Here is a 72,089-nt window from a genome sequence, read left to right on the forward strand (position 1 = left end):
GTCTGTATAGGGAGATGTTTTCCTGTGTTTAAATGCACACAACAGTCATGCATGTTGTGCACGTTTACCGTAACATATACTGTATCTTTAAAGGAGACGTGATTACACCCTCAATGTCGGTGTCAGATCACAAGCAACCACCATATATATAGTTATGCCCACTCAATTCATAATTAACAAAAACTAGAACTGCACTCTGTCGAGTGCATACTTGCTTGTTGGACACACTAGGAGGCCATACATGGCCAACTAGTGCGCAAGCAGAGCGCGCAAGTATAAACTGTCAAATATCAGTATCTCTGTGAAGAGCTAGTCATACATATACACACCACGTACTCTGGTCCCAGCAGACCAGGCACAGATTTGCTGTTTTTTTTTTGCATACCCATCAAATGGCGGGTTGGCTGTCACGGTGAACGAAGACCGGGCGAAATTATTATAACATAGCTGGCATTGGGATGGGGGCGCCACCAGGGGGCACCAGGGGACCGATTGGAAAGACAATGGAAAAAAATAACCAAAGCGACACAAAACAAAAAACAAAGAACAAAAATGGCTAAAACAGCAGATCTATAAACTCACAACAAAGTTAGATAAAAGAGGAAAACAAAAAACTAATACAAATAAAAATTGGAGGCGTTTTTATTCCTGTACATATCGCTCAAAACTGAGGGTATCCGTTATACCTTACTATCGCATATAAACATTTATAAATTATGTTTATTTTGTATATGTATATATATATATATATAGCCTACTGTAGTATTGAAGGTATCTGTATACATGGTTATGCCTAACGTAGCGCATATATGAGTATAGTGTATGTTAAACCTTCTTGATTTCTTGCTATCTGGGGGTCCTCGCTCAGCATTTGGAAACGAATGGGGACCCCTGGTTATCAACTCAACAGTACAGACTAAAGCGTTATTCATATAGTCTGGAGTTTCGGTGGTGAGGTGACCACCGAACTACAACATGAGGTCACTGAGGTGACCACCGAACTACAACATGAGGTCACTGAGGTGACCACCGAACTACAACATGAGGTCACTGAGGTGACCACCGAACTACAACATGACCTCACTGAGCCGCGGTGAAGAGCAAACCAACCGCCACCGCCCCTCAGCCCTTCTCTCTGTTTTTACTCACCACCGCTCCACGTTATTTCAGCTCCGGTGGTCAGCTCACCACCAGAGTGGTGGTCACGTCACCACCGGAGCGGTGGTGGTCACCTCACCACCGGAGCAGTGGTGGTCACCTCACCACCGGAAATCCACACTATGAAAAGGCCTTAAGCGTGACTATACATACATTATATATAGTTCAAGGATATCTCTGTCATTTTAAGTGATGATCTCATCAGAGGTTTGTCTACCGCAGGTCACCCTACTGACAGGCCTGGAGGTGCCAAAGAATACCAAACAGTAGGAGCTGCGGTCCGGGCCGGCCTTCCACCTCCAGATGGCGCTGTGGCTACACACACATGTACAGGGGCTGCTTCGCCCTCCCTCCCTCCCACCCCCCCAGGGTGGAACCATTCATTCCAAAAATATCAGACGGGATTCAACTTTCTGCCCTTCTGACAGACAACCCTCCTCAAGGTGCCCTGCCCTGCACCATGGGTGGGTCTTGGACATTTCAACATGGAAGTGGATTAGTGGAAAGTCATAAGATTTTGTTTGGCAAGTGTTGTGGAATATATACCGTACGTACTACAGGGACTGAACTTAATGAGGCTGTGAAAGTCACACTTCAAAAGGAAAGTATACTGGGTTCCTTTGTTACTCGTTCACACCCATGCACCATCAATCATCACTCTGCAGTCTGGGCACCCAGAAAAACAGCGCCCACTTTTCCTTCGGAATTTGACGGAGTCAACATGTCTTGTCTGTCTGTCTGTCGAGAGAGAGACTATACTCTGGCTGTGACACTATAGCCTGGCCTATAGCCTGGCCTATAGCCTGGCCTATAGCCAGCGTGCTTTCTGGTGTGGATGGGGCTTGGAGCAACCGCTGGAGAATATTGGTCAGTTGATAACCCTCCCCCCCCCCGGTAGGAATCAGGAGGAAAGCGACTCCCCCTCTGCACTCAGACTCTCCTAGACCAGGAAATGTGTCGCGTATACGTTCCCCCAGGGGGAACTATAACAATTAACGCCTATAACGCAAAGGAAAATAATAAAAGCCCTTTTACCCGTCTGTAAAACAACGTCCCCGCGGCTCACGGAGACTCGCTGAGACTCTGGACCAGCGCTAGCTACACACTACACCCTCCTCCTCCTGCCATTGTTCACTGCTCTATGTATGGGCCGCTGCTCATCAAAGCCATCTGTCCTAAAAAAAGATACAAAAAACAAAAAAAAAAACATCTGCCCTCAAACCCAGAGCCCTGAGAAGACTGCTACAACTTAACTGTATGCTGTGACATTTAGTCATTTAAAAAATATATATTTTACTAGTATTATAGGAGGATTTACTTCAGATCTGTCTGCACCGTTCAACTTTGGGTCATACAGAAGAATGAGAAAAAGAAAGGACCACGTACTTCACGACAATGTTTACAGTCTCTAAAGTCATTGGGTGAAAAGAAAGGGACCACCTTCACTACAATGTTTACAGTCTCTAAAGTCATTGGGTGAAAAGAAAAGGCCACCTTCACGACAATGTTTACAGTCTCTAAAGTCATTGGGTGAAAAGAAAAGGCCACCTTCACTACAATGTTTACAGTCTCTAAAGTCATTGGGTGAAAAGAAAAGACCACCTTCACGACAATGTTTACAGTCTCTAAAGTCATTGGGTGAAAAGAAAAGACCACCTTCACGACAATGTTTACAGTCTCTAAAGTCATTGGGTGAAAAGAAAAGGCCACCTTCACGACAATGTTTACAGTCTCTAAAGTCATTGGGTGAAAAGAAAAGGCCACCTTCACTACAATGTTTACAGTCTCTAAAGTCATTGGGTGAAAAGAAAAGACCACCTTCACGACAATGTTTACAGTCTCTAAAGTCATTGGGTGAAAAGAAAAGGCCACCTTCACTACAATGTTTACAGTCTCTAAAGTCATTGGGTGCTTTCCGGAAAGGGGAAGAAAGATCCATCAACGGAACGATCAATTTGGGAATTTTAAATGTCCTCCGCTTCTCTCTCTCTCTCAGGTGTGTTTACATCAGGTACGAGGTATAGGTAAAACAAGATGGTGTTGTTGTTGTTGTTGTTACTATTGTTAATGTTTTATACTTTTTGAAATATTTAATTTTTAATTTAATAATGGATGAGGCTCAGGCTGAAACCTAATGTGTTATGGAAGAGTTTATAGCCATGAAGGTATACCAGGTTTGAGATCAAAACAGACCCGACCAGTGAAATGGTTCCCTCGAAACCGTCTTCTCGTGTTCTACTTTGGGGTTCACATTTTGACAACGATAAAGACTTCTTATATATCAGAGGACCTACTCATATTTTGAGCCCGGACTGTTGTTATAGTACCCCCCCCCCCCCCCCCCCGACATGAAAACCACGCCCTCTGGGTCATTGCGAAATCCCGTTCAAAAATCCCATTGACTTTCTATGCCATTATGCAGGCAGATCTGTAAAAGGCAAGGCGTCTGCAAATCCTTCCGTCTGTCTGTCATGTCTTGTCTTGTCTTGTCTGTCGTTTTGTCCAGGGTTAATTAGCGGCCACATCTCTCGTGCGTATAGGGCCAAGGAGGTATAACTTCAAATGTTTTATATTTTTGGAAATATTTAACTGTCATTTTTTTTTATACAATGGCAGACATTGGAGGTATTGCATTGGGCTGAAACCTTGCCCGAACATCTTACAGTATAGGTGACTGGCACAGAACGGCATCATGAAGTCCGACATCTGCGTGGGAGCCATGCCATTATTATTACTCTGTCTCGTTTTAAATCAGAACAATGGCGCAGTGCCCGTTGTTGTACTATGTATGTACTATGTACATACAATGTACTATGTCATGAGTACTTTACTACCATGACCAGGAGACTTCTTAGTACGTGCTTAACGGAGCATGCTTCTGGCACACATCTGAAACGTGTCTGTTGGAATCACATGCGTCGTCTAGAGACTCTAGACAGAGTGATGGCGATCAGGTGCGGCTGCCACATTGGGGCCAGGATGTGATGGTATCGTAGATGTAATCTCCTCCGGGCCCTGAGCCCACACAGGAACACCTGGGCCTGAAGGCCTCTGGCCAGTGAGGAAAGTCCATGACATCAGTACCTAGTTGCTAGTGTATAGCCCCCATGCAGCCAAGACCCAGCCCGCAACAGCCCTGCCAATCGGGCTCAGCCCTATGTTGGCACGGTAGGTCTGCGAGTTGGTCTGGCGAGCGGGAGACCCCGGGTTCAATCCCCGCTTTCGCGCAATGCTACGTACAATCACACGGCACTTAGTGTAGTATACTACTAGTTATAAGAGTACTTGGAGACATCATTCATCAGAGCGTCAGAGTACTTGGAGGCCAGTCTTTGACTGTCGGGTCCTTTTTCCACACACACACACACACACAATGTTGGCAGTCAGTTCTCAGGTGTTGTGCGCCAGTTGGATTGCTTCTTGTGGCGTTCTGGCGTTGTTGGCCTGGTGGTGGACGTCACCGTACGCGTTGCCAGCGTACCGACTGCCGCCGTAGCCGCGGTTGTTGTTGTTTTTGTTGTTATCCGAGTAGTTGAAGGCGTGACTGGGAGGAGGCTGACTGTTGTCCTTCTTGGCGCGGATGTTGGCGATGAGCCTCTCGTGATTCCTGCGCCAGTTGGACGGCGTCTTGGGGCCCTCCGGCGGCGGCGGCGCGCTGGGCGTGAAGTCGGCGATGGGCGTGCCCACGGCTCTCATGGCCCGGGAGTCGAACACCGTCCGGGTCCTGGACGTTATCTTCCGACAGATCCTGACGTGGTTGGACAGCACGTCGGGATAGAAGCTCCTGCTACAGATGTGACACGGACGCCTGTCCGAGTCGCCGGTGGGAGGAGCCTCGGCCTCCGGGCCCGTCTCCGTGGCCTCCGGGCCCGTCTCCGCGGCGCACACCGACAGGCCGTAGCCGGGCGTCTCGTCCCGAGGGGCGTCGACCTCCATGTAGGACTGATGGTCGAAAGACCCGTTTGTCATTTTATTTGCTTGGTGATCTCCGAGATCTAATAATCTGGACATTCTTCTACACTCTCAACGATCCGGAGCTCTTTAAAAGCCTTGAATCTCACGTCATTAAATTATGGCTTTAGGCATGCCCAAATATGGAGTTCCACAACAAAACCCCCAGGAGATTGGGCGTGATCTCAAGTGACCTGTAGTTTTGTCTCCGACAGGCCCAACACAAGAGGGGAAGATTAGGTGTAGTTGTTACTTTGTGCAAGCAGAGAGCGCAAGTATTGTGGTCGGCTGAACCAAAAGTGGTATGTAATTGTATGTATGGTATGCATGTCTCTAATTGGCTGTTGATGGTGACGTAATTAAGATATGTTTCAATGTTGGGTGGGTCAAAGCAACCTTATTGGTTGTTGATGGTGACTAATATGTTGATGGTAATTAGGTATGTTTCAGGTTACATACATGTATTATACATACATACCTTACCTTTTACCCAGCCAACATTGACCTTTTACCCCTAATATATATGTTCGCAGAGGTCGGCAGTACTTGCGCGCTCTGCTTGCGCACTAGTAGGCCATGTATGGCCCACTTGTGTGCAACGCGCAATATGTTTGTACTCGACAGAGTGCAGTTCTAGTTGCAGATTAAATGTTTTACTTTTTGTTGGGTTTATTTGTTCGCGCCCTTGTGTTTGTGTTTGTGTGTGTTTGTTTGTCCGTGGCTAATTTTGTTAACTACTTTCTTCAATAAGCGTCAAATGTCTTGTGCATGTTGGAAGTAACCCCCCGTGCATTTCACAAATTGTTTTGTTTCTTTTACAACTAAAAAAAGGAAAAAAGCAGACAGTCTGTCAGGGAGGGTATATCATTAGTTATACAGTCTGATTTGGTAGACATGCTTGTATTTTCAGTAAAATGCCTGGAATCAGTTTTGGAACCAGTGTTGTTTTCGTCGACTAAATCACCTGTAGATTTAGTCGACTAAAGTCTTGTGACATTTATTCGACTAAAACTAGACTAACACTGAGACATTCCAGGTGACTAAAATGTGACTAAAACTAAATGAAGTTTCAGTCCAAAGACTATATGACTAGACTGAAATCGAAATATGCTGCCAAAAACAACACTGTTTTGGAACACAACTTCTCACTAAACAGTAAGTGATTATAAACAAGTTCATGAGATTTTTTAATGTCTCTGTGACCCCAGGGCCGCGTGGTGGCATTAAGGACAGGACTGTGGTACTCAATTCATCACGAGGAGGGAAACCTTGAAGGGCTTTTGGGCTGAATTTCATTTCACTGGTCAAAATAGTAAATATAATAATTATAAGAGAAATACTGTATATTCACCTTGACAGCTGAATGTCAAAAACCAAGTGTTCAACAAGAATAGAAAAAGATGTCTCAACTTTATTTTTAAGAGAATACACTTTTTTGCACCATACCATAACGTACTGTAACTGAAATATTTTAATTAGAGAGGGGGTTATGTTAATTAATTTGATTGTTTTTTCCACAATACAAGCATAATTATACTCTCAATTAACCTGACACTGCCAGATCCAAGAAGCTTGCTACACACATTTGTTTCACAGCTTATTGTGAACATGGTTACTCAATACCGCCCCCATCTGGCAGAGTCAGGTTAACTCTCACTGGGAGGCACCTTGAATCTCAACATGTATCAGTAACGTTTAGAAGTGGTGTCGGTATACCACGTGAAGCAGCCTTAACCTTTACACCCTCTGCTGTCGTTTAAAACCCATTCTTTTGGTGTTTTTAAGCATGACGTTATGCTTTAGCTATCGAAAAACAGCAGATCTACAAGCTCGTATAAGCGCGGCACCGAGTGCTGCGCTACGACCTTGCATAGGTCTGCTGTTTTTGAAGAATCGTGAAAATGTGGCCCGAATCTTAGAATATATTACTATTCAAATCTTTGCTTCTGGAAGGTTCCTGGAACAACATATTTTCAGATGGGGGTCGGCGGCCAATTACATATATATTTGGGGGTCCTTGACATGACGATGTTTGAGAACCACTGACATTAGAAACATGGGGTTTCTCAGAAAACTGTCATGATTTAGAAGACATTTGTAGAATCGTTCTTAATAAAGAAAACAGGTATTACAGATGCTTGTGCAGGACCTTAAAGGGACACTTCACCCTTTTTGCAAAAAAATATATATGTTAATGACGTTTAGAAGCTTTAGAACACTTTCCTGGGGGTCTTTATGTGTGTAATATGTGGTTTTAGATATTTTAGATTGTAGCAGTGAGCCCGGTGTCTCTGATGTCATGGACACTGGGCTCACTTCCTTCCTGGACTACATGTTGTCTCAGTAAGACAGCTCTCCCCCCTATCCACAAGGAGGAGCAGTGCACCAAAGAAGTATGGGAATTGTAGTCCAGGAAGGTATACTGAGACCAGTGTCCATGACATCAGAGACACTGCTACGATCTAAAATAGCTAAAACCACATATTACACACATAAATACCCCCAGGAAAGTGCTCTAATGCTTCTAAACGTCATTAACATATATTCTTTTTGCTTTGGAGTATAAATTAAACTTTAGATTTTCAGATTACTACCAAACCACTGTGAAGGTGTCGTATCTGGAATCAATAATTCATATAATATCTCATGTTTGTAATGTTCCACTATACATTTCGTCACTGTGCTAAGGACATGCTAAATAAGTCAACTGTCACTATATGCAAGGCAGCTCTCTCAGAGGCCTGCCTTTGTTATTTAGAGTCAAGGTGTGGGTGGCCTGTTTACATGTTTGAAGCCAGATCCTGGGTCACACCTAAAGAATTTAACATGCGAAAAGAACAATTGATCAAGGCCTACAGTGATTTACCTTCCTGGGAGGGCCAATGCCAGTCTGGAAGAATGTGTATTTGTGACTCTGATTTAAGGCCGTTGGTTTTCATTGTAAAGAGGGTCATTCTCTCCGGCGGCCTTGGCTGTCGGAGGTGAGCGTATGCTATGCTTCACTGCTGTGCTGTACTCTGAATAAACTACTCATGGAACATCGCATCCTGTCTGCCGTTGCACATTTACTCTCCTGGATGGTATAAAATATACAACATAAGTGGCGCCCGATGTGGTTTTGATGGCGTGGATAATTCTACGGCACAATAAAAACGGACCTGCGAAGAGGGAGGGGAGTTTTTGGGAGCGACGGTGGAGAAGCGTGATCCGACGTTCAGTGCGTCTACGTGGAGGTGGAGGCCTTAACCAACTACGGACTGAGTCACGGCTCTGCCCTGCGAGGAGATGGACGGAAGCGGTTGCATCGACAGCGGGGTGACGGTGAGCGGCTGCGGGTGGCGGAGACCTGCATCTTTGCATCAGCGCACTGGCGGAGGAGGACGACGGGGAGCAGTGAGACGCAGCACGGCGCAGCAGTGGATGATTGACCGACCTAAGCTGAGTGCCTTCGTGGACCTGATCAAGGGGTCTGTGATGAAGACGTTCCAGCCTTTTCTTTTCTCTTCGCGAGTGTTCCCAGCTCTGATGGTTCAGAGTTGGGAGGGGGGAGAGAAGAGATGATGACGAGGACAGCGAAAAAACAGCAGTGCAGACTCTTGAACTTTGGTCCGTGCAGCTAAGCGAACATTTCGAGGTAAACTAGAATGAGCAGCATACAGAGAAGAAGTTTCCTTTGTTCGTACAGAGAAAAGATGGACTAAGGGGGATATGATGAGAAGAAGTAGAAAAAAAAGAAAGTTGTCTAACATTCCCGTGTATAGAGTGTATCAAACGGAATTATTTAAATACGTAGAGAATGGAGTCTTTTTTTTTTTTTTTTAAACAACCTCAGCCTATATTTAATCTAATTATTTATCGCATTGAAGTTTACATTATTGAACTATTTATATTCCCTATAAAAGGTGTGTGTGTGTGTGTGTGACTGTGTGTGTGATGTGCGTTAAAGGAACATAGTTTACTGCAAAGCAGTGACTATTACTAGCCTGGTAAACAGAGTAGTCTAGTAAAGGCCTATTCATAGTCTGGATTTTCGGTGGTGAGGTGGTGACCACCGGAGCTGAAATAACGTGGAGCGGTGGCGAGTAAAAACAGAGAGAAGGGCTGAGGAGCGGTGGTTGGTTTGCTCTTCACCGCGGCTCAGTGACGTCATGTTGTAGTTCGGTGGTCACCTCACCACCACCGAAACTCCAGACTATGTATGAGCCTTTAGACTGAGAGTGGCGACACTATAGCGTTGACTCCCATTGTAACAATGGAATAGTTCCAATGTTTGGAACTATATAGCCCATAAAAGGCACCCCGCTTCGCGGCGAGATCAAAGCGTGTCGCCACTCTCTCACTATTCCACTCGGCTGGTAAACGGGGAGTCCTCTCCGCTTGACATTCCATTTTCATTTGGAATCTTTTAGTCAAGCAAGGGGGGGGGGGGGGGATTTACCATGCAGGCTATAGTCACTAAAACCTACAACAATAGAGCGTCGCAGCGGTGGCCGAACGGTCTGCGGAGCGGTCTTGATATCGGAAGGTCGCTATAGTTCGTATCCCCCCCGGACCGGCACGTTACAATGACCACCGTTGAAGTGCCCTTTGAGCAAGGCATTGAACCTCTACCATGAAATGTTCTATGAGCAGGGCCTGGCTGTAAACAAGTTATTGAGCTTAGTCCAGTTACCCTGGGTAAACATAGTACCTTTCCTTTCCCACCCCATTTCAGAACGACGAGTGGCCCAGGAAATTAATCCCAATGCATTTTTCTCCCATAGGCTTTTCCTAAAGTATTTATTTAAAGACGGTTACGCCGCGGACAAAGCCAACTCGGATCGTGACCAAATCATGACAATGAACACAATGTTTTGGGGCCGGTCAGAAAATAATTTATACGAAGAAAAACCAAACAAATAGTGTTTTGTCTCCTGCCTTTATTTTCTTCTTCCTAATGATTTGATCGGCCCCAAAACATTGTGTTCATTGTCATGATTTGGTCACGATCCGAGTTGGCTTTGTCCGCGGCGTAACCGTCTTTAAATAAATACTTTAAGAAAAGCCTATGAGGAAAAAATGAATTGGGACGCTCTATACACTGCAAACTCCTGTATTCAATCTCCTGAGAAGAATGTGAAATGATGGGGAGTTAAAATTAACAGGATTTATTTTTTGTGTGCATGAAGTTGACTGTCCCTGCACAAACTGAGATAATACTATGACACGTGTTATGATGTGAGGTAAGCATGGATTGAAGCGTTGAGAACAAGTTGAATCTGTTTTTGTAAATAGTGTGTATAGCTGTTCTCTGTCCTTTGTTTAAACGTGACAGCTTGTCACAGGCCCATCCATGTACTGTATATTTATCGACAATACTGTGTAAAAAGACGTTATAAGCAAGCATTTTGTTTCGGAGGAATGTTATCGTTCTCTTATGCTTCTATCAATTCAATTCAATTCAATTCAATGAGCTTTATTGGCATGAGAAGACACACGTTTACATTGCCAAAGCAAGTGTCGAAACATTCACATTCACACATTCTTATTTTAAACTTTAGTTCAAGTTTGATTGAGTGAATACTTGCATTAACAGTTTGCAGAAGAAGCACAGGAAAGTACAGTTCAACACAAGGTCTGCTGTGTAAAGTACAGTTCAACACAAGGTCTGCTGTGTAAAGTACAGTTCAACACAAGGTCTGCTGTGTAAAGTACAGTTCAACACAAGGTCTGCTGTGTAAAGTACAGTTCAACACAAGGTCTGCTGTGTAAAGTACAGTTCAACACAAGGTCTGCTGTGTAAAGTACAGTTCAACACAAGGTCTGCTGTGTAAAGTACAGTTCAACACAAGGTCTGCTGTGTAAAGTACAGTTCAACACAAGGTCTGCTGTGTAAAGTACAGTTCAACACAAGGTCTGCTGTGTAAAGTACAGTTCAACACAAGGTCTGCTGTGTAAAGTACAGTTCAACACAAGGTCTGCTGTGTAAAGTACAGTTCAACACAAGGTCTGCTGTGTAAAGTACAGTTCAACACAAGGTCTGCTGTGTAAAGTAAAAAAGGCAAAAAGAAGTTTAGGGATAAGGGGTTTAGCGGTGGCGAAAACGCAGCCCTATATCTCTTTGCCAAAAATATAGCCAACCTACAAGCTCACGACGCATTGCGATGCGATGCGTCGAGAGCTTGTACATCTACGTTCGCTGAATGTTGGCCTATATTTATGCACGTCGCCATAATAAATCTAATTCATTATGGAGGTGTCCAGAATAAGGTTCAATGTTGTTGAACTGTTTACATCTAGGAAATTCAATAACAAAGAGAGAGCAATGCTTTCCATAACCCATTTTTGGGGCGGGAACCCCTTTTGGTGTTCGCATCATGTTATGCTTTAGCCATTGAAAAATCGCAGATCTACAAGCTCGTAGCGCGCCACCGAGTGGCGCGCTACGAGCTTGTAGGTCTGCTATTTTTGAAAAAAAATCGAAGAACGACTGACATAGAGAAACATGGCTTTTTCAGAAAACTGTCAGGATGTATAGAAGACATTTCTAGAATCTGATCTCAGGTCAGAATGTGGGTTTAAAGGAATCACTCGTGTACAACCACATACTACTAGCCTCCTGTGATTTCTCACAATCACGTCTTTAAAGTTTCTTATCTTCTCGAGAGGCTCCGTTTCAAATCCCTCATACGACACCCGCGACCGTTTTCTGCATGTTACGTTGACAATTTGTCTCGTCCACAATACGATGCCATCCATCTCATCGGTATAGTCCCACCGTTTGTAATGTTACAGTACGACTGCTGTATGTGGTTTTGTAAATACTAAAAAAAAGATAAACAAAAGAAATGCCCACTGCAGAAGTTTATGAACTTTACAGTGTAAAGAAGAAAAACAAAAAAAAAAGGAAAGAAAACACATCCAATGCAATGTCTCTTTTTTTTTTTGGTTCCTTTATAAAATAAAATAAATAAATAAAAAGAACTGATGGAATATGATATTCAGTGTGTTGTCGTTCATATACTTTTACATTTAGAGAATAGTGATTTTGGTGTTAGCACTATGTTATGCTTTAGCTATTGAAAAATAGCAGACCTACAAGCTCATAGCGCGCCACCGAGTGGCGCGCTATGAGCTTGTAGATCTGCTATTTTTGAAAAATCGAAGAGCGACTGACGTAGAAGACATTGTTTTAATCTGATCTCAGGTCAGAATGGAAAACTGTCAGGATGTAGAAGACATTTTTAGAATCTGATCTCAGGTCAGAATGAAAACTGTCAGGATGTAGAAGACATTTTTTAGAATCTGATCTCAGGTCAGAATGCATTAAAGAACCACCATTCTTCTGTGCGTTAGAATCTGATCTCAGGTCAGAATGGGTTAATAATGAAACTGTCAGGATGTAATAGACATTTGTAGAATCTGATCTCAGGTCAGAATGGGTTAAACTTGGCGTCAGTAAAAAGGTGCAGCGTGGTGACTGCAGGGCACATCATGTTAGTTTTGAGTTTTTTTCCCAAAAATGATGTTTTAGAAAATTCAACATATATACGAGGGGCGGAACCAGGGGGCGGAACAAGGCAGAAGAGCCTGCTGGTTGGTCAGCCAGGGACCAATCGGAAAGGCTGACAAGTGAGGTGAAATGTCCATTTCTCAAATTCTACATAACGCGCCGTACGCACACCGCCGCAAACACCGCTGTTTATTTTCTGCCCTTGTTCCCTTTAATCTTTTGGATGTCCTGGTGGCTGAGGATCAACACTCCGTTCTTGAAGCGTCCCACCTGCCCCGAGGGACCGGAGGACTTCTTCTTGTCCCTAGAGGAGGAGGAGGAGGTGGAGAGGGAAGAGGAGGAGGTGGAGGAGGAGGAGGAAGAGGAGGATGAGGATGAGGAGAGGGAGGAGGAGGATGAGGAGAGGGGGGAGGAGGATGTGGAGGAGAGGGAGGAGGAGGAGGTGGAGAGGGAGGAGGAGGAGGTGGAGAGGGAGGAGGAGGAGGAGGATGTGGAGGAGACTGTAGACTGTAACGGTAGCTCAGAACATACGCGACCATTTTTTTAATAAATGGGACCATAGTTTTCCAAAAAGAATATTATGACATGAGAAATGAGACTTTAAACTAGTGACTGGAAGCAGGAAGTATTCATGACCATGTTTATTAAGGTAATACAGTCTAGGTGAAGTTGGGCCCAAATACATGGACCTCTATGGAGCTATGGGGTTTTTTGGGCCCAATGACAGACAGCGCCACAACAGGCCATTATATGAACTTTCAGGATGTCCCGATTTCCTTAGTGGCTTCACGAAATATCTGTCTGACTGCCCCCCCTGAGTGTACTAACTAGGCCCCAGTGGCGGTGGGTGACTTTTTTTTTCCCCCAGGAAGTGCACTATAAAAAATATCAAGAAAACATGCACTCATGTGGCTCATTAATCATGATTTTGTCTGTGGTGACTGTGTGTTAAACTATAATATGTCAAACTGTGTTGTGATGTGTATGCTGCCCCCAAGTGGTTTGTGGTGTGCATAACATGGATCGCACATATTTCCTATGGCTTCCTATTATAATAGGAATAGGATATTGAAGACATGTGGACCTCAATGCATTACTCTATGGTCTGTATTGAAGACATGTGGACCTCAATGCATTACTCTATGGTCTGTATTGAAGACATGTGGACCTCAATGCATTACTCTTCAATGCAGAAAGTCAAGGGCTACAGATGAACGCGCACCAAAACGCGTGACACTCACATAAGCAATCAGAAAACGTCACAAAACGTAAACAACATTTCACATTTCATGGAGGCATAATACAACAAGGCAGCATAATACAACTTTTAATCACTGCCTTTGGCTATAGTGGTTACTTATATTATATTATATAATATTTACGGTTCCTGGATTTGATAATTTTAAATAAATGACACAGGCTGCAGATTTCGTTTCGCAGTCATTCTTATTCACGTTTTATTTAAGGGAACACTACCGCCCCCTACGGACGGGCCGCCACTGCTAGGCCCATTCTTTGCCCCCCCTCTACGCCTAAAATACAAGGACTACACACGACCAACGGACTGACATGTGGAAACAGCGGTGGAACATGCGCTGCTCCCGTGCTTGCGGTTAGGTTAGGGTTTGAGGTATAGGCTGTTGGTCTAATGACACGTATAACTCCACTACTCACCTGGGCTTACTCTGCCTTTTCTTGCTCTTCTTCAGGTTCTACAGAACAGGAATGGGTCAGAACAGGGTCAGAACCGTCAGACAGAGTTAGAGTGAATATGGTGTTAGGTTAAAGTAGGCAGCTCTAAGTGACATGATACTCAAAAAAACTATAAATTCAAATATCCCTGAAGAGTTTCTAACACATGATAAATATTTAATCAAGATACTCTTAGCATCAAGTAAAAAAGCAATCACACGACGCTGGTACCAACAGGACCCACCAACGAAAGATCAATGGATGGACATTATTGAGGAACTGTATTCTATGGAAAAACTAACATTCATACTTAAGACTACAAGAGGATGAATTCTATAAAAAAGGGGAAAAGTGGAATCTCTTCTCTCAGCCTAGCGATATTGCAATAGAATTTCATTGAATGTTTATTGTAATATGAAAAATGCAGCCTTTCTTCTTTTACTTTTTGTCTTTTTTCCTTTTCTTTCCCGTATTGTCTTGTTAGTTGAGTTTTTGTCTGTCTGTTCTTCCTTCAATAAAAATTAAGTGAAAAAAAAACAAAAAAAAACTATAAATTCTGTATTTGTGGAGCAGCGATATGATCACAGCAATGGCTGCTATTTTCCTACCAAAGTTCAACATGGCTTATATGTTTTTTTATTTTTTTGGAACAACTTTTTTGGCTTTATCCATATCTTTTAACGCATTCTGTACGGGAACCTCTCTGTTAGCTATTGAAAAATAGCAGATCTAAAAGCTCATAGCTCATAGGTCTGCTATTTATCTTGAAAATGTGGTGCAAATCTTTGAATATATACTGTATTCTTTCAGAGCGTTTTTAACTCAACTCTTTGCTTCTGGAGTTTTTTGTTTTGTTTTGGAAAATCGATTATTTTTAATTGCAATGAATCGATTCATATCGTCGGGATTAATATCGATATATATATATATATATATATATATATATATATATTGTGGCAAACCAGGGGAAACAGCCAGGCCTGTTCCCCACAGAATGAGGCTGGGGGAGGTGATAGAGGGAGTATATCACCCGGTACAGGTATTGCAGCCAATGGGAGCCTGGACATGGACGCACCTGCCAGTCAGGCAATCACCAGAAGCTGTTAAAGAGCCGACGCCCAAGCTGTCTGGGGAGTGAGTCTGAACTGCTGGAGGAGTGAGGAAGGAGGAATCTCTCTGTGCATGAGGAGGCTGGGATAGGGAGATCTCTCAAGACTGCAAGTGACTACAGAAGCCTAAGCCCCTGAGAAGAGGAACCTTTCTGTTGATGTTTTGCCCCGTTTTCCCCTTTCCCTAAGACTTTAAATAAAAGACGATTTAAGTTTATGTTGCCTCTGACTCCGAGCCTCTTACTTTATTGTGAATCTGTACCTATTCTCCCCTGGGTTGCCACAATATATATATCGATATACGATATATCGTTACATGCCTAACTGTCACGCATTGCAACAGAGGGACAGGTTCTCACCGGCTGAGCTTCGTCTTTAGATTTCTGCTTCTTGTCTTTGACCTGCTGCTGAAGCACCCTGTAGTTGACGTACTCCTTCTTCGGAGGCTTTGTTCCAGAAAAGACAGAGACAACATTATTATATATATTATATAGAAAAGACAAGACAACATTATTAACCCATTTTGGTGTTTTAAACATTATGTTATAATTTAGCTAAATTCGTGAAAATATGAATCTTTGAATATATATTGTCAGAGCGAACGTTTTTAACTCGAATCTTTGCTTCTGGGAAGTGGTCCCTGAAACAACACATTTTCAGATAGGGGTCAGTGGCCAATTTCATATATTTTTGGGGGTCCTTGACCTGAAATATTGAGAACCACTGATATAGAAAAACATGAGGTTTTTCAGAAAGAAATACATTTTTAAAAAGACATTTCTTTAATTTCCGACGTCAGGTCAAATTGGGTTAACCCCTCGCATGCCAACGCTGGGCACGTCACTGCAGGCGAAGATGTTCAAAGAATATTAAGATGCGCTACGAGCTTAAAATAACAGATCTACAAGCTCATAGCGCGCCACCGAGTGGCGCGCTACGAGCTTGTAGGTCTGCTATTTTTGATAAATCGAAGAACGACTGACACATAAAAACATAGCTTTTTCAGAAAACTGTCAGGATGTAGAAGACATTTTTAGAATCTGATCTCAGGTCAAAATGGCTTAAAAGCTCTCACCCTGGGGTGTGTGTGTCAACTCACCCTGGCCCCCACCCTGCTCACCCTGGGGTGTGTGCATGTCAACTCACCCTGGCTCCCAGCATGATGGCCCTGTCCTGCTCAAACACACGCTGCTGCTCCTTCCTGTAGCCGGTGATTCCAAACCGATGCACCTCCAGACGAGCCTAACACACACACACACACACACACACACACACACGACGAATATTAATTTGTTTAGTTACGTTAGCAGGGAGGCATTGGGTCCCATTTTTACAGTCTTTGGTATGTGAACCGGCCGGGGAATCGAACCCCCGACCTCCCAGTTTCAGGGCGGACACTCTTAACCACAAGGCCGCTGTCTGGTGACCACCGGAAACTACAAAACAACGCCACGCCGCCGTGGTCAACGCTCACACAACACATCTCTATGTTTTTACAAAATAAAAACGTTTCGGTGGTCGCCTCTTCACCGAGAACTGGAGTATGGATATAGACTGTTGCTTTTTTTTCTTCTTACAAAAGAAAAGCTATATTTTACATGCATGCACAGATTGCACACACACACACACACACACACACACATCAAAATCACCATTATCATGCACAAGTACACATTCGATTTTCAGATTTGAGTTTTTTTTTTTTTTTTTTACCTTTTCTAAAGACAATTGTTCCGTCTTGTCACTCGTCTTCTGGACCGTCTTCTGAGGCACCTTCATAGGAGGGGGAAAAAGAACAATAGTGAAGAAACGAGACTGAAGTGTTTTTCCTTTCATTGAGCGGTGCAACCACTCCAAGGAACAGCAATGTCCGTGTTCACCTATGTGTTGGTTCACCTATGTATGTATGTGTCAGTGTTGTAAACAGGTTTTCAATGTGATGAGTCCCGGGATGCAGAGACGGTCTTTTAGAGATGAGTCCCAGGGACATTTTATGAGTCCCACTTCAACGACGTTAGGACAAATTGCAGCATTTAACTTCCATTTCATTTTATATGGTTACTTATAATGTCGTTATATTCATGTAGAAAACAGAAGAAGGAATGATTATTATAACTAAAAACATTTTTAACGTGTATTATTTTTACTGTACATGCTGAGTACAGTAGTGCATCCTGTGGATGCAGAGGTCGTTGTTTTATTGCATCCCTTAACCCATTCTGACCGGGAACCCATTTTGGTGTCAGCATGATGTTATGCTTTAGCTATTGAAAAATAGCAGATCTACAAGCTCATAGCGCGCCACCGAGTGGCGCGCTACGAGCTTGTAGGTCTGCTATTTTTGAAAAATCGAAGAACGACTGACATTTTTAGAATCTGATCTCAGGTCAGAATGGGTTAATCAGACCAGTGTGTGTCCAGTGGAAACCTCGTATGAATCTGATCTCAGGTCAGAATGGGTTAACTATAAACTGCGTTTTGGGATGCAAAATGCACCCTATTTTAATCTCTGATGTGTTCATGAGCACCAGTATGACTGACTACCAGGAGGGGGCGCTGTTGTGCCAGAAAACAGAGAGAGAGGGAGAGAGATAGTATTAGTGCTGCACTTTTGCCTGCTACTGAGAGAGAGAGAGAGAGAGAGAGAGAGAGAGAGAGAGAGAGAGAGAGAGAGAGAGAGAGGAGAGGAGGGGGGGGGGGGGAGAGGGGAGTTGCACCACTCAGTGAACCCATTTTGGTTGTTAGCATCATGTTATGCTTTAGCTATTGAAAAATTGCAGATCTACAAGCTCATAGCTTGTATATGAGCTTGTAGATCTGCTATTTTTGAAAAATCGAAGAACCACTGACATAGAAACATAGCTTTTTCAGAAAACTGTCAGGATGTAGAAGACATTTTTTTTAGAAAATGGTTGTCGCAACGGACAATACAACAAGGTATACTATCCAAAATGAGGAAAAAGAGAGAAAACCAGCATGAATTGATATTAGAAAAGAGAGGGAATAGTGTGGGGAAAGTGCCCCCCCCCCACCAGGCTTACGGTGCTGATGATGTCGGGAGGAGCCGGTGTGTGTTGGGTGGTCTTGGCTCTCTTGGTAGGATCCCAGAACGTTCCCGGTGTGTGTTGGGTGGTCTTGGCTCTCCTGGTCGGATCCCGGAACGTTACCACCTCCACCTGCGCTGTCTGCGGGACGGGCCGTGCTGATTGGAGCAAGACACAGGAATAATAACAAGTGAGACGCGCAAACACGGGAAACCGAACACAGCTCGTACATTTGTGTGTGTGTTTTTTGAGTGATACAGCCCCGCCCTCTGGTGGCGGGCAGGTGGTGTTACAGCGTGACAGACAGACACACAGACAGACAGATATGTTCTGCTAGGTCTCATAGTTAGTGCTCACTGCGTTCGCAATAATAACTTTATTTGTATAGCACTTTACAAAGTTTACAAGTTTACAAAGTGCTTCACATGCAATGCACAAACAGGCAATTAAAATCAACAATGGAGATTAGTCAAATACAAAATACAAAAAAGATTATAATAAAAGACAAGAGACAAAAAAGCAGAAACTGGAACTGTTCATTCAAACTCATTAAAAGCCTTTAAACAATAGTGGGTTTTTAAGAGTTGTTTTTTTGTTTTAAAGTGGACACTGAAGTGGTCTGTCTGAGTTCCAGAGGTAGTTGGTTGCACAGCAGTGGAGCCCTAGCAGCAAAGGCTCTGCCGCCTTGCGTCACCAGCTTTGTGTTGGGGGGGTTGAGTAAAACTTTGTCTGCTGATCTGAGGTTACGGGAAGGTATGTGCGGGGACAAGAGGTCGGAAATGTATGTAGGTGCTAGTCCATTTATAACCTGACGCTGCCAGATCCAAGAAGCTTTGCTACACACATTTGTTTCACAGCTTATTGGGATCTGGGATCTCGGGAGCAAATTCGATGACGGGGCTGTTCCTTTTTTTCCAAGATACTTGGTAGATGATTGGATGGGACCGTCTGTCTATATCACCGTGTGGGCGTGCAAACACAACCAATCATATTGACGTGTCTATATAGCGTCACATCCGGTTTTGACACATGTCCCGCCCTTAGCTCATGCTGATTGGTTCGAACCACGAGTGGTTCGGGCGTTAGCACAACACCCTGAGAGAGATCCCAGATGGATGCTGTGTTGGGGAACATGGTTACCCAATACCGCCCCCAGCTGGCAGAGTCAGGTTAGTCCATTTAGTGATTTAAAAACAAATGTATTTGCAGGGCCGTATAGCTGCACCATTTGGTTGCCCTGCTCGTGGGATATCTGTGCTGTCCCAACCTCCGAACGAGAGCGCTGCTATTCCTCGTGCAGATCGGCAATTTTGTGATATAAACACAGCCCAACTCGGCGTGTTGCCCTACTCGCAGTGCGTACTGCGCGTATATAGGTAGCGACGGCACTTTTTGTGTGTGCAACAATGCGAGGACAAAATATCTGAGAGTTTATATTACAGTGGTTTTCAACCAGTGGTCCGGGGGACCCCCGGTGGTCCTCGCGAGGGGGTTCCAGGTGGTCGCCAGCTAAATGATGGAGAGGCGGTTACCAAAATGGACCCTTAACCCATTCTGACCGGGAACCCATTTTGGTGTTAGCATCATGTTATGCTTTAGCTATTGAAAAATAGCAGATCTACAAGCTCATAGCGCGCCACCGAGTGGCGCGCTACGAGCTTGTAGGTCTGCTATTTTTGAAGAATCGAAGAACGACTGACATTTTTAGAATCTGATCTCAGGTCAGAATGGGTTAATCAGACCAGTGTGTGTTCAGTGGAAACCTCGTATGAATCTGATCTCAGGTCAGAATGGGTTAATAACTCTTGAGAGCGTAAAATGAAAGGCTTTCATTTTACGCTCTCAAGAGTGAAATACTGTAATTCTTTCGAATCTGCATTACTTCATTTACAAGAAGTCTACAACACTGTAAAATAAATTTATATTTTGATCAACGTTTGCCAAAAGCATGGAATTGTAGACAAAATCCTATCCCAACGACAACTAACAAAACACCTAAAATATTCTTTAGTTTTGGGCCTGAGAGCAGGTCTAAATCTAATCAAACGGTGGTCCGTCCGTGGCTCAAAAGCCGAAATAAATGACGGGCCTTGAAATGAAAAGGGTTGAAAACTATATGGAATGCACTTCCCATCACAGTCAGAACTGCAGCCTCACTCCCAATCTAAACTATGGAATGCACTTCCCATCACAGTCAGAACTGCAGCCTCACTCCCAATCTAAACTATGGAATGCACTTCACATCACAGTCAGAACTGCAGCCTCACTCCCAATCTCCGCCGTAGTCTGAAAACCCACCTCTTCAGACTCCACCGTGGCCCGTAGCACTTGCCCTAGCCTAGCCCCTTAGATAGCACTTCATGCCTTTGCCTTTGTTTTTTCTCGGCTTGATTACTGCAATGCACTTTTTTCAGGACTGCCTAAGAAAACAACTGACAGATTACAACTTGTCCAAAATGCAGCAGCCAGAGTTTTAACTAACTAAGATGAGAGAACATATTACTCCAGTTTTGGCATCACTGCACTGGCTTCCGGTTGTTTTTATGATTGATTTTAAATTCTTTTACCTGTCTATAAAGCTCTCAATGGTCTCGCACCTTCCTACCTACATGACGGCCTGCCTAAATATGTCCCAAACCGCCCCCCTAAGGTCTTCCACTGCTGGCCTGCTCGCTTTGCCAAAAAAAATGGCAACTAGAAAATACGGGGAAGCAGCTTTTTGCTTCTACAGGCCGACGGCATGGAACAAACTCCCACTGTACCTTCGTCAGGCAGCCTCTGTAGACATTTTTAAAGCTCAGCTCAAGACCCACTTCTACAACATTGCTTTTAATTGATCTTTTATTTTTATTTTATTTTGTTATTCATGTCCTCACTGTATTGCATTACTGCTTGTTTTTTTAATGTCGTTGCCTTGCTTTTCTTTTATTCTCCATTGTTCTGTAAAGCACATTGAGCTGCATTTCATGTCATGAAAGGTGCTATACAAATAAAGTTTTATTGTTATTATTATTATTATGTAGACTTAGATAGTATTTTATACACTGGCGAATTAGCGACGCGATCTGAAAATGCGAAATGTGGAGTGTTGCAGTTCGCCTGCGAATCTCTGCAAAATTCGACACCAGAGCGAACATTCATATGTCTTACATAATTCATTTGAAAGACAAATGAATTATGTAAGACATATGAATTGTTATCTATTATGATTTGTACTGTATTGTGATACACCATGTGCGAAATAAAATGAAATGAAATGAAATGAAATGAACAAATAAAGAGCGAAAACTGTCGCATTTTCGCACATTCGCCACTTGCATGGACTTCAATTGTTTTTCTTTAAATGTGAATTATTCGCACGAATATATCGCGTCGCCAATTCGCCAGTGTGTAATGACCTTAATAGCTCGTTACGTAGACAGCACTAGAATTGCATTTTATGTGTAGTCATAGCACTTTATAGTACACATGTATATTGTATAATATATAATATAGCATAGTATGCATAGTTGACATAGATACTCCACTGTTACGTTCCTAGTTTATACATGATTCATGATAACTATACTTTTTATATATGTGATGTATGACATGCTTTTGTTTTTGCATACTGTAAGTCGCTCTGGATCAAGAGCGTCTGATAAATGCCTAAATTGTAAATTAATCCACACAATAACATTATCAATACGAACACATTCAATTATTTACCCGTTTGCTCAACGACATCAGCGCTGCCTTTCCTAGTCTTTTCCCGGCCGCGCCCCAAATGGAGATCCTCTTCTCCGCTGTCTTTGCCTTTGGTGTCCCCGTTAACGTCTATGACGGCCTCCTGCTCCTCCTCCTGCTCCTCCTCCTGCTCCTCGCGGTCTTCTAATTCACAGCTTTTACGCTTTTTCTTCTTCTGGGATTTGAGGTTCTTCTTTGAAGCAGCGTCACCTGTAACGACAACAAACAAACGACACAAACAAGACGATAATCAGACCCGTCTGAAGTGAGCGGTGCTGTGCTGTACGCACCGGTTGTCTATAGGCTCGGACCCCGGCCGCTGCAGTGGTGTCCGATCCCAACTTAACCCATTCTGGGCGGGAACCCCTTTTAGCAGATCTACAAGCTCATAGCGCGCCACCGAGTGCCGCGCTATGAAGCTATTTTTTTTTTAAATTCGTGAAAATGTGCCTCAAATCTTTGAATATATATATATATTTTTTTTTAAATATTTTTTATCCCACGATTTTGTAACCCATTTTTCACCCCTGTGTCAATCATCTAATGTGATCCTGGGCTCTACACACCCTCTGCCAACCTAGTCCCCATATATGGGGGACAAGGGGAGACCAACCTAGTCCCCATATATGGGGGACAAGGGGAGAGCAACGGACTTGAACTCATGCTTCCTTCATGCCCGAGTGTCCAAGTTGCTCCTTTTACACCTGACAGGGGGGAGTTTCCCTGGTTGGACGTCACATATAGCGCGTGGAAGGAACACGTTACTCCAACCAGTTCCTTTCCCCTCCATCAGAATGGTAGTCTTGGTAAAGCTATGCAGGGTGTCTGGGTTGTAAAGCTAGACACCTTGGTTCGTATGTGTTGACATGATCTTGGATCTTGTGTCTTCAGTGTGGTGTCTCGAGTCTTGTCCTATGCGCTGTATCCTGAATCCCGTGTCTTGCTGACTGAGGATTTGGGGTCGTTGTTGGAGATACCTATGCGTGCGTTGCTTATTTATTGGTATCTGACGTTTAGAGGCTGCCTTTTATGATGCGTGCAAGTCTAGTGTCTCGATGATATCACCACTGTATATATCCATCTTTGGGGTTTCTACATGAATGTGATGTCAGCGCTGGATATCAACGTTATCCCCATATATGGAGCTCGAAGTAAAAGCCTTCGCAAGAGGCCTGTGTGTCTGTGTGTGTGTCTGTGTGTTAGGCTGTGCAACAGTGACACTTGGTGGTGAACAAACACTATATAACCCTATTTCCGTGCTCGGACAGAGCCAGCCACCCAGCCAGGGACAGACCCAGGGACACACATAGCTGTCTTTAGAGCACCACTCAAAAAAAGGTTGTTTTATAAATAAATAAAACATGCATTATGGCCTAATACCACAATGAATTGCCTAATAATGAATTGTTTAATAATTAGGCAACGCCAAATAAATGGGGGTTGTGACTAGCCGCAATTTGCAACTCTAGATTTTTTTACAATTGGCTGAATCTAGAGTTGCAATAACCTCCATCGACTTCCTATGCATTGTTTTGGTTTTGCATTGGTTTGTGACCTCCTGGTCTTAAATTACGTTAAACTCACCAACATTGCAGCTGTAGTCCAAGCTTGAATTATCCTCTTTCGATCTGGTGTCGCTTGTTTATCATAAAAGTCCCCCGTAAAGATGTTATGAGCTACTTTCTGTCCAAAATATTCCAAGAGTGACAATATCGAGCCGCCATTTTGATTTTTGCAACGTGCCATAAAACAAGATGTGAGGGGGAGCGCTTGTTTAATAGAATCTTACCTGCGCAGGTAAGACACCCAAAGAAGAGGCCGACGCCCTAGGGAGGGAGGGACGCTATTAAACAAGCACTCCCCCTCACATCTTGTTTTATGGCACGTTGCAAAAATCAAAATGGCAGCTCGATATTGTCACTCTTGGAATATTTTGGACAGAAAGTAGCTCATAACATCTTTACGGGGGACTTTTATGATAAACAAGCGACACCAGATCGAAAGAGGATAATTCAAGCTTGGACTACAGCTGCAATGTTGGTGAGTTTAACGTAATTTAAGACCAGGAGGTCACAAACCAATGCAAAACCAAAACAATGCATAGGAAGTCGATGGAGGTTATTGCAACTCTAGATTTCAACCAATTGTAAAAAAAATCTAGAGTTGCAAATTGCGGCTAGGTTGTGACAAGCCATGGGGAAGATTTATAGTAACCAATGCTAGGATAAGTCAGGTCAAAGTCATACTATTACTGTACATTTAAATGCGTGCATGTGTCTCTTGTACAGTATGTAGTGTTAAGCTTAATTTTCAGTCATTGTCATTTGACAAAAAAAAAATCGAAATAAAGTATGTACAATCGAACAAATAGTACAACATTGAATGTGTACCAGATGATCCATCCATTCACAGTCAGGCACACACTCACACATGCACAACACACATCATCAGTCACCATACAGCAATTTAAAGCTAACTAGCATTTAGCATCATGGGAAAACTATTTACCGAAATCATAAAGCCTGTCCAGTACTTGATCCAGAGATAGCTGCTCTTCTTCCTCGTCTTCTCGTCCGGCGGAACTCATGTCGTGGACTGACTGTACTTACTGTCTGTCACAATAACAACCGATCACATAGAATAGAAACAAACTTTATCTCGTCTATAGCAGCAGAATGTCAACAAACCTGTGTGAGGATTGCACGTGTGTACTGTACTGTGTGTGTGGTACGAGGATTGAACTCACTGGCACGTCACGGACACCATACAGTGTTGCCAGATCGTGTGAGATAAATAAGCAAACTAGCCCAAAAGAAGCCTGACTGATCATTCTAGGCCTAGGGCACTTGGAAATACTATTGAGTTGTGCTTGAAGTCTTGAAATGTACTGTAATTCTACTGTAACTGTTAATAAATAGTACAATCAATCATTCAATCAACACATCAATCAAGCAATCAATCAATACAAAAAAAAAAACAATATTTACAAGCTACTTTAGAGAAGAATAAGCCCAAAGTCGCTAACAATAAGCGGACATGGCAACACAGCCACCATAGCTTGACAAACGCGGAAGTGTTGCAGGGCGTTGACACCGCCCATGTGAACTGAGCTTTTAATGTTTTAATGTGCGTGGAAATAAAATACATATCTCCTCTTTAGCGGCTTGACATCTCCGCGAAACAACCTGCACGGTTCTATAAAGTCACGTTGAAGGAGAATGGCATCGAAATCTCTTTACTCGGTATGTATGTTGTGTGTATGCGTTGATTGATTGTAAACAGCAGCTGCGCTATATAGCGCACACATTAGTGTGCCACACTACAGTGTATGATAATACATCCATTTGACATGGCATTCAAACACACAAAGTAATGCCTTTGCTTTAATGTAACGCGTCAGTTGTGTTCGTGTTAAATGTTAAATGTAGCGCTGCACAGAGTCTGGTTTTTAAAGTTTGTCAGTTCTGATTTAATTTCAAAAGACAGACAGACAGACTGTATACAATCCCTACAGTAGACTATAGGGAAGAAGTTCATGGTACATTATTATTATTACTTTGTTTTTGGAAATCGTAATCAAGACAATGAATTATACTGCCTGAGCCAATATACAATTTATCTTTATTTAGTTTAGTTTAGTTTGTATTTATTAAACCTAGCTTTGTAGCACAGCTAGGGTAAAACCAGTGCAATTTCCACATTTCTACGTTTGATTCATTATATCATAAATGAGAAAAATAGATACAATAGCTTCTATATTAATACAATGTATAATTTATACATTGTATAATACATAATCCCCCATCATTTTCAACTTTAATTTCACGTGTTGCTTTTTTGTGTTTCATTTGACAGCATAGGGACCCTGTGCTGAGGAAAAGAGATGACTTTGTGTCTTTCATTTGACAGCATAGGGACCCTGTGCTGAGGAAAAGAGATGACTTTGTGTCCCCTTTCATTTGACAGCATAGGGACCCTGTGCTGAGGAAAAGAGATGACTTTGTGTCCCCTTTCATTTGACAGCATAGGGACCCTGTGCTGAGGAAAAGAGATGACTTTGAGGACATGTTGGAGGAGCGGAGGAGGTCCAGCGACCTCCGCTACGCCCTCCGAAGCTACACGCCTCTCCTCTACAGAGGACTGACCCCCTGTCAGCCCAGCATGCTGAAGAACATGGTGCTCCAGTCGGACCACCTGCGCTATGTCATCAATCAGGTACTGTAGGAAAGGAACTGGTCGGAATAACGTGTTCCTTCCACGCGCTATACGTCCAACCAGGGAAACTCCCCCCCCCTGTCAGGTTGTAAAGGAGCAACTTGGACACTTGAAGGAAGCATGAGTTCAAGTCCGTTGCTCTCCCCTTGTCCCCCATATATGGGGACTAGGTTGGTCTCAACTTGTCCCCCATATATGGGGACTAGGTTGCTCTCCCATTGTCCCCCATATATGGGGACTAGGTTGGTCTCCCCTTGTCCCCCATATATGGGGACTAGGTTGGTCTCAACTTGTCCCCCATATATGGGGACTAGGTTGCTCTCCCCTTGTCCCCCATATATGGGGACTAGGTTGGTCTCCCCTTGTCCCCCATATATGGGGACTAGGTTGGTCTCCCCTTGTCCCCCATATATGGGGAGTCGTATCCCCCCTCCCAACACAAAAGTGGTCCCCAGATTAATTCTCAGTCAGGGTGGTGGTCCCTGGTAGGACCACTACCAGTTTACCTGTAGTAAGTCTCATGGTCGGGGGGGTAGGACCAAGTCTCATGGGATTTGTTTATAAACATTTTGGTATTTGTTTATAAACATTTGTGATTTGTTTATAAACATTTGTGATTTGTTTATAAACATTTTGGGATTTGTTTATAAACATTTGGGATTTGTTTACAAACATTTGGGATTTGTTTATAAACATTTGGGATTTGTAAGTCTCATGGGGGGGGTAGGACCACTACCAGTTTACCTGTAGTAAGTCTCATGGTCGGGGGGGTAGGACCAAGTCTCATGGGATTTGTTTATAAACATTTTGGTATTTGTTTATAAACATTTGTGATTTGTTTATAAACATTTGTGATTTGTTTATAAACATTTTGGGATTTGTTCATAAACATTTGGGATTTGTTTACAAACATTTGGGATTTGTTTATAAACATTTGGGATTTGTAAGTCTCATGGGGGGGGTAGGACCACTACCAGTTTACCTGTAGTAAGTCTCATGGTCGGGGGGGTAGGAGTTGGGGACTAGGTTGGTCTCCCCTTGTCCCCCATATATGGGGACTAGGTTGGCGGAGGGTGTGTAGAGCCCAGGATCACATTAGATGATTGACACAGGGGTGAAAAATGGGTTACAAAGTCGTGGGATAAAAAATATATAATTAAAATAAATCGGGTACTATAGAGCGTCGCAGTCCCTCCCCTTTCAGAACAACGAGTATTTATTTAAAGACGGTTACGCCGCGGACAAAGCCAACTCGGATCGTGACAAATCATGACAATTAATGAACACAATGTTTTGGGGCCGATCAAATAATTTATAAGAAGAAAAACGACAAAAAAAAGTGTTATAATTAACCTGCCGTTTTTTCCTACTTTCTAAATTATTTGTTTGGCCCAAAACATTGTGTTCATTGTCATGATTTGTCACGACAAGAGTTGGCTTTGTCCGCGGCGTAACCGTCTTTAAATAAATACTTTCTGAAAAGTCTATGAGGAAAACGAACGGCGATTTATTTTCCGGGGGGAAGGGGGGGCAGCAAGATCTGTGAGTTGCTGTGATAGGAGAAGGATATCAAATGGAACACAACCACCCTAAAGACTAATCATTGTGTATATATTCCTGCATTATACCAGCATCGAGTGATCTTGGTATACATAGAATTTGATCTATTGAAGATTCTGACCTTCAAATGAACATCATTTTCGTTTTGATTGTATTGTTCTTTCTGCTTTGGCAATGTAAACGTATGTTTTCTCATGCCAATAAAGCCCTTTGAATTTAATTTAAGTGTGTGTGTGCGTGTGCGTGTGCGTGTGCGTGTGCGTGTGCCTGCGCGTGTGCGCGTGCGTGCGCGTGTGCGTGTGTGTGTGTTGCCGTACCGCAGGTGTCTGTGGAAACGGGCGCGGCCGCCGACGTGATCCGGGAGCAGGCGTCGGCCATCTTGGACGAGATGGCCCACAGCCAGCAGCTCAGCACGGTGCGCTTCTTCGCCTTCGCTCTCTGCAAGGCCTTCAAGGCTCTGTTCAGGAGCGTGTGCGTCAACGAAGAGGGCATTCAGAGAGTGAGTCTGTGTGTTACTATACTACCTATACTACCTACGAATACCGTCAACGAAGAGGGCATTCAGAGAGTGAGTCTGTGTGTTACTATACTACCTATACTACCTACGAATACCGTCAACGAAGAGGGCATTCAGAGAGTGAGTCTGTGTGTTACTATACTACCTATACTACCTAGGAATACCGTCAACGAAGAGGGCATTCAGAGAGTGAGTCTGTGTGTTACTATACTACCTATACTACCTAGGAATACCGTCAACGAAGAGGGCATTCAGAGAGTGAGTCTGTGTGTTACTATACTTCCTATACTACCTACGAATACCGTCAACGAAGAGGGCATTCAGAGAGTGAGTCTGTGTGTTACTATACTTCCTATACTACCTAGGAATACCGTCAACGAAGAGGGCATTCAGAGAGTGAGTCTGTGTGTTACTATACTTCCTATACTACCTAGGAATACCGTCAACGAAGAGGGCATTCAGAGAGTGAGTCTGTGTGTTACTATACTACCTATACTACCTACGAATACCAACGAAGAGGGCATTCAGAGAGTGAGTCTGTGTGTTACTATACTACCTATACTACCTACGAATACCGTCAACGAAGAGGGCATTCAGAGAGTGAGTCTGTGTGTTACTATACTTCCTATACTACCTACGAATACCGTCAACGAAGAGGGCATTCAGAGAGTGAGTCTGTGTGTTACTATACTTCCTATACTACCTAGGAATACCGTCAACGAAGAGGGCATTCAGAGAGTGAGTCTGTGTGTTACTATACTTCCTATACTACCTACGAATACCGGAGAACTCGCCAGTTTACCAAGTCGCCGCGGTGAAAATGTCCTCATCAGTGTCTTCATCAAACTGCCTCCCCCTGGCCAGCCGGGGCGCCTGATGGAGGGGAAAGGAACTGGTTGGAATAACGTGTTCCTTCCACGTGCTATACGTCCAACCAGGGAAACTCCCCCCCTGTCAGGTTGTAAAGGAGCAACTTGGACACTCAGGCATGAAGGAAGCATGAGTTCAAGTCCGTTGCTCTCCCCAGGTTGGTGGAGGGTGTGTAGAGCCCAGGATCACATTAGATGATTGACACAGGGGTGAAAAATGGGTTACAAAATCGTGGGATAAAAAATATATAAAAAAACTCTTAACCACTATCCTCTCTGTCAATTCAATATATTTGGTTGTCGTTGGATATGATTTTGTCCACAAATCCATGCTGTATTGTATGGCAGGCATTAGAATCTGATCTCAGGTCAGAATGGGTTAAACTGTGTGTGTGTGTGTGTGTGTGTGTGTGTTGTCAGCTCCAGCAGGCATTAGCATCTGATCTCAGGTCAGAATGGGTTAAACTGTGTGTGTGTGTGTGGTCAGCTCCAGCAGGCATTATAATCTGATCTCAGGTCAGAATGGGTTAAACTGTGTGTGTGTGTGTGTGTGTGTGTGTGTGTGTGTGTGGTCAGCTCCAGCAGGCATTAGAATCTGATCTCAGGTCAGAATGTGTTAAACTGTGTGTGTGTGTGTGTGTGTGTGTGTGTGTGTGTGTGTGTGGTCAGCTCCAGCAGGCATTAGCATCTGATCTCAGGTCAGAATGGGTTAAACTGTGTGTGTGTGTGTGTGTGTGTGTGTGTTGTCAGCTCCAGCAGGCATTAGAATCTGATCTCAGGTCAGAATGGGTTAAACTGTGTGTGTGTGTGTGTGTGTGTGTGTGTGTGTGTGTGTGTGTGTGTGTGTGTGTGTGTGTGTGTGTGTGTGTGTGTGTGTGTGTGTGTGTGTGTGTGTGTGTGTGTGTGTGTGTGTGTGTGTGTGTGTGTGTGTGTGTGTGTGTGTGTGTGTGTGTGTGTGTGTGTGTGTGTGTGTGTGTGTGTGTGTGTGTGTTGTCAGCTCCAGCAGGCCATCCAGGACCATCCCGTGGTGTTGCTGCCCAGTCACCGTAGTTACATGGACTTCCTGCTCATGTCCTACATCCTGTACACCTACGACCTCACCCTGCCTGTCATCGCCGCGGGAATGGGTAAGCGGTATAGCGATACATTCTAGAGGAAGCAATCTGATTGGTTGAAACGGTTTCTAGCCGTTGATCAAACCAGCACCGTTCACCACCTCCTAATCAAAACAAATAATTCAGCCGCTCTGTTCTCCCAGAGCGCTAGCAAACTCGGTGGCTAGGCTATAGCTAGTTTATTGGGACATTTGTGGTCGTAGTGACTACATTTACTTTTAAACCTTTTTAAATAGTTTTCTAATAAATATGTCTGTACTCTTTCTGTAAAGTGACTTTGGGTACCCAGAAAAGCGCTATATAAATCGTATTTATTATTATTATTATTACATCTGTCATTAAGAATATGTTTGCGATTTTCTTAGTTTTAAGGGTAACTGTTGTAGAATTGCAATATTACACTCGAGGGTGTTGTTTAACGTGATTATTGCCACCCTCTCGTGTCATATTGCTTAATCGTATATTGATATATATCGATACCAGTAAGACGCGCAAACGCGGGAAGCGAAAGCAGCTCGTACATATTTGGGTTTTGGACGTATAGCTGCTTTGGGGACTCCTTATATGGTTATGGCTGAGTCATGGTGATGTAATCACTCAGCTCCATATATGGGCACAAAAGCGGGACAGACAGACACACAGACAGACACACAGACATGATCTGCTAGGTCTCATAGTAAGTGCTCACTGCTTCGCAATCACTGCGTTCGCAATTAATCCTGACGATATATATCGATTTTAATAATTTTTAAAAAATCGATAAAAACTAAAACCTTTTTTAGGGGGCTAGTGAATTATGGTGTGTGTATGTGTGATATGAAATGTGGCTTTAAAGGACCACTTCACCACTTTTCAACCTATCTTCATATAATAGGTCCTCACTAATAATCATGTGTATAATAATCAATAATCAATAATCACATGGCACGATTTTTTTCCTACTCAGTCTGTGTCTCATAGGAGGGCTGTGGGCAGTTTTAGAAACCGTCTTCCAGTGACATCATGATTAGGCAGATTATTTTTTAAACAAGCTTTTTTTAACAAAAATGTTTAGACTTTCATCATCGTGAGAACGATGGCTTCCATTTTCGCATTGCAACTTCTCAGTACTAGAAAGCCTGCGGTTTTTAATAGCTTGTATTCCCCATCGATGATGTCACTGGAAGACGGTTTCTGAACTGCCCACAGCCCTCCTTTGAGACACAGACCGAGGAGAAAAAAACAGGTGATGGCCGTTATTGATGCTCATTAATACATCAAGGAAGACAATTATGTTTCTGCACTGAGAACGACTGACATAGCTTTTTCAGGACGTATAGAAGACATTTATAGAATCTGATCTCAGGTCAGAATGGGTTAATAATAATATCACGTTCATAAAATGAATATTTAATATGAATTCACGACAATCCGTGCAGACTTCATGGGGATGAAGATCGTGGGCGAGATGCTGCGTATGTCTGGAGCCTTCTTCCTGCGCCGTTCGTTTGGTGGAGACAAGCTGTACTGGGCTGCCTTCTCGGAGTACGTCAAGACCATGCTCAGGGTAAGGTTCTGTTGGGTTCTGTTGGGTTCTGTAGGGTTCTGTTGGGTTCTGTTTGGCGGAGACAAGCTGTACTGGGCTGCCTTCTCCGAGTACATCAAGACCATGCTCAGGGTAAGGTTCTGTTGGGTTCTTTTTGGTACCCTGACCATGCTCAGGGTAAGGTTCTGTTGGGTTCTGTTTCCCAAACACGTGACACATTAAGGGTCACGGACCTGTATTTATGGGTTACCCCATTTTGACCCGAGATCAGATTCTAAAAATGTCTTCTGAATCCTGACAGTTTTCTGAAAAAAAGCTATGTTTCTACGTCAGTCGTTCTTCGATTTTTCAAAAATAGCAGACCTACAAGCTCGTAGCGCGCCACTCGGTGGCGCGCTACGAGCTTGTAGATCTGCTATTTTTCAATAGCTAAATTATAACATAATGTTTAAAACACCAAAATGGGTTCCCGCCCCCAAAATGGGTTGATATGCTGCTCAGTTTTAATGCGCTGCACTTTGGGGTTTTATGCGTGTTCTTTTCATTGATACGTTTTAAATATACACTGCTGGTCCCGAGTACGATTTTCGTCTTGTACTGTACGTGCGAACATGTGAAATGACAAATAACGTGAACCTCGAACCTCTAGCTGTGTTCATTCATTCCACGATTGCGTGATCCTTACTTAAAAATGATGTACAAAAAGTGCTCCTAAACTTATGGATGATGCAACATATTATTCTTAATTGTGAATACACATCAAATGTAAAAAAATCATATTCATATTTTTCTCCCATCTCTGCCCCCTCCCCCTCCCCCTCCAGAATGGGTTTGCACCAATCGAATTCTTCCTAGAAGGGACGAGAAGCAGAACGTGCAAGTCCCTCACGCCCAAATTAGGTAAGATAATGACCTCATACCAGTACAGTAAGATAATGACCTCATACCAGTACAGTAAGATAATGACATCATACCAGTACAGTAAGATAATGACCTCATACCAGTACAGTAAGATAATGACCTCATACCAGTACAGTAAGATAATGACCTCATACCAGTACAGTAAGATAATGACCTCATACCAGTACAGTAAGATAATGACCTCATACCAGTACAGTAAGATAAAGACCTCATACCAGTACAGTAAGATAATGACCTCATACCAGTACAGTATTTACAATAAGTACAGTCATTACAATTTTGACATAATTATTATTGCTTATAGCAGCTTTAAGATCTTACTAGTAGTGAACAGTGTATAAAGGGCTATACACACACTGTCTGCGAACGCCGCGCGTCAAAACAGCCGCGCCTCCGTTATTGTTCAATGAACCTATCATCGCACACCGGCGGCGTCCGACGCGCGCTCACGCCTCGCCTGACGCTTCCGATACGCCCGCCGTTCTATTTTCCAGGCGTTGCCGCGCGGCAACAACAACGCACTGTGACGCGTCGCTGCGCACCCGGTGTGTGATCCCTCATCCCTTCGATTCCCCTGGTTCGCGGAAGTAATTTCTCTATGGAGAATAACATGGGGTGATCTTAATATCGTCTACTATAAGCGTTGTGGTCCAAAAATAAACAAGCTGTCTCGGCGTTATTGTCGGGGAGGTGTCTCTGTATAGTTTGCAACAGTCAGTCACTCATATCTAATTTAACATTTGTGGAGTTGGTCACCTGACCAAAAGCGGTTGACAGAAACTGGTCGACATGTGCTGTTGCCACAACAAGCTCAGAAACAAGGACTTTACCCACGCTACTTGCACACACTACAACTCGCTTACAATTCGCAAACCTGGCAACACTGCCATGTGTTCATGCTGTTGTCAGAGGCCCGCCCCCGGCTCACACGTCACTACTCTCTCTGTCTCTCCACTCGCAATCGGCAGCCATCTTGCTTTTTATTTATATGGGCGAGTCGATCGGATCGGATCGGCCGTGCAAAATCCACCGATCCGCGAAACCGATCTCCAAAGCAAAAATCTGCGCCGTTTACATCCAAATATAATGTGTCACTTTCTCGGTTCTGCACCGCTTAATGGAGAAGTATAGCACTGGCAGCGCAACGAATACCCCCCCCCCCCACACACACACACACACCAGGGAGAGAGAGAGAAAAGAGAGAGAGAGCGAGAAAGAGCACGCACGTCTTCACCCCAGCGAGGGAGGGACACGGAGAGAAAGGGAGAGAGCTCATCATCTCCAGTCCAGTAGTTAGCAAAGGGAGCTAAGTGCTAACTATAATCCAAATTGTTAGACAAGTAGTGTGCCCTGGCCTGACACAACTTTCTTAGAAATGTGCATGTTGCAGCCAGCCAGTAAGATGAGCCTATGCAATTCACGGTTTTCGGGAGGGCGGGGGGGCAGTCGGTTTGGGGGGGGTTCCCGACGGCTGCTTCCTCCTCTGACAGAGGGGAGGCGAGTAAGCGACACAGTCAGAAGCCCCCTTTGTTCAATCGAAGGCCCCCTCACTCAGACACACAACGTGTGTTGTTACATGTGAATGCTACAGAATTCTATAAGTCACCACTTTTGGTGTGACACACAGTTTCTGTTTACAATGCGTTGTCAACACGTGTTGAGTTGACAAAGATTGACATATTTCGGATAAGACTGATAGTTTCTCCGTTAGTAATTAGGCTGAGGCACACAGAATCACACTACTTTTGGATTTATTGGGATTGGCTTTTTGGGGAAAAGAGGGGGAGGAGGTGATCAAGCAGCTCCACAAGACCACAACATATTTGGGAGGCTCAAGGCTGCATTTATTTGCCTTTTTTTTTCTCTCGAGGGTGCATGGGATGATGGGAGCCCCTCCAGCAGGCTAGGGAGCTCCGCTCAGGCTAGCGGAAAATGACCGCGGGCGCGGGTTGCCAGGTTTTTTTATAAGTAAAATAAAAAATAAAAATAAATAAATACAATTAAATTAAAAAAAAAATTAAAAAAGATCGGGCTCGGGATCGGAATCGGCCGATCTTTTAAAAAAAACAGGGTTGCCACATACCGTGGATGTGAGAGTGAAACAAGCAACCAGGTCTATAAAAATGTTAAGAGGCCAGTTCAAAGTAGGTAAATCAGAAATGGTCCGGAAATTAGTCTTAAAATAATCAATTATCGTGTTGACTGTCAAACTTTGTTGTCTAATGTTGTTTCAGAGCAGTGGAACTCAAACATTTCCATGTCAAGGACTACCAATAGATAAACAAGTCCAAAGTAGCTTATAATGAGCAGACTTGGCAACACTGTCTCTAGGTTGAACGTTCTACTTTACAAGCTCACACATATGAAATATGTTTTTTTTAATCTTCAAACTGAGACATATTTTATGATAATACTGTTAGCACAGTCATCATACTCCAAGAGCATACAAATGGAACCAAATGGACCCTGATTTTCCCAGAGAGCAAATGGTATCAAATGGGGGTCTGTGGCCTAATGCATTTCAAACTGGGGGTTCTTGGTATTATATTCTCTGCATATCTTATCAACTTGGGGTGAATATTTCACCACAATACTTTACTGAATATTTCACACGAATATAACACAAGAGTCAAATGTACGGTCAAATGTAATCACAATATAGGCTACAGATGTAAATATTTATGACACAGTAAAATGTCGAAAATTAGTGCTATCCCCCCCCCACACACACACACACACACACACACAGTCACACACACGACAGGCAAGGCTGTTGTTTGCATCGTTAGCAGGCAGCAGCTACCTTGGCACTGCTCTCTGTGACTGTAGTTGTTTCACCATGTTTGCGTATTTATGAGAAATAAAAAACACTTTCTGTTATTATAATAATTCTGTCAACTCCCGCAATTTCCTTCTTCCCATATTGCGCTGCAATGTAACTAGGATTCGCCGGCCGAAGGCCGGCGAAATTCTAGTATGATACAGTCTGCTTCTAGCGAAAATCTAACTAATTCAGTAGCCGTAACATTAGCGTTTTCTCTCAGTCAGTTGATTCTTCATATCCATATGAGTGAAGCGGCCGGGATGACATGTTTATTACCGCGTGAGACTAATCTAAATGTCACTGCGATAGCTACTAGCGTGTGTGACTAATGGTTTCCCTCGTTGCTGCAGGTCTGCTGAACATCGTGATGGAGCCCTTCTTCAAAGGCGAGGTGTTTGACGTCAGCCTGGTACCGGTCAGTATCAGCTACGAGAGGATCCTGGAGGAGGCGCTGTACGCCAGGGAGCTGCTGGGGGTGCCCAAACCCAAGGAGTCCACCTCAGTGAGTCCCTAACCCTAACCCTAACCCAAGGAGTCCACCTCTGTTTAGACCACCTCTTTAAAGAGCTTTTAACACTCGGACAAAGCCAACTCGGCAGGTGACAAACCATGACAATAAATCTTTGGGCCGAACAAATAATTAGAAAGAAGAAAAGAAAGCAACAATAGAAACTGCCCTTTTTTCTCCTCTTTTCTGCGATGATGTGTTAACCCATTCTGAACGGGAACCCGTTTTGGTGTTAGCATCATGTTATGCTTTAGCTATTGAAAAATAGCAGATCTACAAGCTCATAGCGCGCCACCGAGTGGCGCGCTACGAGCTTGTAGGTCTGCTATTTTTGAAAAATCGAAGAACGACTGACATTTTTAGAATCTGATCTCAGGTCAGAATGGGTTATAATCAGACCAGTGTGTGTGTCCAGTGGAAACCTCGTATGAATCTGATCTCAGGTCAGAATGGGTTAATTACTGTTACATGACGTGGGTTTGTTGTATCGTGATTCTTGTCTGTGCGCGACGCGTTCGCAGGGTCTGTTTAAAGCCAGGAAGGTCCTCAGTGAAGACTTCGGAAGCATCCACGTGTACTTCGGCCAGCCCGTGTCTGTCAGAAGCCTAGCGGACGGCCGAGTCAAACGCTCCCATTTCAACCTCATGCCAAGGTATGCATGCATACAAATGTGGCGCAAATCTTTGAATATATATATATATATATATATATATATAATATATATATATATATATATTCTTTCAGAGCGAATGTTTTTAACTTAAATCTTTGCTTCTGAGGGGTTCCTGGAATAACATATTTTCAGATGGGGGTCGGTGGCCAATTACATCATAATCTTTTGGGTCCTTGACATTAAATATTGAGCACCACTTCAGAAAACTGTCGTGATTTTAGAGGACATTGTTGAGTGGTGCAACCACTCCAAGGAACAGCAATGTCCCTATTGGTCTATGTTTCGATGTCAGGTCAAAATGGGTTAAAATACTCATGAGTATGCATGTGTTGTATGGACAAAGCGATCCCCGGGTCTAACATGGACGTAAAATGAAGCCCGTCAGTCCTTGCACTGTAAGTCGCCATATTTCTAGATCCGTTTTGGCCCAGCCGGCCATTGGCTGGCTCCGTTTGGGCCTAGCTGGCCATTGGCTGGCCCAGACAACGAGGCGGGACTTCCCCCCCCCCCCCCCCCCCCCTTCTTCTTCGTTGGTTTTTATTTTGACTGAACGGGGGGTGGCTCTCGATCATAGACTGTAACGGTAGCCACGCCCCTCAGAACATTATGGTCATTATGGTCATTTTTTTCATAAATGGGACCATAGTTTTCCAAAAAGAATAATATGACATGAGAAATGAGACTTTAAACTAGTGACTGGAAGCAGAAAGTATTCATGACCATGTTTATTAAGGTAATACAGTCTAGGTGAAGTTGGGCCCAAATACATGGACCTCTATGGAGCCTCTAAGGGTGGCAATGACAGACAGCGCCACAACAGGCCATTATATGAACTTTCAGGAAGTCCCGATTTCCTCAGTGGCTTCACAAAATATCTGTCTTGACTGCCCCCCCTGGTTGGTTGGGTAAAAACGACAATACAAAACCACACATCATGTACTGTGTGGTGGTGATGACTAATCTAAAACTGGTTACAGTATACGTACAGTAAGTAATGTCCCCCCCCCCCCTTTTCTCTAAAGACACATCCCCAGGAAAGCCAGCGACGACACCCAGAGCTTTGTGAGCGACACGGCGTTCCGGCTGGTCCGCGCCCAGGAGGACAACATGGTGCTGCAGCCCTGGGTTCTGATGGCCTCGCTGCTGCTCCAGAACCACTACGGCCAGAACCCGAGGCCCGGCAGGGAGCAGCAGAACCAGGAGGAGGAGGAGGCCATGACGCTGGACCAGCTGACCCAGCACACGCTGTGGCTGCGCGGGCTGGCGCGGGACTGCGGAGCCTTCCTCCACTGGCCTGGTGAGCTGTACTGTACTGTACTGTACTGTACTGTACTGTACTGTACTGTACCGGGGACCCCCGGAAATGCTTTGGCCATGTCTCGCTTAACCCATTCTGACCTGAGATCGGATTCTAAAAATGTCTGTTTGAAAATGACAGTTTTTTGTTTGTCAGTCGTTCTTCAATAAAATAAAAAAAAGAATAGCAGATCTACATCTACAAGCGTGCCACCGAGTGGCACACTACGAGCTTGTAGATCTGCTATTTTTCAATAGCTTAAAGCATAGCATAATGCTAACACCAAAAGGGGTTCCCGCCCCCAAAATGGGTTGAACTGTTTTTCGTCTGTAGTACGTCTGATGAATTGATCATGGAGGACCCCGATGGAAGTGCCTTCGTGCTTTCTTGTTTTATCCTCTTAGCAGACGTTGTATTGAACGGTGCGTTCCTGTGTAAGTTCTACCAACTGCTAAAGTTTTCAATCAATCAAAGCCGTTTATAATGATATAATAGTACAGTATTTAGTGGAGTGGCCGTCCTGTGAAACAGAAAAGTAGCTCTCCTTTTAGCAAGCAATGCTCCCTTGTTTTAAATCACTCTAAAACTCTTGGCTAACATTATTATGCAATCATGATGAACAACTTAAGGCAGCCTACAGTAGAAGATCAGTTGATAGTGGAGCTGCAGCCCCCTCTAGTGGACAAATGTTCAAACAACAAAATTAACCCATTTTGGACTGAAGTCGATTAAAATAAATGTCTTCTAAAGACATTTACATTTCTGAAAAAACCCATGTTTCTATATGTCAGTGGAGCTCAACCTTTTTCATGTCAAGGACCCCCAGAATTATCTCTATTTGGGCCACGGACCCCCATCTCAAAATATGTAGTTCCAGGGACCCCCCCCAGAAGCCAATATTTTAGTTAAAAATGTTCGCTCTGAAATATATATTCAGAGATTTGTGCCCCATTTTCACGATTTTTCAAAAATAGCAGACCTACAAGCTCGTAGCGCGCCACTCGGTGGCGCGCTATGAGCTTGCAGATCTGCTATTTTTCAATAAGCTAAATTATAACATAATGTTTTAAAACACCAAAACGGGTTCCCCTGCCGAAAATGGGTTAATGCCAGCCTCATTGTCGGGTCTTTCTTAACGCGTTGCTGTTTTAAAATTGTGTTGTTTTAGATGAGCAGCGACGCGTCATTAAACAATAGTGACACAGCAGCGGTGGCCGAATGGTTTGCGGAGCGGTCTTATATAATAATAATAATAATAATAAGCTTTATTTATATAGCACCTTTCATACAGGGATGCAGTTCAAAGTGCTTCGCAGGCAGTAGAATACAGTACAATACATCAAGTGCTTTACAGTTAGGTTGAAACAAACACAATACAAGACAAGACAGTGGACGTGCATGACGAAAAAGGATAAAAATAGGCATGAGAAGGTCCAGCATTTAAGATATTTGTTAAGAGAAAATAATATATATAGAATAATAATAAAATACATGATGGGAGGCCTCAATAAAGTGCTACGGCAGGGTGGAGGAGAAGGCTAATCTGAAGAGGTGTGTTTTTAGTTTTTAGTTTGAATATGTTGGTGGAGTTAGTTGGAGCCTCTCTGATTTCCTGAGGAATTGTATTCCATAATTCTGGTGCATAAAACGAAACGAGAATGCTGCCTCTCCTATTTTCCTATCGTGGTTTCTTTTTTTCTTTTCTTTTGTGGTTAGTAGTAAACCTGCTGTTGAGGATCTTGGTGTTCTAGATGGAGTGTATGATGTTAGGAAATCTGTTATGTATGCATGCATATACATAACAGTGCTTTGTAAACTATAAGTTAGTACCTTAAAATCTATTCCATGGGAGACTGGAAGCCAGTGGAGGGCGTGTAATACGGGGTGCGCACGCTTTTCCGACACACCGAAGATCCGAAGCGGGGGGACATGCGATGCGATGGTCCGACATGCGCTGCTCCCGTGCTTGCGGTTAGGGTTAGGTTAGGATTGAGGTTTCGGATCAATAGTATGTCGGAACTAAAGCCTGCACTCGTGTAATACTGGTGTGATGTGTTCTCTTTTCTTTGTTTTGGTTAATAATCTAGCAGCAGAGTTTTGTATGAGTTGTAGTCTGTTTATGGCCATTTTTGGTAATCCTGTGAATAGAGCGTTGCAGTAATCTAGGCGGCTAGTGACAAAAGCGTGGATGATTCTTTCAGCATCTGGTTGTGTTAGGAAGGGTCGTATCTTGGCTATATTTCTGAGATGAAAAAATGCAATTTTGGTTATTTAGTTGATGTGGGATGTGAAGTTGAGGTCTGAATCTATTACTACTCCGAGGCTGGTTACTTGTGGTTTAACCCACGCGGCTAGATGTCCTAGAGAGTTCATCACCTGATCTCTTTTTAACTTGGGGCCTACCATGTAGCACCTCTGGTCTTATTGTCGTTTATAGTTTTAATAGGTTTGCGCTCATCCAGTCGGTTATATCCCTGAGGCAGCCGGTGAGGTGGTTTACTGCATCTGTGTTGTGAGGTTCTATGGAAAATGTATAATTGTCTGTCATCTGCGTTTGAGTGATAATTGACGTTGTGCTTTCTAATGACGTCTCCTAGAGGGAGCATGTAGAGAGAGAACAGTAGGGGAGCAAGGTTACCTCCTTGAGCGACACCCAAGGGGACAGCATGTTGGCCAGATCTCCCAGGCCAACACAGAATTGTCTCCCTGTGATGTAGGTTCGTATCCAGTTTAGGACTTTCCCATTTAGACCAACAATTTACAATTTTACAATTTAGGCATTTAGCAGACGCTCTTAATCCAGAGCGACTTACATTAAGCAAGAACAAAAGCATGGGAGTACATCACATAAAGACATTTATCATGAAACATGCGTAGCTAAGAAAGTAACAGTGGAATATCTATAATGAAACTATACATATAAGCTATACATCTATACTACTATGCTACACATATGTACTATGACGTGCTATGACTACTAGAATTGCTATCTAAGGGGGTGGGGTAAGTGCTATGGGCCATGATGGAGTCTGAAAAGGTGGGTTTTCAGACTACGGCGGAGACTACGGCGGAGACTACGGACAATGTGTTGAAGACGGTGGAGTAAGATGTTGTGGTCCACCAGGTCAAACGCCTCGCTTAAAGACTAGCACCGACTCCTTCCCAGGGTCCATGTTGACCCTGAGGTCACTGACTATTTTTGTCAGTGCTGCTGTTTCTGTGCTGTGATTTGCCCTGAATCCGGATTGAAGAGGGTCTAGGATATTGTCATCTGTGATAAATTGATTTAATTGTAGAAATACTGTTTTTTTTTTTGCTCAGAAATGGGAGGTTTGATATGGGTCTGTAGTTCTCCAAGTTGTTGCTATCCAAGTTGGGCTTTTTCAGTAGTGGTTTTATGATGGCTGTTTTGAGTACCTCTGCACAGACTTTGAGACTTTGAGGTCTTGATATCGGAAGGTCGCTAGTTCGTATCCCCGGACCGGCACGTTACAATTACCACCGCTGAAGTGCCCTTGAGCAAGGCATTGAACCCCTACCATGAAATGTTCTATGAGCAGGGCCTGGCTGTAAACAAGTTCTTGAGCTTAGTCCAGTTACCCTGGGTAAACATGGTACCTTTCCTTTCCTTAGTCCAGTTACCCTGCAGGGTAAACATAGTACCTTTCCTTTTCTTAGTCCAGTTTATCTTGGGTAAACATAGTACCTTTCCTTTCCTTAGTCCAGTTACCCTGGGTAAACATAGTACCTTTCCTTTCCTTAGTCCAGTTACCCTGGGTAAACATAGTACCTTTCCTTTCCTTAGTCCAGTTACCCTGGGTAAACATAGTACCTTTCCTTTCCTTAGTCCAGTTCACCCTTGGGTAAACATAGTACCTTTCCTTTCCTTAGTCCAGTTACCCTGGGTAAACATAGTACCTTTCCTTTCCTTAGTCCAGTTACCCTGGGTAAACATAGTACCTTTCCTTTCCTTAGTCCAGTTCACCCAGGGTAAACATAGTACTTTCCTTTCCTTAGTCCAGTTTACCCTGGGTAAACATAGTACCTTTCCTTTCCTTAGTCCAGTTACCCTGGGTAAACATGGTACCTTTCCTTTCCTTAGTCCAGTTCACCCTGGGTAAACATAGTACTTTCCTTTCCTTAGTCCAGTTTACCCTGGGTAAACATAGTACCTTTCCTTTCCTTAGTCCAGTTCACCCTGGGTAAACATAGTACCTTTCCTTTCCTTACACTACTGCTAACGAGGCGACAATTAGGGCATTCATTTCACATGCGCTTTTTAAGATTCCGTTCAGTTTTCACAGAAATTCTTGATACTGTACGTAACATCAGCTGTTGTCTCAAACCCGTCTCTCTCTCTCTCTCTCTCTCTCTCCTCCAGACCACGCGTCTCCCTCTGAAGTGGTCTCGTCCAGTCTGGCCCTCCATGGAGGTCTGGTCTCGGTGGCTGGCGGGCGTGTCCTCCTGGCGCTGAGACAACCAGGTCTGTATAGAATTAATCGGCCCGTTCTGGGCGGCGGAACGCCTTTTAGGTGTTTTAATTAAACATTATATTATTATGCTTTAGCTATTGAAAAATTGCGCCGCGCTACGAGCTTGTAGGTCTGAATTTTTTTTGAGAAATCGTGAAAATCTTTGAATATATATCTTCTTTCACAGCGAACGTTTTTTTAACTTAAGTCTTTGCTTCTGGGGGAGTCCCTGGAACAACATATTTTACATCTTCTGGGGGAGTCCCTGGAACAACATATTTTACATCTTCTGGGGGAGTCCCTGGAACAACATACTCAGTTCACACGGTGTGATTTTACTAGTTTACTAGTAGACTAGTTGTTTAGGCCTACCTATTATGTATTATTTTTAATAATAGTTGTACATTTAAAAACTGTGTACATTGGAGACTATATAATCTATCTGAGGCCAACAAAAACTAGTCGACTAGTAGCAACAAGGTCGACTAGTGGACTAGTTGAATAGTCGACTAGTTGCTTAAAACCCATTTTTGGGGCGGGAACCCCTTTTGGTGTTTTAAACATTCTGTTATAATTCAGCTATTGGAAAATAGCAGACCTACAAGCTCGTAGCGCGCCACCGAGTGGCGCGCTACGAGCTTGTAGGTCTGCTATTTTTGGAAAAAAAAATCGTGAAAATGTGGCGCGAATCCTTGTCAGAAAACTGTCAGGATTTAGAAGATATTTTTATACATTTCTATACATTTCGACGTCGGGCCTAAATGGCTTAAAGCCCTAATTGCGAACGAAATTACATATTTGGGTTTTAAAAAAAAATATTTTTAAGTTATTATTTTTTTAAGTTTTTAACTTAGCCATAACCATATAAGGAGTTCCCAAAGCAGCTATACGTCCAAATATGGAGTGTGTTGCATCAATCACAAACAAATCACTCAGCTCCATATATGGGCACAAAGGGGGGACACACGGACACACACAGACACACAGACATGATCTGCTGGGTCTCATAGTAAGTAACGCATAATTTAAAAAAAAACCCAAATATGTACGAGCTGCGTTCGCTTCCCATGTTTGCGCGTCTTACTGGTATACAGTCTTTGTCGTCTGTGTGTCATCAGAAATGGTCACCGTGGCCCCAGGCGGTGGCGTAACCGTCTGGGCGGGTTCGACTCCCGAGCCCGACACGGCCTTTACTGCATGTCTGTCTCCCCCCCCCCCATCTCTCTCCCGTTTCCTGTCAGCCTACTGTCTGTCCCTTCAGAAAGGCGCAAGCCGCAAAAAGGAAATGGTCACAGTGTTTATCTCACGCATTGAGATGAGACGATTCCACGGATATCGCTTCCCCGAAGACAACCGGCTGAAACAATGTCTTTGACCTTTGACCTTTTGACAGGAGGTCAGCCAGGTCGAGGTGGAGGAGGAGGAGGGGGGGAGGAGGAGTGTGGCATCGCCTCCAGCCCAGAAGAGGAGCTGTTGGCCCAGGCGGTCACCGTGCTCTCCTGCGCCTCCTACAGGAACCAGGTGTTGCACGTGTTCCTGAGGCCCGCCCTGCTGGCCACGGCCCTCCACACGGCCTCCTCCACGCACAGAGGTGAGGTCGTTCAAACACACAGAGCTGTACCTCCTCAACGCACAGAGGTGAGGTCAGAGGTCAAACACACAGAGGTGAGGTCAGGGGTCAAACACACAGAGCTGTGCCTTTGCTTCTTGACCTGTTGAAGACCCAAGGCTGCATTGTCAGGGGGTCACCAACATGTCCGTACACGGACACATGTGACCGTCCGTGGCAAAGACTTGGGGCTCCATTTTCGTCACCGCTAAACTTCTTTGCCTTTTTTTTACTATTTTGCAAAACATTATTGAATAGTTAAAATGGCCAGTCTACAAGCACACAGTCACAACGTGTCGATGTTTTTCAAAATAGTAAAAAAAAAAAGGCAAAGGAGTTTAGGGATAAGGGGTTTATAAGTTTAAGGATAAGGGGTTTATAAGTTTAGGGATAAGGGGTTTAGAAGTTTAGGGATAAGGGGTTTAGAAGTTTAGGAATAAGGGGTTTAGAAGTTTAGGAATAAGGGGTTTAGAAGTTTAGGGATAAGGGGTTTAGAAGTTTAGGGATAAGGGGTTTAGAAGTTTAGGAATAAGGGGTTTAGAAGTTTAGGGATAAGGGGTTTAGAAGTTTAGGAATAAGGGGTTTAGAAGTTTAGGAATAAGGGGTTTAGAAGTTTAGGGATAAGGGGTTTATAAGTTTAGGGATAAGGGGTTTAGAAGTTTAGGGATAAGGGGTTTAGAAGTTTAGGGATAAGGGGTTTAGAAGTTTAGGAATAAGGGGTTTAGAAGTTTAGGAATAAGGGGTTTAGAAGTTTAGGGATAAGGGGTTTAGAAGTTTAGGGATGAGGGGTTTAGAAGTTTAGGGATAAGGGGTTTAGAAGTTTAGGGATAAGGGTTTTAGAATTTTAGGGATAAGGGGTTTAGAAGTTTAGGAATAAGGGGTTTAGAAGTTTAGGGATAAGGGGTTTAGAAGTTTAGGGATAAGGGTTTTAGAAGTTTAGGGATAAGGGGTTTAGCGGTGACAAATGGAGCCCTTGGCCTTGTCCGTGTGGCAACGTTTAGATTTTCTGTTTTACACTCCATTTTAATGTTCTCATCCAGGTTTTCTTCAGAATAAGTATGACTTATTATTTACTATGACTCTACGGCACATTAGGAGTCCAACTAGTACTAATGGCTCTCTAAGGTTTTATTTGCAAATAAAGGAGAATTCCGTACTACAAGGCTTTCTTACCTTTCTTTGTAGTTGTTACGTCCCCACCAAAGAGGTCCAGGTGTTATTTTGAGCAAAAGCTCCTTATTGGCTATTTCCCCTACCATAAGCCCTCAATGAATTGCATTGAAGTGAATGGGAATTGAATGGGGGCTATGGGGTGTTGTGTTAATTCGCTTATTTCCATCGCTCAAAATTATAATTTCTTTGTATATATCCTCTCTTCATAATGTAAATAATATCCCAAGCAGCACACTTTACTACTTATTTAGATGGAAATAAGCGATTTAGCACAACACCCCATAGCCCCATTCAATTCCCATTCCATTGAGCGCTTATGGTGAGGGGAAATAGCCGATAAGGATCTTTTGCACACAATAACACCTGGACCTCTTTGGTGGGGACGTAACGACTACAAAGAAAGGTAAGAAAGCCTTCTAGTGTGGAATTCTCCTTTAACTCCGAGAGTGTCCAAATTGACCCTTACGGACCCAAATGGACCTGTAAGGGTCCACTTGGGTCCATTATCTATTTTGAACTCATTGTTGTGTTTCTGGTCATATGTTACTGTCCACTCATTTTGTATGTCCGTGGCAAGAAATGTAATGTTGACAAAAAATATCCATCAACACTTTATCTAGGTCTGATTCAGAAATTGAGTGGGGAACTATTTTAATTCACAAGCCTGTAGGCTAAATCATTGGTTCCTAAAGTGTTTATTGTGAACGCAGTGAGCACTTACTATGAGACCTAGCAGATCATGTCTGTCTGTGTGTGTGTCTGTCCCACTTTTGTGCCCATATATGGAGCTGAGTGATTTGTTTGTGATTGATGCAACACACTCCATATTTGGACGTATAACTGCTTTGGGGACTCCTTATATGGCTATGGCTGAGTCATGGTGACATGAGTGTGATGTCATGGTCCAAGATCTGCGTTCGCTTCCCGCGTTTGCGCGTCTTACTCGTTTTATTGTCCTTACTTTTAAAATTGTACGGTAACTCTGAATTATTGTGTGTGTTTTTCTTTTTGTTTTCTTTTAGACGAAGTGTTCAACACGTTCAGCTTCCTGAGGAACATGTTCTCCAATGAGTTCATCCTGTGTCCTGGAGACACTGTGCAGGTAATGCCGTCTACTACAGGGTAACAAGACAACTCACCCCGTTTCAATGAGTTCATCCTGTGTCCTGGAGACACTGTGCAGGTAATGCCGTCTACAGGGTAACAAGACAACTCACCCCGTTTCAATGAGTTCATCCTGTGTCCTGGAGACACTGTGCAGGTAATGCCGTCTACAGGGTAACAAGACAACTCACCCCGTTTCAATTAGTTCATCCTGTGTCCTGGAGACACTGTGCAGGTAATGCCGTCTACAGGGTAACAAGACAACTCACCCCGTTTCAATTAGTTCATCCTGTGTCCTGGAGACACTGTGCAGGTAATGCCGTCTACTACAGGGTAACAAGACAACTCACCCCGTTTCAATGAGTTCATCCTGTGTCCTGGAGACACTGCAGGTAATGCCGTCTACAGGGTAACAAGACAACTCACCCCTTTTCAATGAGTTCATCCTGTGTCCTGGAGACACTGTGCAGGTAATGCTGTTTACAGGGTAACAAGACAACTCACCCCGTTTCAATGAGTTCATCCTGTGTCCTGGAGACAACTCACCCCGTTTCCGTTTTCCTCCCGGAATATTCCCCAGTGAGGGGTTGGTGGGAGAGGCTGGACAGTGAGGGGTTGGTGGGAGAGGCTGGACAGTGAGGGGTTGGTGGGAGAGGCTGGACAGTGAGGGGTTGGTGGGAGAGGCTGGACAGTGAGGGGTTGGTGGGAGAGGCTGGACAGTGAGGGGTTGGTGGGAGAGGCTGGACAGTGAGGGGTTGGTGGGAGAGGCTGGACAGTGAGGGGTTGGTGGGAGAGGCTGGACGGCAGACGGCTGGACTTTGAATTTCTCGAACTGTAAACTTTCACGACAGCAGAACAAATATATTTTGGACCAAACAAAGAATTAGAAAGTAGAAAAAAACGGCAACACATTTTTTTGTTGTTTTTCTTCTTTGTAATTATTTGTTTGGTCCAAAATATTGTGTGTGTTGTCATGATTTGTCTCACGACAAGAGTTGGCTTCATATACGACGCTTAAAAGGTCTTTAAATAAATACTTTAAGAAATGCCTATGTTCAAAATGCATTGGGATTCATTTCCTGGGCTACTCGTTGTTCTGAAAGGGCGAGGGACTGCCACGCTCTATAGTGTCAATTGGACGTTTTGGTACTCGGGGTCAAAGTATCGGAGCCGATACCGAATGAATGAAATATTAATTTTCGTGTCATGCCACTTTGGCCCATATCCCATATGGGATAATAATATGACACATTTCACAGAATACACTGAATACAACTGACACTACAGTCCTTCCTGTTCATACATAATATCTGTACATTATTCGAAAAAAAAAAAAAAGAAAACGATCATAACCAGGCCATTTTACATGTAAATGGCCCGCTCCTCCTCATTGACCAGACCTTTTCAAGGAATGAGGCAAATGAAAAGGTGTACTTTTGAAACGGGCGCTTCAGTCTCTCGAAGTCTCTCCAACCCATACAAATACATGGTTTGGGGTCTACCAGTATCTGTATCGGAAACAACACTAATAATAATAATAATAATTGGTAACACATACTGTATGGAGGTATTACGCATGCTCCTACTGTAGTTGAAACCTACTGCTGAAGCACTCAAATGAAGCTGTGGTAACGGAGTGTGTGAGACTCGGCTGCCCTGGCAGTGCTGTGAACTCTTGACTTGCTGAAAAATAACTCTTGCCAAAACTCTGTTTTTATCATAGACTGTAAAAAAAAAATTATGGACAAAGCCCTCTCCGGGTCTGATATGGACGTAAAATGAAGCCTGTGTCAGTCCTTGAATTGTAAATCGCCATCTTTCTAGATCCGTTTGGGCCCAGCTGGCCCATTGGCTGGCCCAGACAACGAGGCGGGACTTCCCCCCCCCCCCTTCTTCTTCGTTGGTTGGGGGACTCGAGTGGGTGGGGGATCCCGTTCATAGACTGTAACGGTAGCCACGCCCCTCAGAACATACGCGACTTTATGGTCATTTTCTTAATAAATGGGACCATCATTTTCCAAAAAAAAAATTATGACATTAGAAATGAGACTTTAAACTAGTGACTGGAAGCAGAAAGTATTCATGACCATGTTTATTAAGGTAATACAGTCTAGGTGAAGTTGGGCCCAAATACATGGACCTCTATGGAGCTATGGGGGTTTTTTGGCCAGGCCATTATATGAATTTTCAGGAAATCACGATTTCCTCAGTGGCTTCACTGAATATCTGTCTGACTACCCCCCCCCCCCCCCCCCTGGTTTTTATACAGCGTTTCTTTTCTATATTGTTGTGCAGGACTTCGAGGAGGCGTGCTACCTGCTGCTGAAGACGGGGGCGCTGCAGGCGTCCCAACAGGAGCTGCTGGTGACGGAGAGCGGGCGGAGAACGCTGGCCTTCCTCACGGCCTTGTTGGATCCCTTCCTGCAGGGATACCAGGTGAGGGAGACGCACGCACGCTCAGAGAGAGAGAGAGAGAGTCGATTTAGTATTTTAGCCGTGACGTGAGCGCCCCCTCCTGAGATACTTCCGGGTCCTACTTTAGTGTCGCTTTTGTGTCCCCATAGAGTTATGCTGTGACGCTCCGTCGGACTGAATCTGAGACGAAAACAACCACGAAAGTCTCAATTTACCGCTTTCCTTTCCTCGCAAAACAACAAAGCTGCTGCTCTCCCAAAATCTGGCTGTGACAGCAGGCCGTCTGCCCCACACTGGAATACTATCGCCATTTTATTTCATTGTGTCAACTAAATCCTCATTAATGCAAACTAGATTCAACATACTCAAGCCTGCACACATTCTAAATATGCCCCCGAAATATTTTACGGCGCAAATGGACTGTTGCCGCAGCCGCACGCACGCACGCACGCACGCACGCACGCACGCACGCACGCTAGGGCTGCAACATTTCATCCATTGATCGTAATCGAATCGATTATTCAATTAGTTGTCAACTAATTTAGTAATCGATTATTCGAATCGGCAACTAATCACTCGTTTTTTTGCAATTCATCATAGGTGTTCTTTAACTACATAGAAGTGTCTATTTGTACGTCTCTAAATGTTTTGATGAATTGAACAATGTGGACCCTGTTGTAAACAAGTGTAATGCTTAATTGGGTCGTCCACTCACAGTTAACATAGTCTTTGTATTGAGTTTGTGCTTGAAATGTAGCTGTAATTCTGCAAACTGTTAATACATATTTCAATCAATCAATTAATGATTTCCATGCACTTAACCATAGTTCTTCCAGTGTTAAGTGTAAGTAAAGTAAAAGAGAAGTTAATCCATCTCTCTTCCCTTACAATCTGATGATAGATGCACAGCGACTGCAAAGCAAAATATGACACATAACGATTATAATATCAAGAACGAGAACAATATTTATTTTTTAAATGACCTATTTCAGTTCAGAAGAGTACTGTTCCTTCTAGACTGACACATGTGTGGATATTCTTTAATCAAATGTACGCGGTCAGAATAAGCCTAAAGACACCGTGAGTTGCTTTAATTAATTTACATTTAGTTTGTCTTTTATTTGAATAGCAGCCTAATCGGCAGCTAATGAAACGACATTTTGAATGAATTATATATTTTAGAACATCATACTATAATTCAGCTAATGTCTGTCTGAATGTCTGAATGTCACTGACGGCACGTTATCTCATCATTAACTGCACGAATCACTCCCACTTTTCACACAGGCATGGGCCATAATTATATGGAGGTCTTAACGGAGCCCTTTTTTCCATTTGACACATTAATGATTAATAATGAATTTATTAGTGAACATGGCCGTTTATCCGAAGTCTTTCTCCGACCGAACCACACTTTTACCACACATCTCTATATGCAAAATGAAATCTGCACGCTCCCAGAATACATATAGGCTGCATTTCATTGACAGAAATGTCTTAATTACTGTACAAATATTGTTTTACATCACCACGATGGGCAATGCGCCCGGGCGCAGTACCCCCCACGGCTACAAGAGGGGGGCAAATATCTCACAACGGGTAAGGGCTAGTGTCTAAAATAACCTAAAATATATTTTTAAGGTGATAGCTAAATAAGTGTCATAATCTGATTAATCGTTTAAAATAAATGATCGGCAGATAAATCGATGATGAAAATAATCGTTAGTTGCAGCACTAACGCACAGAGAGAGAGAGAGAGAGAGAGAGAGACGATGCATTGCTGTGTTGTGAGCTTTCAGAGTAGTCAGGCCTCAGTCACTGTGAAAAAGCCCAGCTCAATCACTGAAACACTAGCCTCGGAAACTCAGACGTTTTTTATTTCCAGGGAGAAATAAATAAGTCTGGGACCGTCCGAGTCCACTTCAATACGGCATAGAGTAGCGCAAACATCGCTCACTCTCTGCTGATTTCTGATCGTCTGCACCTTTGTTAAATTGACGCGCACACACACACGTACACACACACACACACGCGTACACACACACGCGTACACACACACACACACACACACACACACACACACACACACACACACACACACACACTCTTCTCTCTCTCTGTCGCTCTAATTAATTAGTCTCATGTCGCGAAGCTGCGTGTAGATTCTCCCGGTGGATCCTGCCATGACATAGACGGCATAGGTGGACCCCGGGCTACTGAAACAGAGAGAACATGTGTTCTGTCTCTGTTCTGGAGGGGGGAGTCACATGGTTCTGACGAAACGGCTTTGCTTGCTGGCTCCGTTCCAGCTCTGTTCTCGGGTGTGGAGAAAAATACATCTAACGCGTCCGGCAACCCATTCAAGCACTTGACATGTAGGGAGAAGAATAAGGTTTGTGTCTGTATTTCACAGCAGTAGCCCTCAAGAGGGCGCTGTCATCACATCATGCCCCCAGACCACACTATTGATCCATGTATAAATGACCGACGGGTAAGGGCTAGTGTCTAAAATAACCTAAAATATATTTTAAGGTGATAGCTAAATAAGTGTCATAATCTGATTAATCGTTTAAAATAAATGATCGGCAGATGAATCGATGATGAAAATAATCGTTAGTTGCAGCACTAACGCACAGAGAGAGAGAGAGAGAGAGAGAGAGACGATGCATTGCTGTGTTGTGAGCTTTCAGAGTAGTCAGGCCTCAGTCACTGTGAAAAAGCCCAGCTCAATCACTGAAACACTAGCCTCGGAAACTCAGACGTTTTTATTTCCAGGGAGAAATAAATAAGTCTGGGACCGTCCGAGTCCACTTCAATACGGCATAGAGTAGCGCAAACATCGCTCACTCTCTGCTGATTTCTGATCGTCTGCACCTTTGTTAAATTGAGGCGCACACACACACGTACACACACACACACACACACACACACACACACACACACACACACACTCTTCTCTCTCTCTGTCGCTCTAATTAATTAGTCTCATGTCGCGAAGCTGCGTGTAGATTCTCCCGGCGGATCCTGCCATGACATAGACGGCATAGGTGGACCCCGGGCTACTGAAACAGAGAGAACATGTGTTCTGTCTCTGTTCTGGAGGGGGGAGTCACATGGTTCTGACGAAACGGCTTTGCTTGCTGGCTCCGTTCCAGCTCTGTTCTCGGGTGTGGAGAAAAATACATCTAACGCGTCCGGCAACCCATTCAAGCACTTGACATGTAGGGAGAAGAATAAGGTTTGTGTCTGTATTTCACAGCAGTAGCCCTCAAGAGGGCGCTGTCATCACATCATGCCCCCAGACCACACTATTGATCCATGTATAAATGACCGATAAGGGTTCAGGACAACGAGGCCTTTTCGTGAAATTTGGACTTTGACTGTTTTTGTGTGTGTGTGTGTGTGTGTGTGTGTGTGTGTGTGTGTGTGTGTGTGTGTGTGTGTGTGTGTGTGTGTGTGTGTGTGTGTGTGTGTGTGTGTGTGTGTGTGTGTGTGTGTGTGTGTGTGTGTGTGTGTGTGTGTGTGTGTGTGTGTGTGTGTGTGTGTGTGTGTGTGTGTGTGTGTGTGTGTGTGTGTGTGTGTGTGTGTCGTTCCAGGTGGTGTGTCGGTTCTTGTGCGAAGAGGCCACTGACAGTTTGACAGAGAAGCAGTTTGTCCCTGCTGTTCGAAGCTTCATGGTGAAACTCATATTGGCAGGTAAGACTCCCCTCTGTGTCTTCATGGTGAAACTCATATTGGCAGGTAAGACTCCCCTCTGTGTCTTCATGGTGAAACTCATATCGGCAGGTAAGACTCCCCTCTGTGTCTTCATGGTGAAACTCATATCGGCAGGTAAGACTCCCCTCTGTGTCTTCATGGTGAAACTCATATTGGCAGGTAAGACTCCCCTCTGTGTCTTCATGGTGAAACTCATATCGGCAGGTAAGACTCCCCTCTGTGTCTTCATGGTGAAACTCATATCGGCAGGTAAGACTCTCTCTGACCTGAGCTCAGATTCTAAAAATGTCTTCTACATCCTGACAGTTTTCTGAAAACCCTATGTTTCTGTGTCAGTCGAGACCTACTGTACAAGCTCGTAGCGCGCCACTTCGCGCTACGCTTACTGCATTAACCCAGAATGGATTAATGCCGTGGTTCCCAAACTTTTTCGTGTCAAGGACCCCCAAATTGACACTAATTAGCCCGCTGACCCCCATGCAGTGATTCGCAACCCCCAGTTTGACATGCATTTAGCTGGGGACCCCCTGGAACTCCCTCAGGTATCCCTGGGGGTCCCTGGGGCCCCTGGAACTCCCTCAGGCTCCCTGTGTTAAGTCTAGTTTTAGTCGACTAAAATGTGTTTTGGTGGGCCTTGATGCCGTCATAATGGATTTCGTTTAGAAATAAAAAATGGCTCTCAACGTGTCTCAGCGCATCGCAGTGCGATGCGTTGAGAGCTTGTAGATCTGCTATTTTCACTACATTTGTCAAGAAGGGCCCTCTTAACGGGATTTCAGTCCCTGCATCTCTAACACTGTGTGTGTGTGTGTGTGTGTGTGTGTGTGTGTGTGTGTGTGTGTGTGTGTGTGTGTGTGTGTGTGTGTGTGTGTGTGTGTGTGTGTGTGTGTGTGTGTGTGTCCAGGTGGTCTGCGCTACAGCGAGGTGTTGTCGTCAGACCTGCAGAAGAACGCCCTGGCTGCCCTGATGAGGCTGGACGCCGTACGGAAGGTCAAAGGGTAAGGTCAAAGATCAAGGTCAAAGGGTATGTAGCAGCCTTCGGTCGCGCCTGACTGACCCCCTCAGGTCAAATGTTTGGCCTGTTTTTGACACGATGCCCACAGATGAATTGGGGCCCCTTATAGGGTTCCCATGAAGTGCTTAACCCATTCTGACCTGAGATCAGATTCTAACGCACGGAAGAATGGTGGTTCTTTGACGCATTCTGACCTGAGATCAGATTCTAACGCACGGAAGAATGGTGGTTCTTTAAAGCATTTTGACCCGAGATCAGATTCTAAAAAATGTCTTCTAAATCCTGACAAGTTTAAAAAAAATAGCAGACCTACAAGCTCATAGCATGCCACTCGGTGGCGCGCTATGAGCTTGTAGATCTGCTATTTTTCAATGTCTAAAGCATAACGTAATGCTAACACCCAAAACGGGTTCCCGCCCCAAAAATGAGTTAAACTGTCACACTGATTTGACCTCCCAACTTAAAACTTTATTTTTTATTTTTAGGTCTTTATGCTGAATATAATTGTGTGTTTTCAATGTCATTTACTTCAGATCTGACCAGGTGACTTTGAAGGTGAACAAGATTATGGTCAACTCATTGGAAGACACCCTGGGTAAGAGCAAACGCACACATGTAGCATTGGTTTGACCATAGAGTATTAAAAGGATAGAGACTGAACTGGCGCGAAGCTCCGCCCCCTCCGCTATTCATGTCAGTGGAAGTTGCTCAGTGGCGTTTTGAAGCACCCGGAAGGCTGCCGGAAGTACCGTCTATTTCCGCATTCAGCATTTCACTTCCGCATTTGGACACCAAATTTTGGTGTCCAAATGCGGAAGTGCAGCTGGGCTTTAACATTGAGCGCTCGGTTGCACGGGGTTTCCACGGGTCCGCCTGCAGTCCTTCCTCTTACCACTAGGGCCCAGCGCTTCAACATTGGAGTGCCTAGCTGGCCCCTTGGGTTTGACCCATAGACTGGTTTGACCCCCCCCCCTCCCCTTCTTCTTAGTTGTTTTTTATTTTGACTGAATGAGGGGGTGGCTCCCGTGAATGGGTTAAGATATGAATAATATTGATAGGCCTAAAGATATACATATATTATATATATATAAAAAAAGAATGCTGCCTTACTGTACTGTACATGTCAGCCCGGCCTATGTTAATTATTTTCCAGTTCTTGTCAGAGCAGTAACAACTACCGGTAGCCTAACTGGAAACCGATGTGAAAGTGCACCGTATTGGGTTTAACAGCTGCTCCGCACCACTATGGAAAGATATGGGTAAAAGCCTTTGCTTTTTCAGATGCAGCTATTGCTGTGTCTGTGTATCATACAGTAAATTGAGGAGTTACAATGAACATAATTAATTAAACCAAGGATCTGTCAAACACAAGCTGCTGGCATCACCATAATTGCGAACGCACTAAGCACTTACTATGAGACCTAGCAGATCATGTCTGTCTGTCTGTCTGTGTGTGTGTGTGTGTCTGTCTGTCCCGCTATCCAAATATGGAGTGTGTTGCATCAGCAATCACTCAGCTCCATATATGGGCACAAAAGGGGCCAGGTCCACTCAGCTCCATATATGGGCACAAAAGGGGGTCCACATATACAGTAACAGCGGGACAGACACACAGACAGACAGACAGACAGACAGACAGACAGACAGACAGACAGACACACAGACAGACAGACAGACAGACATGATCTGCAGGGTCTCAGCTGCGTTCGCTTCCCGCGTTTGCGCGTCTTACTGGTTATATACACATGACTACAAAACTTTGAGTTTTGACTTCTTCGGTTTCGTCATTCTCACATATCGGAACCAAGTGATAACGGGAGTGTAATTGTCTCCACCAGGCCGAAGGAATGGGGAGAGAGTATGTTTTACACTCCGCCAGCCCGCCCGTGCGTCCATGTGTCTGTCTGTCCGTCCGTCCGTCCGTGAACAGCTAATCTCCGGCACCGTTAACCCGGTCGATGCCAAACTTTGCGCACACACTCCCTGGATGCCAACGATGAACCTCTGTCCCAAAGTTTCCAGAACGGCCTGTTATAGCGCCACCAGGAGGCCGCTTTTGAAAAACATTTCTTTTGATATTACTCATTGGCTTTCAAAGTTTGCAGGATTGTCCCTTTTGAAACAAAAAGCCTCAAATCGTGACCGCAGTGTGCAATTTACCTGAAATCTTTCACAGACTTTCCTACTTAGGCTGAGGAATATATCCCACCCTTTTCACATTGGCCTGTTATAGCGCCACCAACAGGTGGATGTTTGCAAAAGACATTTTTGGAACAAAATGCCTCAAATCATCCAATTGCCACCAATGATGTAAGAACAAATGGCACCCTTTTCACATTGGCCTGTTATAGCGCCACCAGGAGGCCACAACCTGACCTGCCCTGGTGGAGACCTGTCCTATTATAGCGCCACCAGGAGGCCACAACCTGACCTGGCCTGGCCTGGTGGAGACCTGTCCTATTATAGCGCCACCAGGAGGCCACAACCTGACCTGGCCTGGTGGAGACCTGTGCCCTGAGGGGCACTTTTTCCTCTGGTGGTGATGGTATGATAAACAGAACCCTGACTTGCAGCCGGTGATGAAGAATCGAAATCTGTCACAAGCTTTTCCGTTCTGATGTGCCTGTACAATAAAAACTATCTCACACCTACATTTTCCCTCTCCTCCATCTGCCCTCTATTCCTCCTCTCTGTGTCTCTCTCTCTCTCTCTCTCTCTCTCTCTCTCTCTCTCTCTGTCTGTCTGTCTGTCTGTCTGTCTGTCTGTCTGTCTGTCTGTCTGTCTGTCTGTCTGTCTGTCTGTCTGTCTGTCTGTCTCTCTCTCTCTCTCTCTCTCTCTCTCTCTCCACAGGAGGTAAACTTCCAACCCAGAAAGCAGTCCTGGCCCGCCTCTAATGTAGTGGCACCGCGGGCTAGAAGGAACCCGGGAGAGTCGGCTCTCTTTGCCTCTATTAGCATAACGCCACATTTTCCAACGTTCCAACGTTCCCAGCAGCACCGCACAACTCCACTCGGGCTGATTACAGAGGAGGCTACTTTCTGAAAGGGACTTAACGGAAGACTCGTTATCTGGAGGACAGCTCAGCTCTCTTCTCTTCTCTTCTCTTCTCTTCTCTTCTCTTCTCTTCTCTTCTCTTCTCTTCTCTTCTCTTCTCTTCTCTTCTCTTCTCTTCTCTTCTCTTCTCTTCTCTTCTCTTCTCTTCTCTTCTCTTCTCTTCTCTTCTCTTCTCTTCTCTTCTCTTCTCTTCTCTTCTCTTCTCTTCTCCTCTCCTCTCCTCTCTTCTCTTCTCTTCTCTTCTCCTCTCCTCTCCCCTCTCCTCTCCTCTCCTCCTCCTCCTCTCCAGTTAGTTTTATAATATAATTCTGTCAAACACACACAGGTTTATCTGCCTTTCTCCCGTCTTAACAGAATGCTAGACCAGGCCGTGGAGTAAGTCCTTATACTATAGGATTTCGGGGCTTAATAACATTATTTTTGAACGAGCAAACCTTTCACAAAGGTTCTCCCATAAGTGCCAACTCCGTTAACCGCGGATGATATATTTCTTCGTTAACACTCCCCTGGGCCTGCCCCGGGCCTGCACTGGGCCCTGGGCCTGCCCCGGGGCGCCTTTTGGTGTTTTTAATTAAGCAATTATGTTCCACTTTAGCTATTGAAAAATAGCAGATCTACAAGCTCATAGCGCGCCACCGAGTGGCGCGCTATGAGCTTGTAGGTCTGCTATTTGTTGAAAATTCGTGAAAACGCGGCACAAATCTTCTTTCGGAAGACTTTTTTTTTTTTTAATTTCGACGTCGGGTCTAAATGTACCAGATTCAGGACTGGTTCGAGGCTGTTAGGAACTCTTCTTATCACATGCTCATAGCATAACACTGTACTTGTCAAGCCGTCTTGTACAAAATGTCGTGAGTACATTTTATGTGCCATGTTGTATTCAGGTTTACTGTACATTCCATCCCAACACTGAGGGCCGATTCATACTCCTATTTTTACCGCTGTTTCGGCGCTGTAGAAGTGCCGAAATGATTTTGGCTCGTCAGAAACTTTCAGTAGCACCGAATAGCCGACTTCAGGACGGTACCCGCCCCCCCGAACCTCAAATGACGTCACATTGTAGGCTCTACAGAGCCAAATGACGTCACATTGTAGGCTCTACAGAGCCAAATGACGTCACATTGTAGGCTCTACAGCGCCAAATGACGTCACATTGTAGGCTCTACAGAGCCAAATGACGTCACATTGTAGGCTCTACAGAGCCAAATGACGTCACATTGTAGGCTCTACAGAGCCAAATGACGTCACATTGTAGGCTCTACAGAGCCAAATGACGTCACATTGTAGGCTCTACAGAGCCAAATGACGTCACATTGTAGGCTCTACAGTGCCGAACCGACTTTTTTTGGGCTCTAAAATAGGAGTATAATGAATCGCGCCTAGACCAGCTATTTATTTCACTATTTTCCAACCTGTGGTTGTATCACAGCTGGTACAGTGTTGTGTTTTTCAAGCAATAGCTCTGGCCTATATTCCTATATTCCTATGGTCACGTTTTCTAGATGCGTAGCACGAGTTGCGAATAACGGCCTTATACTGCTGTCGCTGTGTGTGCAGACTGTGTGCACCAACTGCCAAAAGCGAACACAAATAATATAATGAGCTAAATGGATTTAAAAAGCATTTTTTTAGTAAAGAACTAATGTGGGCCGAATGCCAAGGCTATACATTAAAAAGAGAATACAATGAATTGCCACAAGTGATACAAAAGCATTCGTATACTGTTAGGTCAGACCTTTACAAGCTACCTAATATTGTTGTTTGCAACTCTTCCTTGAAAGATATTTATTTTGGATGTACTGTATTTGTTTTTTTTTGTTTTCTATAAGACCAAACCCTCCTGTATTTAGAACAAGTAAGACGCGCAAACGCGGGAAGCGAACGCTAACCCTGCAGATCATGTCTGTCTGTCCCGCTGTTACTGTATATGTGGACCTGGCCCCTTTTGTGCCCATATATGGAGCTGAGTGATGTAACAGCGGGACAGACCGACAGACAGACATGATCTGGGTTCAGCCTGATTCCTGAAATCCACATTAATAATTAATGCAAGTGGATGGGAGGAGAAGTCCGGTGACGTCTCTATTAACCCATTCTGACCTGAGATCAGATTCATACGAGGTTTTCCACTGGACACACACTGGTCTGATTAACCCATTCTGACCTGAGATCAGATTTAAAAAAAATGTCAGTCGTTCTTCGATTTTTCAAAAATAGCAGACCTACAAGCTCGTAGCGCGCCACTCGGTGGCGCGCTATGAGCTTGTAGATCTGCTATTTTTCAATAGCTAAAGCATAACATGATGCTAACACCAAAATGGGTGCCCGGTCAGAATGGGTTAATATATATATACTCTTAAGGCTGGAACCCATGCAGGCTAATTTAGAACGCTACCCTCCCGCCCCACGGACCACTGCGCCCCAGTCTGGGCTCTGTGGCGCCACCTTGTGAGGTTTTCAGCTATTGCTATTCAATGGCGTGACGTTGCGTTCTCTAGCTGTAGAATCGCTGCCACGTCTAAACCCGCCTAAACCCATATATTTATGACCGAGACTCGCCAAACTGAAAACGGTTACATTTTTTTTTAAAAAAGAAAAAAAAAACTTGAAATGTATCCTAATTAAATATTCGATTAAAGCTTCGGGTATTTGAAATATAAGATATCGGGCTGTTGCAATTATGTTCTCCTGACATCCCTGTCAGGCTTTTAACCAGACAAATAAAATAAGAACTCTATAGCTTCACGTTTATGAAGTCATTCTAGTATATTTTTCTTTGTTTTTAAAACCACAGCTTTATGTTTGATATGCGTGACGAACGGTGTGTGTGTTGTTATAATGTGTGTGGATTCAGAAGTACTTGATAAGAAATCTAATGAAATGTTTAATGTGTGAATAAAGTTTTCTAAATGTACTCTACGTTATGTCTGCTCGGTGGTTAAAGGACAATGTTTTAGGTTGTTATTAGAGAAACTAAAAGATGAGTGTTCTTTTTATTTTTTTCATTTGCGGCTTTCTTTCGTTTTAGGGATTTTAGCATGTTTTTGACAGGGGGGCGGGGGCATTCGAGCATGGGGCTAAATATGTATTTTTTTACAACATTTTATAGCGATTTATTTTTTAATTATTTACTATAGTTTTTATTCATCTGGCCACAAATATCACGATATCTACTGAATGTGTCAAACTGACATTGAGCCTATGACACACAGTGTGGCTTCCCCCCCAGTATTCACCGTCACATTCAGTAGATCCTGTGATTTATTTGTGGCCAGATGTAATTTCCTGGGGTTTATTAGGACTACAGTAAATAATAAAAAAATAAATCTCCATAATATTTAGCAGATCTACAAGCTCGTAGCGCGCCACCGAGTGGCGCGCTACGAGCTTGTAGGTCTGCTATTTTTGAAAAATCGAAGAACCACTGACATTTTTAGAATCTGATCTCGGGTCAGAATGGGGTTAATCAGACCAGTGTGTCCCCCCAGTGGAAACCTCGTATGAATCTGATCTCAGGTCAGAATGGGTTATATGAAGATGGGTTGAAAAGTGGAGAATTCATGCTGTCTCTATACATTTATTATTTTTATTTTTTTTAAAGGTGAACCTATTTCTGAGAAAGGGTACAGTAAGGATATTTGTTGTATCATTGTGCACGAACCTACTGTATTTTGATCTTTTTATTTCTTAACCCATTCTGACCTGAGATCAGATTCTAAAAATGTCTTTTACATTTACATTTACAGTTTTCTGAAAAAGCTATGTTTCCATGTCAGTGGTTCTTTGATTTTTTCCCCCAAAAATAGCAGATCTACAAGCTTGTAGATCTGCAAATAAATGCTTAAACATGTAGCTATAGGTGTAATGTTAGATCTGACAAATAAATGCTTAAACATGTAGCTATAGGTGTAATGTTAGATCTGCAAATAAATGCTTAAACATGTAGCTATAGGTGTAATGTTAGATCTGACAAATAAGTGCTTAAACATGTAGCTATAGGTGTAATGTTAGATCTGACAAATAAATGCTTAAACATGTAGCTATAGGTGTAATGTTAGATCTGACAAATAAATGCTTAAACATGTAGCTATAGGTGTAATGTTAGATCTGACAAATAAGTGCTTAAACATGTAGCTATAGGTGTAATGTTAGATCTGACAAATAAATGCTTAAACATGTAGCTATAGGTGTAATGTTAGATCTGACAAATAAATGCTTAAACATGTAGCTATAGGTGTAATGTTAGATCTGACAAATAAATGCTTAAACATGTAGCTATAGGTGTAATGTTAGATCTGACAAATAAATGCTTAAACATGTAGCTATAGGTGTAATGTTAGATCTGACAAATAAGTGCTTAAACATGTAGCTATAGGTGTAATGTTAGATCTGACAAATAAATGCTTAAACATGTAGCTATAGGTGTAATGTTAGATCTGACAAATAAATGCTTAAACATGTAGCTATAGGTGTAATGTTAGATCTGACAAATAAATGCTTAAACATGTAGCTATAGGTGTAATGTTAGATCTGACAAATAAATGCTTAAACATGTAGCTATAGGTGTAATGTTAGATCTGACAAATAAATGCTTAAACATGTAGCTATAGGTGTAATGTTAGATCTGACAAATAAGTGCTTAAACATGTAGCTATAGGTGTAATGTTAGATCTGACAAATAAATGCTTAAACATGTAGCTATAGGTGTAATGTTAGATCTGACAAATAAATGCTTAAACATGTAGCTATAGGTGTAATGTTAGATCTGACAAATAAATGCTTAAACATGTAGCTATAGGTGTAATGTTAGATCTGACAAATAAATGCTTAAACATGTAGCTATAGGTGTAATGTTAGATCTGACAAATAAATGCTTAAACATGTAGCTATAGGTGTAATGTTAGATCTGACAAATAAATGCTTAAACATGTAGCTATAGGTGTAATGTTAGATCTGACAAATAAGTGCTTAAACATGTAGCTATAGGTGTAATGTTAGATCTGACAAATAAATGCTTAAACATGTAGCTATAGGTGTAATGTTAGATCTGACAAATAAATGCTTAAACATGTAGCTATAGGTGTAATGTTAGATCTGACAAATAAATGCTTAAACATGTAGCTATAGGTGTAATGTTAGATCTGACAAATAAATGCTTAAACATGTAGCTATAGGTGTAATGTTAGATCTGACAAATAAATGCTTAAACATGTAGCTATAGGTGTAATGTTAGAGTCCACAGAAGTGAACCGTTCAAGCCTGTTTTCTCAACTCGCTGTTTCTCTGCAAGACATTACTGACTGTATATACATACACACATACATACATTTCAGAAGTTGAAGCAGTTTTTAAGGACCCACTTTTAGGCCAGCTATAGTGCACCAGAGCAAGCTTTTGCCTTTTTTTAAACCCTACCCATTTTAACCAAATACATACATTACATACATCCCATAGTATTGGTTTTCAACCACCAACAGATCCTGTTTATGTTTCAATTCTGCTACCAAATATAACTGTAGCTTGTTTTGTGTTGTTATTAATCAGTATTTGTGGTTAGAAATTCTTAGAATGGCATATTTGGATTAGATATTTGTTATTGTGATGAATGCAGTAACTTTGACAAGCATGCATTCACGCACTTAATTCAAAACCATTTCCCAACTAGAACTGCACTCTGTCGAGTGCATACCGGTATCTATGAACTAACCTTCAGGAATGAAATAATTTAACTATAATTAATGGGTTAATTATTATCCATTTTAAGTTATTTCACGGTACATTATGTGTTCTGTTATATTGTAGGCCGCTAGGTCTATAGTTATTTTAACCCAACTCAACTCTAGCAGGGAAAATGGTTATAGAGCTGTTACTGGTTTTGTCCACTTGAGGGCGTCAGAGACCCTATATTTTCCTTTGAGGTACAAAGGCCGTTGAATAAGAACAGAACTCAGAACTTTGCAGATGCTTTATGAAAACTTTGGGACAAATAGCATTTCTTTCCCCTCAAAACTATTTAAATAGGACTCTAGGCCACACGCACACAGTCAGTCACACACACACGCACACACAGTCAGTCACGCACACACACACACACACACACACACACACACACACACACACACACACACACACAGTCTCTCTCTCACACACACACACACACATAGTCACAACACCGTGAACACACCCCTCGGCCCCGCCCCAACTTGAATATTCATGTCACCCCATTCATCCATCCTGTCAGCCAATCACATCGCGTCATTCTCCGCACCTGCCCTGCAAGTATTGATGAGCGTCTCAGAAGTCAGAATCACCGTTCATGTTGAATGCAGGTTGTTAACAAACAGCCAAAACCCGGCCCCTGGCTGTAGCCATTTAAACCCTGTGCTAACCTTACCTGCTTTTTTGAGAGGTGGATTTATTGCGTGGTGGTTTGACACAGGAACTGTTTTAAGTTGTTTTGAACTCAACGGAACTATTTAAATCCTAAGAAAGGTAGGCTATCTTTTGAACTGTGGAACATTTTTATTGGAGAAACGGCTTGATATACATCAAAATGCAATATTGTTGTGGTGTTGACAGTTGACTGTTGAGCCTCTTGAGTTATGTGAATTTAATTATTTCGTTTTGTGTGGTTTGATTTGTACCTTTCATGTGAAAAAGTCACCATTTAGTTGTGTTGACTGACACACTGACGCCACACAGCTGAGTCAAATGACTAATTTGCATCACTGGTGATTCTAGAGTTGCAATGCAAGCCCTCCATTGACAGCCCATTGATCCAAATTGAATTTCCAATCTGCTTCTGCCTCCTCTTAAAGAACAATGCTAAACTCGCTAACTTTGCAGCTGTAGGGCAAGCTTGAATTATACTCGTTCAATCTGCAAAGCGTTTCTTTCATAAAAATACGCTCAAGTGACTTTGAGCTACTTTCTTTTTGGAAGCACTAATTTTAACGGGTAATGCTGCTGCCTCCTGCATTATGTGAACATTCACATGGGGGTAGGCATGGCACATGGCTGTTCAGTGACTTCCAAAAGTACTCGACATTACTTGTAATTTGTATTTTAAATTGCTTTCTAGAAGCGGATGGGTAAAATACATTTTGATATTGCACTTTTAAATATTCTTTAAAGGATCTCTGGTTAAAGACACATATGCCTTAAGACATTATACTTAACTTAACCCTCTATAACGAAAATCTTAAACACCATAAATATTTTATTTCTTTCATAAATAAATCTTTCACTCAATAGGAACTGCTCCTGTTGCAAATTGATTATGTCATGTCCATATGGTCTAGCCCTATATGGAATGCATATGCTAATAAAAACTAGAACTGCACTCTGCCGAGTGCATACTTGCTTGTTGCACACTAGTAGGCCATAAATGGCCTACTAGTGTGCAAGCAGAGCGCGCAAGTACTTTCGACCGCTGGAAACTATCACATCTCAGTATCTCTGTGAAGGAACGTTTGAAATGTATAATCATTACGTGTAACTATTTGCTACCTAACTACTTTTTTACAGAAAAATGAATCATTGATATGTGATGAAAAAAAGGTATATAAACTGAATTAAAATATATTATACAGTATAATTATTTTATTACTTATTGTAAATTGTCAATTGTTTTAAATTTTGTACTATAGTGATATTAATACTAAATCATGATCAGAGTAATATGTGTCTCTAACTTCAATTTCTGTAATAATACTTTCAAATTTGTTGAAATATACATGATCTAAAATACTTCCGAAATCTGTAGTTGGATTTGTATCTCAGTGATGACGTAAGAGAAATGGTTATCTGTGTAATCTGGTCCCACCAGATACCACATTACGTCATCGTTGAGAGCTGGGACCAGAGTACACGGTGTGTATATGTATGACTAGCTCTCAGTGATGACGTAAGAGATATGGTCATCTGTGTAGTCTGGTCCCAGCAGACCAGGCACAGATTTACAAATTACAAATCACATTACAACTACATACAGAGTATGTAGTTGTAATTTGATTAGCAGTATACTGTGGTTACTTGGTTCCAAAAAGTGAAGCCAAGTTTTCTTTTCAACCGTAAGTCTGTGCCTGGTTTGCTGGGACCAGTTACAACATTACGTCATCGTTGAGAACTGGGACCAGAGTACATGGTGTGTATATGACGTAATGTTGTAACTTGTAACTAGTCCCAGCAAACCAGGCACAGACTTACGGTTGAAGAAAACTTGGCTTCACTTCGAAGAGACCAAGCGAAATGATTACTTGCGCGCTCTGCTTGCGCAATCACATTACAACTACATACAGAGTATGTAGTTGTAATTTGATTAGCAGTATACTGTGGTTACTTGGTTCCAAAAAGTGAAGCCAAGTTTTTTTCAACCGTAAGTCTGTGCCTGGTTTGCTGGGACCAGTTACAACATTACGTCATCGTTGAGAACTGGGACCAGAGTACATGGTGTGTATATGACGTAATGTTGTAACTTGTAACTAGTCCCAGCAAACCAGGCACAGACTTACGGTTGAAGAAAACTTGGCTTCACTTCGAAGAGACCAAGCGAAATGATTACTTGCGCGCTCTGCTTGCGCAAGTAAAAAGCTTAATACTTCCTAAGATTAATATAAGCATCAAAGCAATATTTTAAATACTTTTTATGCATTCCATACATTCCATAGTGCTGGACCACACATGGACATCATCAACCTGTGACGGGAACAGTTCCTATGGAGTAAAATAATTGTGAAAGAAATAAAATATTGAATGTGTTTTTTTATTTTTCAATTTTAGTTATAGATGGCAACTATAATGTTTTAAGCAATATTTGTCTTATTAGCCAGAGATCCTTGTTTCCCTGATCCTTGTTTCTATTACTGTGAGTGATATGGTCAGCTTCTGATTAGTTTCTTTCTAGATGTGGCTGGAGATGACCATAGATGCTGCTGGAACGCTGAACCTGAGGATGCCCTGGTCTCCTGTGTCCCCATGTCTGAGTGGCCTCCAAACCGACCACCCCATTCTGGCTGGATGTCCATGTGGACATTATGAGTGTTTGTATAGAGAGAAGCATGGCTGAAGAGCTTTGCATATCAGTCATTTTTTGCTGCTGCCAAAGTCAAATTGTGATGTCTGTAGTGTTTAGTACATGGCCGCTTATGAGATGTAGATATAAGTACACCTGACTGGTGGAAATAGCCTTGTGATACATATTGGGTGTGCTCTTTTGGTTGTTCACAAAACAAACAAAAGTAAACAAAATGCCACAAAATCACACAAATCAAGGGATGTCCGACAGTCCGTGTTGGATATTGTCCAACTCCTAATTGCCGATATCAACAGATACCGATATATATGCAGGCTTTTTCCAGTGGTGGAAACATAACTCAAACTTTTTACTTGAATAAAAGTAGGCCATACATACTGCAATATAGAAATACTAATTATTAATAATTACTCATTATGTAAAATGTCTCATCTAAAATGATCTAATCTCTCATCTCAAGTTTTAAAATGTATAAAAATCATTTGAAAATGGCAGATCTACAAGCTCACATGTGTCTTATTGTATTGTGAGCTTGTAGATGCTTTTAATGTAAAAAAATAAATAAAGTAAAATTAAGGGTTAGGGTTATTCATTTTTAATGCCTTTATCGGCCGTTAATATCGGACATCCCTAACAAAAACATATATCAAATGTGTCAATACATTTCAAAGTGCCACTAAAACTTCACCAATAAATAAAAGAACATCCACAAGTTACATAAATTAAATGCCACAAAGGTTTGACTAACATGCCAAAAGAATTAAGAAATTACAAAAAATAAGTTTCATAAACATCTTCTGCCCATATAACTTCAGCTCTGTTGCAGCAAGCCAGTACAATGTGTCATTGTCTAGGTCACCTAAGCCACGATCACCATTCGGTGGCCGGTATTTGGGGCAAATGGTCATTACGTGTTCCACAGTATGTAGTGGATCCTCTCATTCACAGTGGGCACTGTCCGAGATGTCCCACTTCTGCTTTGAAGGTTGTCCACTCCTTGCAGTGGAGGTGCTGGCAAAGAACATATTTGGGGTCCTCAATGTATTCCACTGGTCCCTTCACCCAGGATGCCTTGGAGGTGTCAGCTGGTGTTGTGTGGAGCAGTTCCTGGGCCTGTGTGGCAAAGGGGCACAGTGACTTGAGGCACGTGTGCTGTGGCAAAGGTCGCCGTGACTTGGTGTGTGTGCGTGTGTGTTGTGGCAAAGGGCACCGTGACTTGAGGCACGTGTGCTGTGCTGTGGTGTCTCTGACGACCTTGTGGAGGAGATGGCTGGGATTCTCTCAGCTGTGCCTTCTCAGTGAGGGCCAGCGTGGCTGCTTCTCGTCTGACCTCTGTTGGAGTGATTCCAGCGAGAACAGGCAGGCAGTTTGTTTGGGGTGGCCCATCCGGTGTTGAGGGCAGCTTCTTGACATGAGAGCTACGGCTCCAGACTGGGACACAGTACTCGGGTCGTCTGCATAGCCATACTTCATTGATGTTGTTGCAGGGAGGTCGTGGATGTAGCTGAACAGCAGTTACTGGTGTGGAACCGAAAAGCTTCACAAACATGCCAAAGAATTCTAGTTTTTAATCTAGTTTATTTTCAAAATTTGTTTTTACTTCTGTTTTGTGAAGCAACTTTGGGTACCTTGAAAAGTGCTATATAAATTGTATGCATTATAAAAAAACAGACAGACACAGCAATTGTCGCCACGCATCACAAATTCCTATTGGCAGCAGCAACAAGTGAGTGATGTGTAAAGCCATTCATAGACTATAACCACCATGTTTTCCTTCCAGATGCTGCGAGGCTCAACCGGAGCCCCTACAGGTGGATATCTGCAGTTCTCGCTGTCCATGGATGAATCTGCATGGGGGGCTCTGAAGGCGGCTCAAAGTAAGAAACCACTTAGACTTTTCTATTACTGTGAGTGGTATGGTCGGCTTCTGTTTTAAGTGTTCTCTATACATTTTGTGTATGATGTGAAAGGACACAATGTACATATATCTGGCTCTTGGTCACTTAAAAATGCATCTTTCGTTCTTTCTTTCTTAGGGTGGATGGGTCGTGGTAGACGTCGTGGAAGGACAGAGATCCGTTTCAAAGCTTGGGTTTCCTCTGAGGACTTCTGATGAGCTGTGAGTAGGAATATTTCTTGTTGGGATGGATATCTGTTGTACTGTTATGGTACGAAGTATAGCATGGCAGTATGATTCCTCCTAGTGGCACTGGTTGAATGTCTGTCAGCTCTCCAAGCTAATCAAAGTCTTAATGACACTTTTGTATTAACCACTTCAACCCCAGCATCTCTATTCTGGGGGGAGCGTTCAGCCAAATTAGCAGATCTACAAGCTCACACCGCATTGCAACGTATTGTGAGCTTGTAGATCTGCTATGTTTGGCAAATCAATTTGTGTAGAGTGAAATCGGAGCATAATACCAAATGCTCTCTTTAAAGGTCTGTTTTATCAAATCTATAGAGGGTTTAAGTGGTTCTGAATATGCAGCTCAACAAAAGCTAATTTGGTCTTTATTTCTTTCTTTCTTAGGACGGAGATCTGTGTAGATGCCGGAGGACTTCGGACATGGGCCTGCCCGGTGAGGAACAGCACAGTAAGAGAACCGCTCTAGTCCTTTCACGATTATGAGGTTTCTTTTTACTGGACGATTATTGTCGCTCAAATAAATGGCAATTAAATATTTAAGTGTGGCCCGGATGGTTAGCTCAACTGTCTGGGCACCTATGCTGCCAAGCCAGCCGGACGGCGTGCTGCAGGTTCGACTCCCGACGGCCTTTGCCGCGTGTCACTCCCCATCTCTTCCCCCTTTCCTGTCTATATACTGTTCACTATCAGTAAAGACATAAAAAGCCCCAAAACCAACATGAGGGCTACGGCTCCAGACTGGGGCACAGTACTCAGCGGTGGGGAACACCAGAGCCTCGGTACCGGCTGGACGCCGTATCGGTGCGGCACAGGCGGTGGTCTTTCTCTTGACGCTGTCAGGTGTTGTTTAAAGGACAGTGTTCTGTCCAGCTTCACCGCAAGATATGATGGGGAGGAGTGGGACTGTAAAAACACCCTATGACCCTAATTGATCACGTCTAGGAATTTCAACAATTTAGGCAGTTCTCACATCCAGAGTGACTTACAGTAAGCAACAACACATAGTAATACATCAAATTCATAAACAATTGTCATCAAGAATAAGAAGTATAGACTATCCAGACTATTGGCAGCAACAACAAGGGAGTGATGTGCGAAGCTCTTTTCTATGAAGCCATTCATAGACGATAACCGCCATGTCTTTCTTCCAGATGTACTGCAGGTCTCTCCAGGAATCTGCATTCCTCTGAAGACGACTCAAAGTAAGACCCTGTTAGGCCTGTCAAAAAGAACCCTAACTGAAACATTTATTACTGTAAGTGATATGTTTAGCTTCTGTTTAAATGTTCTCTATAAATAAAAGTTTTATGTATATATATGTTGTGACAGGATAGAATATATATCTGGCTCTTGGTCACTCTAATCAATCTTTCTTTGTTAGGATGAAGATCGCGGTAGACGTCGCTGGAACGCGGCTGCTGGACAGGGAGTGCACACACACACACACACACACACACACACACACACACAGAAAGGCTAATTTGGTGTGTGTTTTTTTTTCTTTGTTAGAATGGAGATATCGATAGACGATCTGATGTTCCCTCACTGGACAGAGATCCGTTCCAAAGCCCCCCCCCCTTCCCCCCCCGGGGGCTTCCTCAGAGGACTCTGATGAGCTGTGAGTAGGAATAGTTCTTGCTTGTTTCTGAGGATGGATAATTGCTCTTGTACTGTTATGGTACGAAGAATGGCATCATTTACAGTAATCCAAATGTTTTAAATATTTTAGGATAAATCTAAATGACTCTGCACAATAGTTTGAGAGTCAATATCTCATGTCATGAGCGTGCCTCTTGGTCTTTGTAACAACTTTAATACAAATTACAAAAGATGTTGAGGACTGTACATGTGTTGATGCCTCCTAGTGGCTCTCTGGTTGAATGTCTGTCAGCTTTCCAAGCTAATCAAAGTCTTAATGACACTTTTGTTAACTACTTCAACCCCAGCATCCCTATTCCGTTCAGCAAAAATAGCAGATCTACAAGCTCACACTGAAACGTGTTGTGAGCTTGTAGAGCTAATGGTTTCTTTCTCTCTCAGGATGGAGATCATAGACACAGCTGGAGGCTGGAGCCTCTAGAGATGGAGATCTGCAGGTCTGTCCATGGATGGGAGGACGGAGGACGGAGATCTGGGTAGACGCTGGAGGACTTCGGACCTGGGCCTGGATGGATGGGAGGACGGAGATCTGGGTAGACGCTGGAGGACTTCGGACCTGGGCCTGGATGGATGGGAGGACGGAGGACGGAGATCTGGGTAGACGCTGGAGGACTTCGGACCTGGGCCTGGATGGATGGGAGGACGGAGGACGGAGATCTGGGTAGACGCTGGAGGACTTCGGACCTGGGCCTTCTCAGTGAGGAACTCAACGGTACGAACCGCTTTAGGGTTAGGGCTTTTTTTAGGCTTTGTAAAAAGCCAATAATCGTCCGTTGCCGATAATTGGTCGATCCCTATTCTTAAACGTTACTGTAACTTTGGCTTTTGTAGGCTTTGTAAACAAAAAGCTGCACATGGCATAATTCAATAACTTTATACACTAAAAAAAGAGAAGTAAATTACAAAGTGACACATTTAGAGCTTGTAGATCGGTTGCTTGCATTATTTCTTTAAAATGTTTGACAATATATGAACATTTTCAACATGGAGACGATTATGACTCTAAAAAAGTATCTCAAATACTTGGCGATTAGGTAATTGTGACAGGCCTAAATCCTTCTAGTTGTGTTTTTTTATATCATGTTCTGTAATCTGTTAGGGTTGACTATAGACTTTCTTTAGGAACAAGATCATCATGCCGGTGAAGAGCACGTTTCTAGCCGATGGAGCAACTATTTCTGATCACCTTTGGAGTTACATCACAGCAAGGTAACTATACAACACACGCACACACACTATGATCATGACATGACATCAGCTTGTGACTGCAACTTGTTCCTGTTCGCAGATGACTCGGCACTGCTAGTCTCGGACAGGAACAAACTGCAGGTTGAAAAGGCCCTCAGCTCTGAACTCAGTAGAATCTGCACCTGGTACCACAGCACCTCAAAGGCCCTTAAAACTAGGCTCCAGACCTCCCAAAACAAACTGGTCAGACTCCTACTTGGCCTCACCCCCCGAACCTACCTCACTCCTGCCCACTTTGACAGGCTGGAATGGCTTAGGGTCGACGACAGAGTACAGCATCTTGCAATGGGTCTGGTCCACAAGATTTGATACACCACCAAGATACCCATGTACCTGTCTAAATACTTCCTTAATGTAAACAAAGTCCATGCACCCACAACACCAGAGGGAGTGCAACGAACCATGTACAACCCAGATTCGGCACAAACAAGGGACTAAATTATTTTCACTCCTATGCCACCAAAATGTGGAACGCCCTACCAACAGTCATTAAGACATGTGAATCCCTTGACTCCTTTTTCCCCTCACTGTATTTCCCTTTTTACCTCCTTTATGATGAATTCCTGTTCTGTTCTTTGACTATATAGAAGTCTTATTTGTACGTCTCTAAATGTTTTGATGAATTGAACATGGTGGACCCTCTTGTAAACAAGTGTAATGCTTAATTGGGTCGTCCACTTACAGTTAACAGTCTTTGTATTTAGTTTGTGCTTGACATGTACTGTAATTCTGCAAACTGTTAATAAATATTTCAATCAATATTGTTTTATGAACAAAGTAGTAATGAGCATTTCTTTCTTTTCTTTAGGACGTTGCTGGTCTCCTGTGTGGCTCCATCTGGAGGTCACCAGGGTTCTGAGTCACTCAGATCCTGACTGGTAGTGGTGATATGTAGATGTGATCAATCAGGGCTCTTTGAAAATAATAAACGATAAAATAATAAACCAATATAAATAACTAGATAATAATATAAATAAATGGATAAAACGAACGATAAAAAATAGATTATAGTAAAATAAAAGTAAATTAAAATAGTAAAATAAAAGTAAATTAAAATGAGTACTACATCAAATAAAATTAATGGATAAAATAAATATAATTAGTAATATAGACAATACATAAAATAAATTAAAATATCAATATAGTAATGCATAAAATTAGTAATAACAGTAATACATAAAATAAATAAATGCATAAAAAATAAAATTAGTAATAGTAATACATGAAACAAATGCAATTTGTAATGC

General features: G+C 43.2%; 3 protein-coding genes and 1 long non-coding RNA gene across 6 annotated transcripts in view; 3 read left to right on the top strand and 1 right to left on the bottom strand.

Annotated features, from left to right (window-relative positions):
• Positions 1–1,428, top strand: part of trim67 (tripartite motif containing 67) — a gene marked incomplete at both ends in the record, with an annotated part of 62,760 nt that extends 61,332 nt beyond the window's left edge. The window contains one exon of the mRNA XM_080791015.1: positions 1,381–1,428. Coding sequence (XP_080647141.1) covers positions 1,381–1,428 — 48 coding nt within the window. The remainder of the gene's footprint in view (positions 1–1,380) is intronic.
• Positions 1,429–11,490: 10,062 nt separating this feature from the next.
• Positions 11,491–24,875, bottom strand: fsaf1 (40S small subunit processome assembly factor 1). Of its 3 annotated transcripts, none has more exons than XM_080791715.1 (9): positions 24,681–24,875; positions 22,155–22,382; positions 18,518–18,604; positions 18,444–18,466; positions 17,116–17,175; positions 16,549–16,644; positions 15,762–15,848; positions 14,276–14,313; positions 11,491–12,905 (listed from the first exon to the last, which is right to left on the bottom strand). In XM_080791715.1, the coding sequence occupies exons 1-9, from the start codon at positions 24,757–24,759 to the stop codon at positions 12,791–12,793; spliced, it is 813 nt and encodes a 270-aa protein (XP_080647841.1). In that variant the 5' UTR covers positions 24,760–24,875; the 3' UTR covers positions 11,491–12,790. The 3 variants fall into 3 exon arrangements, with proteins under 3 accessions (XP_080647841.1, XP_080647840.1, XP_080647839.1); XM_080791714.1 differs by having other exon boundaries at positions 11,491–12,393; positions 12,773–12,905; positions 18,444–18,604; XM_080791713.1 differs by having other exon boundaries at positions 18,444–18,604.
• A 417-nt stretch (positions 24,876–25,292) lies between these two features.
• Positions 25,293–56,829, top strand: gnpat (glyceronephosphate O-acyltransferase). The gene is made up of 17 exons (XM_080791014.1): positions 25,293–25,414; positions 26,196–26,387; positions 28,270–28,446; positions 30,331–30,460; positions 31,867–31,994; positions 32,798–32,873; positions 36,069–36,220; positions 36,748–36,878; positions 37,922–38,196; positions 42,578–42,679; positions 44,062–44,259; positions 46,473–46,552; positions 48,850–48,990; positions 52,566–52,665; positions 53,591–53,684; positions 54,235–54,296; positions 56,552–56,829. The coding sequence occupies exons 1-17, from the start codon at positions 25,391–25,393 to the stop codon at positions 56,593–56,595; spliced, it is 2,106 nt and encodes a 701-aa protein (XP_080647140.1). The 5' UTR covers positions 25,293–25,390; the 3' UTR covers positions 56,596–56,829.
• A 12,257-nt stretch (positions 56,830–69,086) lies between these two features.
• LOC308334441 lies at positions 69,087–70,291 on the top strand. The gene is made up of 3 exons (XR_013965908.1): positions 69,087–69,137; positions 69,317–69,553; positions 69,976–70,291. It is a non-coding gene; the product is annotated as an uncharacterized lncRNA (long non-coding RNA).
• Positions 70,292–72,089: the final 1,798 nt, after the last annotated feature.

This window comes from Protomyctophum bolini, assembly GCF_963924005.1.
Source record: "Protomyctophum bolini genome assembly, chromosome: 19".
NCBI classification, from domain to species: domain Eukaryota; kingdom Metazoa; phylum Chordata; class Actinopteri; order Myctophiformes; family Myctophidae; genus Protomyctophum; species Protomyctophum bolini.

Excerpts from the sequence above, each read along its gene's own strand:
- gnpat (XM_080791014.1), top strand. The coding sequence starts at position 25,391 with ATGGCATCGAAATCTCTTTACTCG. Across the intron at positions 46,553-48,849 it reads GTCCTGGAGACACTGTGCAG|GACTTCGAGGAGGCGTGCTA; the intron begins GTAATGCCGTCT and ends ATTGTTGTGCAG. Across the intron at positions 52,666-53,590 it reads GGTGAAACTCATATTGGCAG|GTGGTCTGCGCTACAGCGAG; the intron begins GTAAGACTCCCC and ends GTGTGTGTCCAG.
- fsaf1 (XM_080791714.1), bottom strand. The coding sequence starts at position 24,759 with ATGAGTTCCGCCGGACGAGAAGACGAGGAAGAAGAGCAGCTATCTCTG. Across the intron at positions 17,176-18,443 it reads CTCCCGACATCATCAGCACC|GTGCCTCAGAAGACGGTCCA; the intron begins GTAAGCCTGGTG and ends CCTCCTATGAAG. Across the intron at positions 15,849-16,548 it reads CCATCATGCTGGGAGCCAGG|CCTCCGAAGAAGGAGTACGT; the intron begins GTGAGTTGACAT and ends TCTGGAACAAAG.